The sequence below is a fragment of the Nelusetta ayraudi genome, unplaced genomic scaffold (assembly GCF_046127955.1).
Source record: "Nelusetta ayraudi isolate G7.1 ecotype Tasmania unplaced genomic scaffold, CSIRO-AGI_Nayr_v1 ptg000092l, whole genome shotgun sequence".
Taxonomy (NCBI): Eukaryota; Metazoa; Chordata; class Actinopteri; order Tetraodontiformes; family Monacanthidae; genus Nelusetta; species Nelusetta ayraudi.
In genome coordinates this window covers 3,682,736-3,747,500 of record NW_027466142.1, presented here as the reverse complement: position 1 = coordinate 3,747,500, position 64,765 = coordinate 3,682,736, and the positions used below count along the sequence as shown (strand labels likewise).

The following is a 64,765-nucleotide window of genomic DNA, read 5'->3' as shown; positions in this document are numbered from 1 at the left end:
GAAATGTTATTAGCAACAAAACACATAGTGAATCCTGTATTCAAAGTGAGTACTTTAGGTTATGTATTACGGTACCAAAAAAAGGCTCTATGTGTTGTGTCTAGGACCGTATATGAAGAATAATCCAAATAATGACAGAAAACTGTGACTGTTATTATTATAATTTATACCATCAATTCCAATAGTCATGCAGCAGCACTGAAATCCAATCCGTCCAGTCGGGCTTTTAATTACTGATCACTGTCAGTAGGGTGTTTTCACTGCTCGTTGGCACAATTTCATATGAATTATTTTTTTTCCCCCACTAATCACGGGGGCTAATGAAATCAAGTCTGCAGCCACTCTTCCAATGCTGGTCTTATGAATTATGTTTGAAATGCTTACTTTTCTTTTTGTTTTTTTTCACCCATCCACTTTATGAATGAAAGTGAATCAACCTTACATCAACAATACGTGGTCATTGGTTCACGCTTGATGTAAACGTCTCTGGAAGTGTTCGTCCTAAAAGGAGGGCAACGTGACCAACACAAAACGTTCGAAAACATTTTTAGAAATGACCCACATGGATCAATAGCCGCATCCAATATTCTACTCAGTAGCATTTACCGACAATTATGTGGAGGTGACAGAAACCATTAACTCGAACATCCATGCAAATCAAACGCACTCCCTGTGGGACTATCACGCTGATAAGGTTTTTTTTTTATACCTCGCAGGTTGTTAATGCAGCACCACCACCAAAACAAAATAGACAAAATAAACAGGGCGGGTTGTGAATGAGCACTGCAGCACGACCCTAATCACAATCACCTCCTCTCCTGACATTGGTTGATCACATGTCGTTGCTTTTATCTATTCGATAGCTTTCATTTTCTGCCTGATTCCTGCCGTATTGCTATTCTTGTTGCTTGCAGGGAGATCATTCACTTGAACAGCTTGACAGCTTTCAAACAAACACAAAAGGCTATGCGCCTTCTTAGCAGTGAGCGTGGACTTGTTAATGATAGCTGCTTAGCATGCTTGATTCCCCCCCTCAAGATCTTGACTGATATTTCATTATTTTATTTATTTATTTATTTTAACTGTAAGCTGCTAACTTTTGTTTGCCGTCGGTTTTGCAATTTTGAGTGACAATGAAATGTCAAATGTCACTTGATTCCTTCAGTTTGACCTTCATACATTTTCCTTTTTGCATTTTAAAGAGCACAACGGCGGCAGCAGAAAGAGCAAGGACGACCCCCCCCCCCCCTCGCTCTTTTAAGGACACTCAATTTATGGCTGTTTCCATAGTAACTATCAGTCTTTGCTAAAGTAGTTACTAAATAGTGACCCATTAGTAACTCTAATAGTAATCTCATGCCTGTCCAAGTGAAATGGTTGTCTATCAGTGTACACGAGCTGCTAGTCTAAACAGCACCACATTTTGATTTTTGACATCTTTAAGTCATGTCTGGTCCGGCAAAGGTTTAGTGGTCATGAACACTTATCCCTGAATATGCAACGGAAATCATGATTTAGTCAATGAATCAATCAATCAATCCATCATCTCAAAGTGTAAACTTTTAAACATCCATTGATGTTGATTTTCCACGGGAGGAAGGACATCCGTCAGTGTTCTATTATAAGAAAGAATGCAGCTATGAAAATGAAGAAATTGGGTATTATTATTTGAAACAATTCAATGTTGATTTTATTACTTTTTGTGTAGGTTGCATGTTCTCTCTGTGTCTGCGTGGGTTCTCGCCCTACAGTCAAAAAAAACATGCGCATGAGACAAACTTGGGACTCTAATTTGACCATGGCTGTGGGCTCATATGTTTGTTTGTTCTCTTATGAACATATGTACAGGGATATTAACTTACCAAAGGTATAGATGAAGTGCACTGGCAGGAGTAACAGGCTACAATAAACACAATATGATAAGATGGTGGAAGGTGCAATTGGTGAGCCAGAGAATGACAGAGTGGCAAATACTGATTCCAGAGATTGAAATATATTTTTTGAAATTTTATATGATTTTTAAAAACGTTTAGTAACTATAGATCTTTAGTAAACACACACACACACACACACACACACACACACACACACACACACACACACACACTTTAATTCCTTATTCCTTACTATGGGTTGTGATGAGACATATGCATACATTGCAATGACATCTTTGGATGTGTGCTATATTACCATATTATACATTAGAAGCACCTTCACATTAGTTCTAAAAACAAATGAGAAATCATTCCCTCTGGTTCTGTCTGAATGTGGGATGAATGAACCCACAGCTGTACACTGCACTTCTGCTAGCAGCCTGGAAGCCGTGGCGCAGCGTCACATAGACAGACACAGTCTGGCTCTGCGGACTTTGGCTTGGTCCTTCATCATGAATACAAGGGTGGCTGCACTTCTGCATTTAGAGCCCTTGGTGCACAGCCAAAGGATGTGAGACTTGCTGACGCAATTATGTATTGAGAAAAAAACAAACACTTGAAACAAGTATTTTATAGGCCTATATTCTTTTACAAAATTCGTCATAATATTTTTTGTCAACAATGTGTTATTTATTAATTGTACATATTCATTTATCTTTGTCTGTTTTTCTTATGTGTGTTATCCCTGTTTTTCTTAATGACCGTGACACCGTAATTGTGTTATTGCTTTTGATCACGTTTGTTGTTGTTGTTGTTGTTGTTGTTGTTGTTGTTGTTGTTTGCAAGCTGCTGTGCCCACCTCATAAATTCCTTGATACATTCCTTTTCATGGCGCCGCATGACCGCCGATAAAACACCGTGGCGAAGGTTATTCCGCACGTTTTAATTCCTTCCACCAAACTCCGTGTTTCTTCTTAATTCGAGACCACGAAAGTGTACGATCTTTGATCTATTTTCATGCTATCCATGTCAATTTGAAAGCCTTTTGCCTCATGCGATCAGATTATAAATATAAATAATCCCCCGCGGACTAGGAGGGGTTTCGGGATTATTAGAATGGGCCTATTTTTTAGTGCTGAATGTAACAGATGTCTAAACCTCGTCAATCCGAGCCGCGTGATGCTCTTATTGCCGCGGAAGCTCTCGCTCTCTCGCTCTCTCGCTCTCTCTCTCTCTCTCTCTCTCTCTCTCTCTCTCCCTCTCACTGCAATCTAAATCCTGGGCACTTTGAGGAGAAATTAAGGTCATGGTCCACATTTGACGCGAGCACTCCTCGTTTTAATAGACGCATTGTTGAAGTTACATGTTGTGAACGGAAATTCTCTTTTTTCAAATTAATATTAGCATCAGTTAAAATGTACTCAATTGTTCATTTTAGTCTTAAAACAGCTACAGTGCTTTTTTTCCCCCTGCAAAAATAAATCGTCTGCCTAAACCAACGTCAAAAATATTTTATGCGATCCCCAAATTATCTTCTTCTTCTTCTTCTTCTTCTTCTTCTTCTTCTTCTTCTTCGTGGCTGGCGTCGGACAAATGATTTTCTTTTCGCATGTGACTGCAACAAAACCATTCCACGGACAAACACTGGACAGCAGATTGAACCACTGCATGGAATAATTTGGCCTCAAAAACAAAATGTTTAGACATTGAAACACCGGATACGAATAAGAGCAAAACGTAGTTTAAAGCTCAAAATGTTTATCCAAAAATGTATACCTTGACGTGCCCTGTCAGTGCACACTGTAGAACAAGAAGTAACCTGATGAGGTCGCCTCCAAAAAAGCAGGTAGACGGATGAATAGGTCATAGTGTAGCGTCCTTCAGTCTAACAAGACTAAGTCAGGTCCATGAAACATATTTTAACTGAGTAAAATGAAGTCTTGCTTGTGTACAACCACGCTGCGGTCGTTAATGCCGCGTCGTGAAACTCCCACCGTAAGGCATCAGTGACCTCTACTGGTGGGGGAAAAAAACAACATGGCGCATCGCTGCAATTCTTAGTGATTTAAGCAATTGTTTCGAAGCGCTCTAATTTAGGGGGAGCGACTATTAGTTTAGCGTTTTGTGGAGAAACGTTTGAATTTTTTTTTTCTTTTCTTTTTTTTTTTTTTTCAAGATTTAAATACATTTGGCAGAAATTAAACAATGTCATTGTATTTACATGAGGAGAGGTTTCGGCATCATCTGGGTTGCACCTTGAGAATTTCATTCTTTTATTATTATTATTATTATTATTATTATTATTATTATTATTATTATTAATAATAATAATAATAATAATAACTACGATTTATGACACTTATTAACCATTTCATTAAAAAGAAATGTGTCTGCAATACTGTTTGCAAATGAGCCACATAAAATCCCCAGGATTCTGGGATTAAAGCCACATTTCAGTGTCTGGCTTTCATAGTAGATTAATTAGATATTTAATTTGGTGAAAGTTCTTTCACCAAAATCAATTAGAATTAAGTCAAAATAATATGATGGCTTCTAAACTCCCATATATTAATAAATATCACAGTCGCCTGTCTGGGGAAAATTGTGAGTCTTCAAGCATGTTTAGGGGGTTCAATTTGGGTTCAAAAAGGCATCAGGAGAATAATAATCAGAAAGAAACATTTCAAATATATTACGACCTCTTCCTGACCGACACTGGCAAACCATGTGTTGTTTGGGCTCAGTCCTTAATAATGCAGTATCCACAGTGCACAAGCTAGTGATTATAAATGATGACATGCCAGTACCAAGCCTGGATAAACACAGAAGGGAGTGAGAGCAAGGGCTCCTCCATCCAGTGCAAAACCTATTCCAAATTAAATATGCAAACCAGACCAAGCAGTCATGGGGGCTGTGGGGGAGGTGGCGGATACCGTTATTAATACGGTATATATTGGAGGGGGGTTCAACCAGTACCTCGTTGTCGACTGCTTGTCCAGGTCGTAGGGGAGGTGTCCTTAACATGGAAACCAAAAGCACCCTGTTCCCAGCCACCTCCACTACTCTTCCACTGGCAACCCAAGTTGTTCCTCAGCCAACCAGGACACATTGTCTCTCCAGCATATCCTGAGTCTGCCCCGGGGCCTCCTCCCGGTTGGGCATGCCTGAAACACCTCCCAAGGGAGGTGTCCAGGAGGCATCCTAACCAGATGCCTGAGTCGCCTCAACTGGTTCCTCTCAATGCGAGGGGGCTCTACTCCAAGCTCCTCGCGGATGACCGAACTAAACTTCTCACCCTGTCCCTAAGGGAGAACCTAGCCACCCTGCGAAGGAAACTCAGTTCAGCCCTGTGTATCCGCAACTCATTCTTTGACTGAAAGCTCAAGATCATAGGTAAGAGTCTGGAGGTAAAATTGACCAGAAAATCGAGAGATTTGCCCTCTGATTCAGCTCCTTCTTCGCCACGACAGATTGGTTTAGCGTCCGCATCACTGCCGATGGTGCTCCAGTCTGCCTGTCAATCTCCCTCTCTGTTCGACGGCCACTTGTATAAAATGAATAAGACCCTGAGATACTTGAACCCCTCCACCTGTCGCATGACTTCCCTCTCAACACGGAGTAAGAACTCCACCCTTTTCCAGCTGAGGACCATGGCCTCAGATTTGGAGGTGCTAATCCTCATCCCAGCCGCTTTGCATTCATTCAGGGACTGGCCTCATTCACTCCATACGTGTGCGGCCACTCACTCCATACTCCTGAAGTTGCCCCCACAGAGTGCTGCAGTGCTCAAGGTGGTAAGCCTCCTCCAAGTTCACAAAAATCCCATGTGCCCTCCAGCATCCTCAAGAGAGTAAAGAGCTGGTCCACTGCCCGAAAGACAGGATGAAAACCGCATTGTTACTCCTCTCTCCGGGGTTCAACAATCATCCAGACCGTCAACTCCAGCAGCGTGGAGTGGACTTTACCATGGAGGCTGAAGAGTGTGACCCTCAATAGTTTGAACACACCTTCTGATCCCCCTTTTTAAAGATGGGAACCACCACCCCTGCCCCTCTGATGGTACCGCCCCCGATCTTGAGGTAACCAGGATGGGTTTCATTCACCCCAGGGCTCCACCCCTTGTTGTTAAACTGCCTCTGTGACTTCTGCCCCAGTGACTATAGTATTGGTGGGGGAAAAGTGTAGCCAGACAGCACAGGTGATGGTTGACCGTGAATTTGTGAAAGATAGAAAAAGATTCAGAATGATTAGATTGTGCATTCAGATGACAGAACATCAACTCTCGTTTTTGTACTTTATTTCTCAAATTATTTTTTAGATAACTTAAACGTAACTCATGTTGATTGTTTGGCTGTTTAGTTATATTTCACGCAGGTTATTTGTGTGATGTTTTAGTTGTAAGGTAAGCTATCTAATTGTAATACTTGTTCTTGGGGTAAGATGTAGCATTTTTAACTCAAGCTAAATGTCATGAGTAAACATCACACTTTTTGTTCAGTTTTATTTATCTAAAGTTCAGTGCAAATAAAAGAATCAATGGTCTGTTTTAGCAGAGTTCTGTGTTGGATGCACTTCTGTCACTCATAGGGGTCCCTTGGAAACACAACATCTGGTAGCAGAAGCTGACCCTCTGGATTTAGGATTATATCCAGCATAACTTTAGGGAACATTAGCATGCCCAGCTCTTCACTCAACATTCACACACTTCATTTGGAGCGTGTGTCAGTTTTGCACATGTTTTCTGAAGCACGTGGAACAGTAATACGTACACCACACTCACACGCATGCGCAGCAAGTTTGGCTTTGTAAACAAGAGGATACCCCAATTGAACAGACCACAATGATGGAATTATCGATTTCCCCTTTGATGTAAATGTGTGGCAACACTTAATTAGTCCATACCAGCTGATGCCTACTTATTATTGCCACAGCGTTTGTCACATGGTTTTTTTGTTTGTTTGTTTTGTTTTGGATTTGTTTAGGCCCTGTCACAACCAAAATCAGACAACAAACAAGAGAGATGTACATGCAGATCAGGAGAAAACAATGGAATTTATTTGACACAAAAAAAACTCAAATAGATCCAAATGCAAGAAAACATTTATATAGTTAATTGTGCAGAACAGCATTAAAAGTGATGCAGGGTGTACATGAGTGGTTAATTTAATGTGTGCAAGTGTTGTTGAGCGTATAAAATCAAACAAAAGTATGAGTATGCCACGACAATGCAGGGGAGGCAGCCCTCTGAAGAGAGAGAAACTGACATCACTACCACATCACATACAGGCTCAGAACACTGGGCACAAAAACTACAACTGACGGTTGGTTGTAAGTATAGACAACCAACAGTAGGGGTCAGCACAGTCCCAAATTATCACAATCGTGTGCATGTGGCTCGCATGGTTGTATTGATGGCGTTAATGTTGACCGCTCCTGATGAACGAGGTTATCTCTGTAATCTCTGGTCGCACTGCTACCCTTGAATTACTCTAAATATGAGCTCCTGTGATCATTTAGGAAAAGTAAAATACAAAATCACGGTGAAAGGAAAATAATTAGGCTCAACCGAACATTAGTAAAAGGTACTAATGAGTTTTGCATTACACTCCCAACCTTCCCTCGTTCTGACATGAGAGGAATGGAGATTGTACAAAGCTACATGTTGCTAACACCGTTGTCGGGACACAGCCAACGACGTGCATATTTATACCAAACAATCTATGGCTCCATTCCTGCCAGGTTGCCAGACCACAATTTGTGCAAACTGTCATGGTCCGGTGACTTGCCACTTCCTGTTTTATCTTTGTTAGTCTTGTCTTAATTTGTGCAGTCTCTAATTTAGCTTCCTGTACTACTCAATCTGTTGTCTTGCCACTTCCTGTTTTATTTTGATAGTGTCCTCTTCCCCTTTTTTCTAGTCTTTGCTTCCTGTCCTTGTTTTTTCCTGCTTTTTTCCTGTGGATGATTTTCATGTTGTCTGGCCGCCTGTACTGTTTCCGATTTGATCAGATGAGATATATGTGTGTGTACGTATATATATATATATACATATATATATATATATATATATATATATATATATATATATATATATATATATATATATATATATATATATATATATATATATATATGTATATATATATATATATACATATGTGTGTACATATATTTATAAACAAATATCCTGACACATGCTCAAAAAAGGATGCTAGCGTTAGCTAAAATTATGGTGGCTACATCCCTAAATGCAGAGATGCCTTTTGTTCCTGGAACCAGGTTTCCCAGGAGACAACTAGGTATCGGTCACAGGCTTTATAAATTTTAATTATCACTCAACACTGGCCCCACTCATGCAGTGGGTGCTTAGGTGTTTCTTGCTTCACATGTGTAAAACCTCTTTGTTTTGGTTTACATTCGCTCTCTAGTAATGGAAAAAGAAAAAAAAATCATGTGTTGCCACTTTAATAAGAGGCTTAACTAAACTAACTGAGATTTCAGCTACTGTCAATATGTCCACATTCTCATGAGCACGAGCAAGTACCCGAAATTAAACTGACAGTGGCATCCAGCCCATCCAGCCTCCAAATAATGTGGAATATCTAATTTTCAGTAGGCTGCATGATTTTCCATACTTCATGCTGGTGAGAGCTGACAAACTGTCTGATGCACTCCCAGTCTGCAGGTGCTCATTTTCTTTGATCCGCTGTAGTCCAAGCATAATGACTACTATCCATCCACTTTCTGTCACCACTTATCCTGCAATAAGGCTTGCAGTGGGGCCAAGGGCCTCTCCCCGCTGTTAGGCTGAAGGTGGGATACACCCTGGTCAGGTTGCCACTTCATTGGCCCAACATAGAGAGAAAAGCAACCATAATGGCTACCAGTCCTACTGTAATTTCAGAGAGAATGGCCGTTGTTGTCTATTAAGGCCGCATTACTACTTCGACCTACTTGCAAAATCCATCGATCCATCAGCAACCAAAAGGTCTATTCTGCGCAAGGCTGCTCCGAACAGTGCTATAAAAATACAGTGGGTGCCTGTTTGTACGCATTTTGTCTGCAACTTCATTTGGCCAATTTTGCCAACAAAATTGAATAGAGTTCAAGGATTTCTTGTCTTTACATCAATTTAGACCTAATAGGAAATATATTAATATGAAAAGCTTTATTCCCCATGCCAAAAGAGAAATAAAAAGACACCAGAAAAACTCCTGAGTGAAGATATATTTCATCCATGAAAAGGGTAATTTCATTTTTAAATGTAGATCATCAGTTGACAAATCAAAATGCTGCAAAGAGAAAGCAGCAAATATTGATCTGCAAGGCAGCAACAGACATTTTGTAGATCTATACTTCTTTATTTTATATCACCTTTCCACCCAAAGCTGGAGTCCTAACTCATCTTTTTGCTGTGACACTGAGGATCAATGTTGCACTCTTGGTAAAAATGTTAAGCCTGGTTTCAACTTGTCCAGTTTCTGTTGGCTGCAAACATGACAGACATTCTAGAACGAATGTTTGTCACGTTTGCATGACATAGGTTTGTTTATTCTCATCCCCTCGTGACATGTTCAACAATCCTTGTTCTTGTTGCTTCCCCTCAAAACGCTAAATAGTTCCACAAAGATAGATGATAGTTTGATGCAGGGTACAGTATGTTGTACCTGTGTCAGCTCTCACAATGATAAATACATTTTGGATCTATTGTGACACATTTTGAGAAATTTACTAAAAGAAATGATTTTCAATCCACCATTATATACATATATATTCATCTACCTTGATACATGTGTGATCATGTAATCAACTGCTTTAATATTTGCATATGGTAGTAAACACAATCTAAGGTTGTCTACGAGAGAAACCACAAGAGGATGAATGTAGAAAAGTAGTTTGGCTTTTCTTATCAAGTCACATTGAAAGGTTTATCCAATCCACAACACTGTTGAATGTTACCCCTCTGTTGAAACTGTGATGTTAAAAAAAAGTCTTGTGCTTGAGTTTTTACTCAAGCCATTCTTATCTGGTGTCAGTGACTGCAGATAAAAGTGAACCAGCTACAGTATGTAGTAATTGCACATGATAGATTACACTCATGTTAACATGCATTTCCAACAAGTGTATTAAATATACATGCATAGTACATTTGAAGTTCAGGAATTTTCTTTAAGATTAAGGACAAAAAAAATAATCAAAAATTAAAAATCATTAAAATGAGTGTGTAGTATGAATTTGTATATTAAAGTGTGTGTGTAAAAAAAACAGGCTCTAAATTAAACCAATCACACACACAAAAAACCCACTTCTGATCAATTTCACGATCTCAGCAATTTTAAATGTTCCAGTCACAAGAATGTACAGTACGGAAATACATTGTTTAGTTATTCTAAAAGGTACTGCAATACATAAAACCAAAAACCATATCTCAGCATTTTCTATTTACTTTTTTCTTTTTTGAATCATAATATGTTTTAAACCACATAGTACCTTGGATAAAATAGACCAGATGATGTAAATCACATTGTGCTTTATAGGCAGGTGTAGGTAGGTAGACCAACATAAACTAAACAAAGAAAATTGAAAAAAAAAAAAAAAAAATCTGACAGCATCAGCAAACAACTGACTGTGTTGACAAGAAAAAGTTTTTAGCACCGGCATCCCTGAGAAAAGAGAACTCGGCTTTTACAATTACAAATCATTTAAGCAAATTCAGACCAAAAAAAGTTAGACATGGTTTGATAAAATAGCATTGATATGGACAGTTTCTTCTGATTTAATCAAAATGTATTTATTGTATTATTATTTTTATCATTATTATTATTTTGTTAATTGAATAAGTTATAGCTTAAGCTTACTTGCTCTGGCCCAACCCGAAACAAACAAATTATAAAGTTATACATGGTTATCCCTATTTTTTATTATTATTATTATTATTATTATTATTATTATTATTATTATTATTATTATTATTATGGCCACCTTATTTCAATTTATAGCAATTACCTGCAGCTACTAGAGACTTGGGTTGTTTTTTTGTTTGTTTGTTTTTTTAAAATGTACGGATTTTCATGTGGCGTTTAAACGTAACATTTTGGACACGTTAATTCGCTGTGTTTAGTTGGAAGCATCATGTTGGGGGCGTGGTTTGGAGGGGCGTGGTTTGTATTGCATTTCGCTTCTGCAGTTGGATCCGTCTCGCGCTGAGGGGGCGGTCGGAGAAAACAATATTCTGCCAACGTTGCGTTTAGGAAAAGTCCAGTGTAGACTGGTAAATGTAATTCTCACCCGGTGATTTGCGTTTCCACGCTTTGCTATCGGAGCTCTTCATTTTTCTCACTCAATCAGCTCTTAAACCATAAAATAAAACCCGAAGCTGCTTTTACTTGAAAAGTGTGCCTCGACGCAGCTTTTGCTTGGTTTTGTCGTGTGTGTGTCTGTGTGTCTGTGTGTGACGTCGTGCCCGGATTAAGAGGCGGACTGTAGCAGCGATTAAATCAAACATGGACTGTAAACTGGATGCAGGGATACCGCTTCATCATGTAAACCTCAGGTAACGACGAGTTTTTCCTCCAGTCTTCTGAATCCTCCCTGTCCAAACACCAAACAGTGCTGTACGGACTCCTCGGCTGCCATGCCGGCTGGTTTATCTTCGAAACATCCATTCCCGCTTCATTTGCTTTGCAGCGAACGGTTTAAAAGATGTTTAGTTGTCAAAGTAGTTCGTTATGTGAAGCGCACAGTAGTTGGGTTTATAATCGAGGCTGGATATATAACTTGCTGTGTGAGCTGGCAACCAAGTCAGACTGCCGCCAGAGCAAAACTGATGTGTGCTTTGTGCGTGTGCGGATTAGTTTTACAGGAACACTTAAAATAAATAAATAAATAAATAACTTAACTCGAAATTGTATATATGAAATAAAAAATAATGTATACTATCATTTCTAAAAGTGATATCTTAGTTCATGATACTGTCGTTGCAGAACAGACAAGCCTTCACCCACCTGCATGCGCGTAAAGCTTTTATTCAATAGAGTTCCATATGTATCTGTCATTGCTATTAAATAACAACAACATTGAATAAAATAGATTATCAAACAGCCTTGCATCATCTAACGATTTGGTTCGATCAGTGCCTCAGTAAAATGGATAAAGGTTATATGTGATGTCCACACTTATACAGTATACAGTGATGATGCCCCCAACAAAACCCTTGCACTCATCACCCTTCCAAAACAGGCGTTGAATAGAGTAGATACACTGCTTGCATATTTACTCACGCTGTCTCCTCACACTTCAGCCCCAGCTTTATGTCGCATGCATGATGAAGTCCCATTCATTCATTCATTCATTCATTCCCTTTAATAACTTGGATTGCAGTCTTTTAAAGCTATTGAACTCATTCCACTTCAAGCAAACTTTGCCATTAAGTCAAATTTAGCTTCAGTGGCATGGCGGTGATGACTTTGCCCCCCTACCCCCACGCCGCCACTGTTAGGTTCAAGACTTTTCTCTCTTTATCGGAAATTTTAGTTCACATCTTTTCATCTTTCCATTTTTATGGCGCTATATGCGAAATTATACTTTGTTGGCTTCAGAATGAGCAAATTTTGCTATGCACAAAACGAGAGTAGAAGTGTCACAGCTCCTGATATGTTATGTTTTCCCACTCCTTGTTTACTGACCATGTCGACAGAGAGATCATGTTAATGCATATAAATCTCCTCATCCTCTCTGGCCTCAGAGTCATCCGCCCCCGTCCCCGTCCCCGTCCCCCTTGGCGTGTCAGTAACCAACAGATCATGACTAACGGATGTTGCTTAGCAGTGCTTATGATAAAACCGTCTGCAAAAAAAAAGCTATCATTCATTCTACTTCAGTGGGAGGAAAACCAACCACTGCAGTTCATTTTATCTTTGAAGCACAAGGCTTCATTCCAGAAATTTGGGATTAACTGGAATGGAGCCCCCCCTTTTTTTGTAAATCTTCAGCCATATGGCACCTAGGAGGAGTAGTAAAGGGGGGAGGTGCAGGAAGAGACATGTAGGTCAGCTTGAAACATTGAACACAGCGGTCAACTAATCCCTTTTCTTTTGCTGCTAACAGTCAAGCAAATTCCAATTTTGTGGAAAAACGGTGAGCAATTGAAGTCCTGGAATTGTTGACGGTGTGACGGTAAACACAAAAACAAGCACTGTGGTGTTGCGCCAACTCTCGGCTGGGATATTGTTTACTGAGGAAACAGAGACCTACCTGTGCAAAATGTGTCCCTTTATTATGAATTGGAGATGAATGAATTTTCTGAATGAAGTTTTTGCCACTCATTGCAAAGCAGCACCGTTTTTTTTTTCACTACAGGAAAACTGCTGTTCGGGAACATTTAAAAGCACATATAGACAATATTTGTCATGACGCACTTCATGCTGAAAATGATGAGACGCCAGTGGATTTGTTACAGGGAGTTTGGACTGAATGTTGAATAGCACTGTTCACTAGGAGTCAGTCATGCACGTTTATCGGCTAATGCGCTCACACAGTCTGGTAACGCTAACAAAAACAACATACAGTCCATCCGGAAAGCATTCACAGTTCACACATTGTTATGTTACAGCCGTATTCCAAATTGGATTCAATTCATTTTCTCTTCAAAATTCTACACACTACCCCCCAGAATAACATAAATGTTATTTATTTTTTACTAAGTCATTAGGAATTTAAAAAAAAACAAAAACAGAGAAATCAAATGTTCATAAGTACTCACAGCTGTTCCTGCAACACTTGCACCTTTTGGCAGCAATTACAGCCTCAAGTCTTTTTGAATGGAAAGCCACGAGCTTGGCACTCCTATCTTTGGGAAGTTCTTTGCAGCAGCTCAATCAGGTTCGTTGGGAAGCGTCAATGATGCGCAGCCATTTTCAGGTCTCTCCAGAGATGTTCAGTCGGATTCCAGTCTGGGCCACTGGCTGGGCCACTCAATGACGTTCACAGAGTTATGTCTGAAGCAACTCTTCTGGTAGCTTTCTTTTGGTCACTCTACCATACAGGCCTGATCGCTGCAGAGATGGTTGTCCTTCTGGGAGGTTCTCCTCTCTCCACAGAGGAACTCTGGATCTCTGACTCAAGGGCCGCTGGGTCCTTGTTCATGTCCAATCAAGTGAATTTCCCACAGATGGACTCAAAGGAAGCTGCAGAGACATCTCAAGGTTGATCAGTGGAAACAAGATGCAACTGAGCTCAATTTTGAGCCTCATGGCAGAGGCTGTGAATACTTTTGTACATTTGATTTCTTAGTTTTTATTTTGAATAATTGTGCATGTTTCATTTTGCTATTGGGTGTTTTTGAGGGGAAAAAATAATAATAATAAAAAAATACATATAAAATAAAAATGCATAAACATTTATTTAATCCTTTTTGGAATAAGTCTGTAAAATAAGAAAATGTGCAAATGAACTGTATGATGCATAAATACATTTTACTCCAGCTTTATGAGAAAAAGAAAAAGAGACACTGGAGATAGCACGAGGTCAGACACTCGAGGGGACTCGAGGTCCACCACAGATGGACCACTTGTGGTCAAAGTGTTCTATTAAAGGTTATCCTGGAACAGCCTCCCAGTTGAATTAAAGAGAAACCAAGCAACATTTTTTACTGTAATTACACAGCTGTGGGCTTGCTGTGATGGTAAAATCATCTGTTAGGAGGAGATTGAGGCTCTTTATGCACCCCTCGTAGCTCCTGGCCGAAAACCAGCCCTGCAAAGATCTCATTTCACAAGAAACTATGAGGAACATTTGGACTGCTCCATTAGCATTCCGACACAAACGCACACACCCCGCCAGCCGGCGGCAGAGACCCGCTACTGCCAACCAGCGCTGCATTCGTCGGCCGCAAATGTTTGCGATGGCTGAGCTGAAAATAAAGACCAATGGCTGTAGTTTGAGGAGGTGAAGAGGAGGCGTGAGTGAGTGAGTGAGTGAGTGGTCAAACAAGAGTCAGCCTTGGTCGAGCTTTGGGTGAATGGCATCAGCTCATAGAGGACAAGGCATGCAAAACAGATACAGACCTTTGTCTCCTCGTTTTCCTGTGTCATTGGAAACTCTTTATATTTGCTATCATTTGTAAAGGAAATTTACTTCAATAAGATCTAATGCATGAAATTTGTTAACTTGTTTTTGGCAGATAAGACTGCACCAATACACGCCTTGTAAAGGCATTAAAACATGAAACTTTATGTATATTGTTTAGATAACAATACCCACATGGTTTGACATCCCTCCAGGGACTTCCTCCTCACCAGTTTTTCACAGATTGCTCATGGCCAGGAGGGATGGGTGGAGTGTAAGCTCTAGGTTTTGATGACATTGACGTACACTGAGAAACTATAAGGGGAACTCTTTGGATAAAAGCAGCTCCCAAAACAGCGAAGAAGTGACCGACTTGCATAGTTGTTGCATAGCTGCATCCTCACTGTTTTATATCCTCGCTATTATTATACCCTAATCATTCCGGTATTTTATTTTTGCACTAAATGCATTTTTGCTGCTATGACTGTCTTTGTTCTTTGTCTAAATGTTTAATGCAAAATCCGGCATGTTTACATTCGATTCATCTAAATAAACCTTTTAGTGTTCATCAATGTTCCTTGTCCGTGCCAAATAAACTGATAAAGTGGAATAAATTGTCGCTTGTGGTCATCTGAAGTTTAAGCTATCCATTGGACAAGCAAAAAGTCAAGTGGGTTGCTCTTGTACCCAGAGCAACCATAAAAAAAAAAAAAGACAGATCAGACTAAAATGGAAAGAATAAATATCCTTTCAAAATGATTCACTCTTCATTTTTTGTGATTGTGTCTTTTAAAACATTAAATACTCCTTAAATGATCATACAGTCAAGTGTAAAATGTGTGTAGTGTAATTTCCTGGTATACACGTTGTGGCCTACCTGCATTGCCTCATGCAGTGAATCATTAGGCAAATGTAAAGCTTTACCAAATGACTATAACTACTTTGAATCAAGTTTTTCTGTATATTTCTGACTTCTTTGTTCTTTCTCCCTACATCTGTTTCAGAACCGGGTAAAGGGTATTCCAGCCCATGATGACTGTATCAAGTGGCAGCTGGTAAGAGACGCCAATAGGCATAACTAACAGGATGCCAATCACCAAGGACAATGCTCTCAGCATCCTTGCACTATTTAAGGACTTGCAGTTGGCTCATAATATTCAGTCGGATCAGGTAAGTTTAGACAGTGTCACTTAATCAATTTCACATTATGGAATATCTGCCACTTTTCTTTTGCAGTGAAATGGATTTCATATGTATAGTTTAGACAAGAAATTGGACCGTAAATGTATATTTTTTTTAGATCAAACAGAAAAAAATCTTCAGGGTACACTCCATTTCATTGACTTATTGTACACTTTCTATATTTGTTGAAATAGAACCAGGACGGCAAGAATGAAGGAGGAAGTCAGAAGACAGACGCGACCCTTTGTCTTGCCGCCATTGAAAAGTTAATGGCGTACATTAAGTTTAACCTTATTGAGGGGGACACAACTCAGTCGGTCAGAGCATCCTGCATCAATGGAATAGACGTCGAGGTCCATGCAGTCTCTCTCACAAAAGATAAAGAGGATAGTGAGCTCGGCCTCAGCTTTGGAAACATACCTATTTTTGGAGATCCAGACAGGAGAAAGAACGGGGTCCCAAGAAGACGGAGGGAGCAGGGCCCTGTCATAGATGTGGGATGCATCTGGGTGACCGAGGTGAAGAAGAGGAGCCCAGCAGCCTGCTCGGGAAAGATCAAGTTGAGAGATGAAATACTGTCACTGAATGGGCAGCTGATGGTGGGAGTCGATGTTACTGGAGCCAGGTCAGCGCGTCATTCTTTCGGCACTTTAATGTTAAAGGTACAGTGTGTAAAATTCTGCCATCTCGTGGTTACATTTTAGATGGCAGCGCTCATTCGATCGCACTCCCTCTCCCAAGATTGCCAGTGAGCTACGGTGGCCTGTACACACAAACCTGGATACCTCGTCCGCCTTCTTCATCGTTACTTTATTTGGAGATGCAAGCAGTTACCATATACATGAGAACTGTACACTTTCATTAAGTATGAGAGTGTATACTCAGAGTACACTTAATAAAAGTGTACTGCAATGTTTTCAGTTATTTATGTATTGATGGGCAGTATATTAAGATTTTACCAATATAAGAGTCATAAATTAAGCCGATTTTTTTCACACTGGACCTTTAAATTAATGTGTTATGATGTCCTCAATTATTTGTATTTTTTAGGGGGAGGGGTCAAATTTATAAAATTCTTTTATATATTTATTTTTTAGTTACCTGGCTAACCTGTGCTGGGATGGAGGCTGTATCAACTTCATCATCCTGCGACGGGTCAAACAAAAAGCCCCTTCCCCTCCCTGCGATGTCAGTGCCAGCATCGGTATCCTTGAGGACCAGCAGCACAACGGAGACGTCTCGAAGTGCTGTGACAATTCTGAAAATCACAGACGAAGCCGCAAGTTTGGATTTATTTCCGAACCCTCCTTTGCACAAGACAACACGACAGATTTGAACTATTATGGTGGCAGCAAGTCTTTTGTTCTCACTGATTCTGGTGATCACGGAGGGACTGCCACCATGCCCACACGGTCTCACAGTCAGATGATAAAAAGTCATGTTGACTCATTCAGCAGGGAATCTCCAAGACAGGTAAGATGCAGTCAGTCATAGTCAGACCACTATTTTTAAGACAAATAATTCACAGTAAAAAAAATTCTGCTTTTGACTGCTACCATTTTGTGCAACGTAATGTATTTAAAATAAAAGATAATTTGTTTCATGGGGGACTTTCAAACAGAAAAATAACAGCATGAAGTTGTTGTCATTGTTGTTACAAGTTAAAATCATGAAAAAACTATATAAAAAAAAGGTATAGTCCTACATACTATTTATTAAAAATGACTGTAACATTACTTCTAAGTTTAAAAAATACAATTAATGCATGTATACTAACATTACATACATTCGGAATATTACAAAATACCTTTGAAGAGGGAGCTAAACTTCTAGAATAGTAAAATACAGAGAAAGTGCTGATCAATGCAATGGAATGCAATTAGTTTGTGCAAAATACATGCACCATGTAAGCTGACCAGAAAAGCTGCACATGCAATAGATCATAAGATTTCCTGTTTAAGAAACCCACTCGGACAATACAAGGAAAAGAGCGTTGTCAACGCCAGCAGATGTTGAAGCACAATGAAGAAGAAGAAGACCATTTATTCAACTCATTCACCTACATTTGACCAAAATTTTCTTTCACTTTTTTCTCCCTCTCTCTTTTGTAGCCCAGAAATATAAACTACATCTGGAAGATGCATATAGTTAAAGGTCAAAAACCCCTTGGTATACAGATAACAGGAGGACGTGGCTCCAAGCGTGCTCATCATGGCATCATCATCGCTCATGTGGAAGAAGGGGGCGTAATTGACAGGTACATTTAGTTCAGATACGAACTAAAACGAATGCTTATTTGTATATTTGTATATATGTTTTGCTTATATCCCTTATACGTTATTTAACAGCAAAGGTTAAAATAATGCCAATAACACAAGATATGTTTTTCTTTGTAGTTCATGTGTGAGATAATGTTGTATTTTTGGACTTTTCGTAAAAACAAACTTCAGTCTCAGCCAACATGTGAACTGTGTTCCACAATCTTTGCACACTTGTGTTTTAGGGATGGCCGCCTTCATGCTGGGGATGAGTTGCTCATGATTAACAGTCAATCTTTGGTGGGTCTAACTCATCAAGAGGCTGTTGACGTCCTGCGTTCCACTGCTGGACTTGTCCAGCTGGTGGTGGCTAGTAAGGTACAGCCAAAGAAACACACTGTAAATGCATAAAATGTATTATAATGTATAAGCAGTGGCATAAAGTAACCTTCCAGTAGACATTCTTCTTGGGTCATTTGGACTTTGGATCAGTCACAGTATCCAAAAGGTTAAACTTAGTTTATTATTCAAGCAAAGCTATGACATTTGTCACTGCTGGCTGCTGCTTTGCTTTGCTCTGATCAAGGTTTTCTTTTGGTGGGAGGGGCAACATTTAGCTGCATGTGAAAACTGCCACAACGATCTTAACTCAGAGTAGTTCATCAGATTGTTTCTGGAGAGTCATAACGTTCTTCCAACACTTGTATGGTGGCAACACAGGTGGCAAGTTAAATAAAGAAAAAAGTCAGCTTACGGTAATTTTGTGGAGCCACTAAAGTTGTAAACGGTGATTTCCTTTATCTTTTGTAAACAAGATAACTGATATTCTCATGTGCATGATAATATTATGCCTTGCAATAAATTAGCGACTTGTCCGAGATACCGCCAGCGACTTGGCTGAGATACCGCTACCACAATGAGTGCAGGAGAAGCAGTGATAGAAAATGGATGGAAGCTTTGATTGTCTTGTGTGTGCTTACTTTGTTTAAATATATTTATGTTTTGTAATAATGAATGAAGGTCAGAAGTAGGGCTGCACGATATTAGGAAAACATGCGATAATGCTGTTGTGTGTTGCGATAACGATATGACTCGCGACAACAAATACTTAAGTGTGCGGTGTTCACGTCTTTCTGCGTTGGATTTGCTGGCAACATAGACCGCAGACAATGAGTAGCCTATGCAGACACTGGAAAAAAACAAAAAACAAACAAAAAACATGTTGCTGGTGATTTTAATGAAAGGCAGCCCATATCAAAATGTTACCTGAATGCCGCCTTCATTTACTAATACCCGAAGAGAGCCGTGCTTTGCTGTGAGTCTCGGTAGCTCACAGAGGTGGACAGCTGACGGCTGAGTTTTTTTTTTTTTTATTCGGATGAAATAAAATCTAGATCGACGGAAATTTCCGCAAACCATATTTTGCAGGCCACTAGCACGCAGTGCTCACCGCTAACGTACGAGAGAATATTCGCTGTGGTAGATGTGGACTACGACGGTAGAACCGCCAGTCTTATGTTGTGTATGCTTGTGAATTTGGCAAAGCACGTTTGAGGACCCGTACGGACATTGCGCCGGTGTTGTATCGCGGTTCCGGTTCCTCTTCCTCCACGTTTTCCTCGCATGTCTCTGTCGCTTCCGCCATGACTGCGCCCCCCCCCCCCCTCATTCCTTCCACGTGTTTTGCGACCTCAACCAAAAGCAGTTACTTATAGGCGGGCATCTAACGCAGTAAGGCTCGATCTCATTGGTCACATTTCTTTACATCTCGCGCATGGATGAACGCACGATTTATCGCAGTCTTTATATGTCTAATATGTGTAATTATATGTCAGGAGGGGACTTGAAATTGGGAATTGTGGATTAGTAATGTCTGCGAGCCAGGGTGAGGAACCACTGCAGAGTGGAAGAGAATTAATTGATTCTAAAGAAATATCTCAAGGCTGGTGGCTAACCCTACTAACTCACTTTCTTGCAGGGGGATCCAGACCTGTGTTTCAAACCCTCCCCATCCACCAGTCTGCCCGACTTAGTGAGCACCTGCAGTTCCTCATCCATTTTATCTACGCCTCCCTCCTTACACCTGTACTCCAACTCCAGCACCAGTTTGCACAACGCCTACCTGCCCAACACTGAAAAGGTGCAATTATTTGTTTATGTTCATATTTGTTTCATTTATTTTGAACTGGCTAGTAGAACTGGCGGATAATGAACGTCCACATCAGATGTGATCAATACGGGGGGGGGGGTTGCTAAATTTCTCAAGAAATGGAAGAATCACATCATTCTGCCTGTGTGGCGTTATTATAGTATTGAGAGCATGCCCCAAGTTATTCTTAACTTCAGTAGATCTTTGAATCATCATCATCATCATCATCATCATCATCATCATCATCATCATCATCATCATCATCATCCCACAGCCTATCTCTGCTCCACACAGAAACTTTAACAAAGAAGATTTCCACCAAGATTCCCTCTTGCAGTCTCAATCATCTTGGTCATTAAATAACCACCCTAGTTGTATTTATTTGAGATCTGTAATCTAAGAATCTGTACTGTATTTGTGCATTGAGCATGAGCCAAACTATCATTTAATAAATGTAATTGAACTTGACTGTGTTTTGTTTTTTTTCCCAGTCAATGAATCTTGACCAAGTGGAGGAATGCAACAAAGAGGTACAAAAGGACTCTTTGGGAAGATCAACGCCGCTGACGCTCGACAGCCAGTCCCAGGGTTGGTAATTCAGTGGGGGAATGTTTTCAGTAAAATGCAAAGGCATCTATTGGGACAAATGACAGAACTCACTATCATAGTCTGTGTGTGTCCAGGCACTCGGGGTCTGTGCAAATGAGGGATGGCAATCTCAATTTCAGTAGAAAATTTGAAAATGTTGATTGACGTTAGTATGCATATGCAAGCATCAGAAAGGGACGTTTGCTTTAATAGGGATTGAATGGATCAACAGTGGCACTATAGTACCCCATAATTAATACACTGTAAGTAACGACATAAATGAACTGATGCCAAGCTTGATAAACGTGTTGTTTTGGGGTTGTTCAGGCAGTCTTATGAATGTTTAAATCCATCCATTCATTGGGAACCAATCCCAAGAATCATTATCACCAAGGATGCAATACAGGAAATTACACTTGACTGAGTTTTAATACAGCCATTAAACCTGGACCAAGTGCAAATGAGTGGCTTCGGGTCATTAATCGAAGGGCAGAGTTTATGATGGTTTCCGCACATGACCCTAGAAATGTATGGAGATACTGCAAATGAAATACCTGCTTTTCCACTAAATATGAACGGATGACGTTGAAAAAGGATTTTCAACTATGGCTGTTTTTTGGGGGTTTTTTTTTCATCCTTGTCTCCGTCAGTCATCATGGCTGTCAACAGAATAATGTTTCTACCAGGTAGTTTCAGCCTCCTTGACCAGGGTGTCTCTGCTTTGCCCTAGTACACTGCAGTCAGCAGCCCAGCACTGCTTATTGCTGACTTAAAGATAAGATGAAGCAGCCTGTTAGATTATTTGCAGCATTTCAGAGAGCAACAAGAACCAGAGAGAGAGATAAAGGGAAAGGATAGGAAACTATGCAGAACTGGAATATCTAATTCAGTTGTTATGCGTTCAGTTGTCTGTCTTCTTTGGCATTTCAGCACTAAAAATATCAATTCAAGGGGGTACAGAACGCTTGCTGCTTATTGTTTTTGCACTATTTATCAAGTATAACTGTTCATGCACATTATGTTGTTTTTGATACTGTGGTGCGTACATTGTTGTTGCATGAAAAAAAAAATACACATTTTTAAAATGTATTAATGGTGACTGGCCTTCAGAGGACTTAATTAGTTTGTTCTACCGTCTCAGGGGAGAGCAGTCACCCGGAACTAGTGAGTGAGGATGATGAGCCGTTTATGGATAAACAAGGAAGAAGCCATGCAGCAGCAAATAAACCTTCACCTGGTGCGCGGAAGCACTCATTACCTCAACAAATAGATTTGAATGGGCTAAGACAGGTCAGTAAATTCCTTTCATTGTTTTTTTTATTATTTTCTATTGATTGTGACACTCCTGAACAATATTTTCAGACTGGCAGAGAAATGACTGCAACATTTCAACTGGACCAAACTGGACCAAAAGACAAAAATGCTTTTAAACTTACCTGGGGGGGGGGGGGGGGGGGGGGTCAGCTCAAAAACTGGCTTCCGTGTCATTTTCTTACAGTTCTTCTCACTGTCATGACAGGAAAAAAGGAAAAGCCAAAACTTTTTTTTAAGGTTTCAAAATGCTGTGTTAGTCTCCTGCTCCAGTTTCATCATTTAATCTTTTGCATTTGAAGCCCTACTTGCAACCAGTTTACATTCAGCGTCTTTTCCCAGTCTTATGTTACTTTCTCTGGATCAAATTTATCTGTAGCTGTGTTGTTATTCACGAATATACATGTGTAATATATATGTGTTGATATAAAGCTGCACACTTGAAAGTAAGTTTGCAGAAAAGTTAATGTTACCCTTAAATCTCCTGCGAAAATACAAATTAAAGTGGAATAAATGATTGTTCATTCTATTCCTCACTGTAAAAACACAAGACATGTACACTACGCATCCTCGACAGAGAATAAACATTCAAGTGATTCCACAGCAGCACTGCTTGAGGATGCTATTTAGCAAGGATACAGCGCTGCTGATTCAGGGTTTTAGTGCCTTGGATGAAAGATGTTTAAAAACCACTGGAGTCAAATGATACTTTTAAACTCTTAAAAGAAGTAATCACAGTTCAAAACACTTGTTGCCCTCATATATTCAGTTCATATTTCCCAAATGTTTATTTTTTTTTTTTTATTTCAATCTTTGTACACACCTCTCTTTTAGGATTATAATATGATTAAGAAATCGACCCGCTCACTGAGCACCATTCAAGTTGAGTCTCCATGGCGACTGGCAAAGCCATCCTTCATCTCCACTCTAGTGCTAATCAAAGGTCATGGAAAGGTAAGCGCCTCACTCTTTGTGTGGGTGGTAACAGCTCACAATAAGATATGACAGTGTTTGATATGGTAAAAAAAAACATTTGCATTTTGATGATATGTTTTTATTAGCGGCTCTCCTGACCAAAGCTGACAATCGTGCTATTCCGTTAGCGGCATCATCATCATCAGACATTTTACACTCAACATTTTAAAGTATGACAGCTTTATAATGTGCTCCTTTGTTTTGTTTTTAATTGTAGTATGTTGATGCCCTCGTTCGCCTCAAAACAAAAGCCTCTAAATAATTGATAGATGTCGACAGCGGACAACTTTACGACAGAACAGACATCTGGGAGAGGATGAAAGTCAAAAGTTTTATTCAGTCAGCTGATTACGATAATTGGATTTGCTAATCTAGAAATCTACAAACAATTGCATTGCATTGAAATAGGAATTATTATGTTTATATATTTAAAAAATTAACACATTAGCGAGCTGTTTGTATACATTAGTATGAACCAAATAAAATAAAATGCGCAAATTGAGGAGTGGCTTTTTTTAAATGAGCAGCAGTCTTCACATATTCTGCTGAAGCTTCTGCTGATTGGATTTTTGAGCCCAGCATGTACCAATTACTTCTTTCTGTTTATGGAGTTTTTCCATGTTCTGATGATTTGGGTTCATTGGTCTTCCCATTAAGGTAGCGAGGATAGTGCTCCGGCACCCCTGTAACGCTAAGAGCAGATTAATCAGCGACAGGATATGGATGGATGTTGATGCAAAAATATTTGAGCCTCACCAGGTCTTGTCGTACAAAATGTCCTGTGTATTTTTTTTTTCAGGGCCTGGGATTTAGTGTTGTCGGTGGCCAAGACTCGGCGCGCGGTCACATGGGGATTTTTGTCAAAACTATTTTCCCTAATGGAGCTGCAGCAGCTGATGGGCGACTGAAAGAGGGTAACCACCGTCATTACTCTGTCTCAATATCTTGAGACGCGACTCAGGAAGAATGATTAAAGGTCAAGTGGGTAATATTTGGAGATTTTGAAGAAGAGACAGCGACATCAAGTGGTTACATCTTAGATTGCAGTGTCTTTCACTCTTTCCTTCTCCTGAGTTTGCCAGTGAGCTACGGTGGCCTGCACACCCAGACCTGGATACCTCGGCCACCTTTTCTCTTGTTGGTTTATTTGAGGACGCAAGCGTTCAGGCAGTTGGATTGTCCACAACAGGCTTCCTTAGAAATATGGCACCTAACTAGGAGCAAGACCTTTGCTATACGTATATTGTTATGTATATATGAGAACCGTTCTAAGGGCAGGAAAACCAAATTACTTTTGGTACTGCGATTAAACACATTTCTGAATGTATTTATGGGTAGTATAATAAACTTTCACCGATATAAAAATCATAGATCGAGCCAAATATTACACACACTGGACCTTTCAATAAAAACATGTAAGCCTTGACGCCCATTGAGTTTACCTGTCTTGACATTTGTTTTTAGGTGATGAGATTCTTGAAGTGAATGGAGAGTCTCTGCGGGGACTGACACACCAACAGGCCATTCACAAATTCAAGGTGAAGAGCCTGAAAACACACACACACACACACACACACACCTTTACCTGCACACGGTCAAGTCAAGTTTTTGTTTTTCGTTGTTCGTTGTTTTTTTTTTAAGGAAATTTCTTTTTTTTGACACAATTTCAATTTAAACCACACTCAATATTTTTAACAGCAACTAAAAAAGGGATTGGTGGCACTGACGACGCAGACTCGCCTGCGCAGCCCCAGCCTAAGTCGCTGCCGCACGCCCACCGTCCACGGCTGCGGCGGAGGAACACAGACGCCGTCGGGCTGTGAGGAAGCTGACGACGCCAGAGGCCTCTGTCAGAGTCCAAGAGACTGCGTCGTCATGGAGGTTGCACTCAAAAAAGGTCAAAGAGGAAAAGATGAACGTGATCTTGATTGAATTTTGCAACGTTTGACGACGTGAACGATTTGAAACGGTCACAGGTGAGTGACGCAGAAATGTTTTTTTTCCAGAACCTGGTGTCGGTTTGGGGATCGGGATTTGCAGCCTGACCCTGAAGACCTCCGCTCCTGGCATCTACATCCATAGTTTGGCACTGGGATCTGTGGCAAAGATGGATGGCAGACTCAGGTAAAACTTACACGTACATTATTATTCGATTTTTGTGGTGTAATGAGCCCTTAATGCAGATAAAGGTAGCATTTCTCTCCACCAGAAAACCTATTAAAAAATCTTTGACCTCACTTGAGGGCATCATTTTGCAGTAATGTGACCAAATGAACTCTCACATCATGCACTGCATTCTCTTGCATGGGCTGTGCTGTTGTCATTGGACATCATAATGACATTAAAAGTAAGTGAGTTAGCTGGAAGACGGTGACTTCACACCAACATCTCAATAAATATGGCATAAATACTGTAATGTGTGTCCTAATGACTCATGGTTACAATCCTTGTGTACATTAGGGAAAAAACGGGGGCAATATGGTTATATGAGTATACAATCATCAATCGATCCATCGATCCAAACTGCTTTGTCCTGCACTCATGGTCACAGTCACTGGGAAGCCAGGGTGACAACCTGGACAAGTAGCCAGTTCAACACAGGGCCACATTGAATCAGAAATGACCATTCACACTCACACGCACGCACACACACACACACACACACACACACACACACACACACACACACACACACACACACACACACACACACACACACACCTATAGTCAATTGAGGTTTCCCAAGTAGGAGATAATCCGTTTTTGGACTGTGGGAGGGAAGTCAGTGTACCTGGAGAGAACCCACACAAACACATGGACACGCCACACAGTGACCTTGCTGTGAGGCGACAATGCCACAAAAGTCATTGACGAAAACCATTGTATTAAATGTTAAGTGTGTAACAATGGGAGATTTTGAAGACAAAACAGCGACATCAGGTGGTTACATTCTAGATTGCAGCGTCTTTCACTCTCCCTCTCCCCTTCCTGAGCTCGCCGGTGAGCTACAGTGGCCTTCGCGCCCAAACCTGGATACCTCGTCCTCCTTGTTCTTCTTTGGTTTCTTTGAAGACGCGAGCGTTCGCACAAAGTACAAAATGTGCAGCTGGATTGTCCACGCCAGGCTTCCTTAGAAATATGGCAGTGCAAGATGGCAACTAACTGGGAACAAGACTCTTGTTCTATGTATATTCTTATATATAAAGAATGAACAACTGTTCTAAGGGTAGGAATACCAAATTACTTTTATTGTACTGTGATTATACACTTTTATGAATGTTTTTTTATAGGCAGTTTATTAAGCTTTCATTAATATATAAATCGAAAATCAAGCCAGATATGGCACACTGGACCTTTAAAGCAAGAGTGCGTGCCACTCAGGTTGTAGGTCTGTGTGACTTTAACTTGGGAAATGAGTTGTACCTGTGCAACCAGTGGTTAAAAACAAAAGGCCTGCACGTGTTTATGGATAGCCAAATGTCACAATGTACATTTTTCCATTTTCATATCAGTCTGTTGTTCTTACAAAGCGCTGTCAAAATCACTTCACTCATGCTTCTCCTCAGGAAGGGCGATCAGATCCTGGAGGTGGACTCAGTTAGTCTTCATCACGCTGCTCTCAGTGAGGCCCATGCTGTCCTCCGTGATTGTGGCCCAGGACTGGTCAGGCTTGTAATAAGTAGGCACCGCGACCACAAGGTAGGACTGCGAACTGTCTGTCCAATTCTCTTTCACAAATATTTGACTCTGTTCTATTGTGTCATGCCAAACATCTCACCACTAAACTCTTTTATTGAACAATGACACCAAAAACAAACTAGTAATGATTGCACAGGCTTAATATAAAGGGTTGCCTGCTCGTGGCTTTACTTTTTAACCCACATTTAAAATTTGATGTGACGTCGTAATCTGGCTGGTGACATGACAACATTGCCATCTAGTGGAGGACAAAAAGAAAACAGACGCAGAACAAACGTTGAGCTCTGCCTGTCTCACATTTAGTCCACATTTAATACATTTATTATTACATTTTTATTTTTCTTGTCTGTTTCAGGTGGTAGAAGTTGAAATGGATAACATCATCCCTCAATCTTCCCCGGGGGAAACATTAAGCAAAGGTGATGGTCAAAGGTCCAAGTATAAGGCTTTACAATGCTGTATTCTTCCCTTCTCCTGCAGAGTGCAGACACTCGTATGTTCCTCATTCCTCTGACTGTCGGTGCTTCTCGCCTCGTCTCCTGTAGGCACATCTAGCAAGAGCGCTCCCCTGTTAACCAATGGCAGAGAGGAGGACAACTGTGCTCTCAACTGGACCATGATGAAATTCCTCGAACCTTCCAGCCAAGTAAGAAACCGTGCGCTAACTCGGATCAACTTTGTGCCGCTCAGGTGGCGAAAACTGAACCTCAGTTCAATTTGATGCTGTTACTTGTGTTGCAGGATTCCCTGGATTTGGAGGCAGAGCTGTTTCAGTACTTCTCTCAAAGTGAACCTGGCCATTCGCCTCTTTCTGAACTCTTGCTGATGAGCTCCAAAGCAGATGAGGCGCTTCATCCAAGCAAGAACCTAGCGCAGCAAAACGGTATCGCTTCATGTATTTTGCAGTGCCTCGCTTGAAAACATTTAAAGCATATTTCCATACTAGTGAGCCGCATTCCCTGCTTTTATCTGCTTTTCACAGATATCAACAGTGGCGCCAGGACGTCCCAAGCCGAGAGCCCTGTTCCCTTTCATCCGTGTGGTCTGTTAGCAGCAGGGGGGCTCAGCGATGACGACGACTCCAACGACGCTAGCAACTGCGATTCTTTCCACAGGTCGACAGAAACCTCTGTCGGATGTAAAACCACATCTGTGTTTGCGTCACCGTCGGATGTGGACGGCGATGGCGAAGACGACGAGGATTCACAGAACACCCGGAGTCTTCACGGGCCTGAAACAAACTGCGGCACTTTGCCGCAGCGTCGGGAAGAAATCGAAGCTCAGTCCGATTTACCGCAGTCTCAGTCCAAGCCGGCCGACCCGAAAACAGACGCAGCTTCTCTATCCAGTAGCTTTCTCGGCCTGGGTTTAAACCCCAGGCCGGCCGAGTGGAGTTGGTCCCCGGAGCTCGATCACCGAGCAGTGGTCGAGTTCAAAAGCCTGATGAGGAAGAAGGGCTTGAGCATGGCCCAGCAGCAGTGCTGCCACATTGACGAAGCATCCTGCTCCGGGCACTGCCGAACGCCCCTCCTCCGGGACCCCAAGGTGAACCCTGCCAGCGAGCTCGGCGGTGGGGCCCACTCTGTCAACACTGTGACTCTACGCAGAAGAGCGGACGAATCGTTCGGGATCAATGTGGAAATGACGCCGCGTCCTCTGAAAGTCGTCGTCACCAGGTTAAACCCTGGAGGTGCTGCTGGAAGGGTACGTCTCACTGGCCACGTATTGATATATTCACCTACTGACAACCATGCCATTGAAAAGCAGCTCATTTATCGAGGTTTAAAAACAAAAAAAATTTACGGAAGCGTATTGCATTCACTTGGCCAATAAAAAAAATCTCTGTTTTTCAGTGTAATTATTTCTGTTCTTCGTTTTTCGTGCTAATATTTTTTTGTTTTCCTGAGTATTTTTCCCCCTCTTTTCTGTGTTTTTCGTGCAAATTTTTTTCAGCCCTGTTTTTCGTGAAAAAAAATTTCCGCCCTGTTTTTCGTGAAAAAAAGTTAGAAAACAGTAGACAGGTGACTCTACGGCATGGGTGTGCTCTACGGTGGTGACACACGCGACCGTGTCCCTCACATGCCTCATCTTCTTCTCTCTATGGTACCGGGTCAGCGCAGGGTACGGTGGATCATGTTGTTCTTTTAGACAATAGATTTTATTCTTAAACTGTAAGTGTAGGGCAGTTGCCTAACTAGACCAGTAGATGACGCTAGGGCGGGAAAAAATAGCACAAAAAGCAGAAACAATTACACTGAGAAACTGAGATTTTTTTATTTGCCAAGTGAATGCAATACGCTTCCCTAGATTTTTTTAAATTTTTAACTTGAATTAATTGTTGCGTCTTTGATGTGTAAACTAAATGTGATTCTGTTTGTTTTCCTTCAACCCAGTTATCGCCTGGTTCGCTCTGTCCTGGAGACGAGATTGTAAGAATGGGAGACAAGTTGCTGTCCTCCTGCAGCTACCAGGAGGTATGGGAGCAAATAATGAACCCTCCCATGGAACTGTCTCTGGATGTGAGGAGAGCAGCCTCAGGTAACAATTGGATTTGTTTCATTTTAATTCTTGTTTTTTTTCCCCAATGTCAGTGTTAATACTATTTTACCATGAAAGTAGAACTGAAAAAATGTGACAATTTTTTTTATTTTATTTTTTCCAACCATGTTTTTCCAGGTTTTGATTCTACTGGACCTCTCAGGACTGACAATAGTCCAAGAAAAACAACCTTCTAACTTACACTTCAAGAAAATGAAGTGGAAAAAATCTTATCTCTTAATTCTGATGTACAAAAATATTACATTCTGATGTACAAAAATATGTTTCCTATACAATCAGGTTTTATATATATATATATATATATAACTGAAGCTGTGCTTCTAAAAGCTACTTGTAGCTGTTTGAGGGCCACGTCTTTTTTTTTTTACTATTGCATTGTAGTCATAGTACTTGATATTTTATCCATAGGCCACATTGCATCCCATTAAAAAACATCAGTTCAACTGAGACGTCAAGTCTTGCCAGTATTATTTAGGAGTGGTTAAAGAAACACAAGTTTGTTTGATTCCCTTAAAGCAAAACTGTCATTGTGGCATTTGTTTTTGTTTGTCTTTTTGTTTTTGTTTATCTTGCGCACCTTAATGGTCCAGGTTGACATACTGTACAAAAACTGCTGTAAACATACAAGCGAGGAGAGGATCGGATCACTATTTTTTATATATATTGTTTTTGATTCTGGTGCAGATTTACTAAGATTTGTTGTATGGATTTTGGTGAATGGCACAATTGTTTTTTTTACTGTATCATCACCAGCTATGGAAATGAAGTCGATGCAGACTTCTGATTCACCAGTCCTAAATAAATATGCAGTGGTTAATGATGCTCCTGAGTCAGAATTCTTCCATCTTTAATGCATAAATGTGAAATCTGGCCTTGCCTGTGTTCTTGGGGAACCACCAAAGATTCAACGTTGCACGGTTTCACATTTGTGAATCTCTGTATCTATATGTGAGAATTCAAGAATTGGACAAGAATCTTGCATCATTTCATGCAGTCAATGTGGACACATGGACCTTGTTTCAGAAAGGACTAAATTCATTCATTCATTTCGCAAAGCTTTTTTTTTTATTAATTTAATAAACTTTGAATCTATCAGGAAATGTTGAAAAAGTGCTTTTCAAAAGCTGCTGGACTCTCACAGCTGAATCTGTGATTCAGGAAATTTAATGAAACAGTGTTGCGCATTTATGAAACTTTTAATTTGTTTGGAAGTCACACTGGGCTGTCTTCCCCTCAGCACCCAGAGTGATAGTGACAGCATAAGAAAATAGATGTTTAAAACAATATTAACGTGACAGTTTTTCCTCCACAACTAATCAAATCTTACATTTTACTGCAGTGATAAAATGTTTCCCTTTTAGTTTGCGAGTATTTCGACGATACGACTTTTTCACCGCTAGAGAGCGCAGCTGAGCACAGGGCGTCCGCGAAACAAAGAGCCATCCCACTTGACAGCTGATTTCTTGAACAGCATCTTGTGAGATAAACTTCTGTAATGCTGATGTTTGCAGATTATCGCATAAAAGATTGGAAATCTAATAGTAAAAAAAAAAAAAAAAAAAAAAGCCAGCTTATGTTTTGTGCAGATTTAATAATGTGTTAAAGATGTACTTAAATACATGTTTAAACAGTCACTAGGTTAGCTGAAAAGTATTTTATCTCCAATTGACTGCAAAAAAAAAATGTGCCATGTACAACTAAAAGAAATTCAGTCGTGCATAAAATCACACTTCCTTTGTTCCACATCGCAGATAATGAATTCAATCACCCAGCTTGCAAAGGTAAGGTGAAGCACTGTAAGGTTTGGTCTGTTCCTGGCTCCTGGGATGTTAACGGTGGTGCGTTTCAGCAGTCTCGGTACATTCACAAGCGAGAGGTTCAAATAACGCCACCCAAAAATAACCAAACATCCAAATTGATTCACTGAGAGATGTTGAAATAAATTAAAAAGAAGAGAGAAAGAACATAAGATGATTTTGTTTGCTACATGCCAATAGTTTGATTTTTTTTTTTCCTAGCCCCAATTGTAATAAAGCCACACTGTAATTCATTGGATGTGCCATTTGATCATAATAAAACATACTTGGACTTGCATTTGGTGAATCCGTGTTTAATCTTCGGTATCATATGATATTCATACAAGTATTTTTTACTGCAGTGCCACTAAAAGAGGATGATTCTTATCAATGGTTTTTCCATTGTTCTCTCATTTGCGGTCAGTTTCTTCAGATTATCCGACAGTGTTGTCAGCTACATGATGAAATATTTAAAGGTCGTGCTCTGAGTAACACTTGAAGTGATGCGATGGACGACAATGTCTGCTCGACTGGGAGGGGTACGCTTCAGGAGAGAGGTCGTGGGGCCTTGCAGGCTTCGTCCTCCATCCAGATTTTGCACCGGCAGCTCCCGGATCAACCTGCCAGGGCAGCGGCCTCATCAAGGGCCTCCTGCCCCGCCGGTTCCCCCTCCAGATGTGGATGACTCCGTCTCTTCTTCATCTGTCTGATACCAACAGTTTTAGTGTTTTACTCTTTTGTTCTTAGCTGTGTTTTCTACCTTGTCAGATTGTTTTTGTCCCCTTCCAAATAAGGTAACAACTCTATATGGATGCTTTTTTAAAAACATTTATTTCTGATTATTTTCTTCCTGGAGGCTCTAAAACATCCTTAGGGTTCTATTGACTATTTAAAGATGCATATCAGCTGCAATGGAATTTGGATTTTTTTTTTTTTTTTTTTTTTTTTTAAATCTGAAAACGTCCATATTATGCGACCTTTAAGTTGAAAGAGACCGAACCTTTATTCGAGTCTTCATTACATCTAAACATGTTCTTTTCTTTTCTTTTTTTCATCGAAACTCTAAATTGTGATTTAATTACATTTCTCACGCAGGTCGAGGTGCTACTTACTTGATGCAGACACGAGAACTCACGCAAGTCGCGTCTAGTTTCAGGTAGCTGTGTGTATCTCACGCTGCGAGCGTGCGTGCGTGCGTGCGTGCATACAGCCTGCGTCCCTCTCGTGCAGCTCGCTCGGGGTTGAGTGTCGCTTTAAGAAGGAGGTGGGCAGCGCGGCGATGACGCAGAAGTCATCGTGAAGAGATGCAACAAAAAGTCCAGCCCGGAGCCAGCGTGTGTGTGTCGGCTTGCTGTGCTCGCGCCGTGAGGATCGTTGTGCAGGCAACCCAAGAGCGAGTCCCCGTGGAGCGCGCGAGGAAAGGCTGCGTGCAAGAGCAACACGAATAATCTTGAAACATACGTTTCTGAGGGTGCGGGGGGGGGGAAAGACAAGACACACTTATTATTATTATTATTATTATTATTATTATTATTATTATTATTATTATTATGAGACATTAAAGTGTCCAGTGAAAGAGGGGGAAGGAAGTGCATTCATTCACTTTGGACGGACCGAGTGGAGCCCAGTTTGGGGGGCGGAGGGGGGGTGTGGGGGGGGCGCGAGAGCAGCAGCACCTCCAGTCACACTTTTGATGCGTCCCGGTCGCATCATGCCACAGCTGCGCGCGCTGTGCACGCTCCTCTTCTTTTTCTCCTTCTCCTTCTCCTTCTTCTCGGCGCCCGTCGCGACGTACAACTTCAACGAGAGCATAGAAGTGGTGGCGTTCCTGCCGCAGAACACCACCTACCTGTTCTCCCGCGCCAGGGTCGCGCCGGCCATCCTGTACGCCCAGCAGCGGCTGGCGGCGGTGGCGGCGGCGGGCGGCCGCTTCTCCGGCTTCCACTTCAACGTCCACTACGAGGACTCGGACTGCGTCAACGTCGCGACGTTCGCCCTGGTGGACCGCTGGTGCGGCCAGAAGCCCGACCTCATCCTGGGTCCCGTGTGCGAGTACGAGGCGGCGCCGGTGGTGCGGCTGGCGTCCCACTGGGACATCCCGGTCATCTCGCCCGGCGCGCTCGCCGCCTCCTTCAGCGACAAGTCCGGCGAGTACTCGCGTCTGACGCGCGTCGCGCCGTCCTACGTGAAGATGGCAGAGACGTTCGCGGCGATGTTCGAGCACTTCAGCTGGACGAGCGCGCTGCTGATCTTCGAGGACGACAAGGAGGAGAGGAACTGCTACTTCACCCTCGAGGGGGTCTACCACCTGATGGCCGACTACCACGTGAAGACGTACTCTTTCCACCACGGGAGCCGCCTCGAGATGGAGAACGTCATCAAGGACGTCCACGACACTGAAGGTATTGTTGTTGTTGTTGTTGTTGTTGTTGTTGTTGTTGTTGTTGTTGTTGTTGTTGTTGTTGTATTGGCTATTTAAACATGCAAGTCTAATCTAATAGAACTTGGAAAATAAAATAAAATAAAAAATAAGTTAATAATAAGTTGAAAGGGACCAAGCCTGTATTCGATTATTATTATTAGTAGTAGTAGTAGTAGTAGTATTATTAGTATTATTATTATTATCATTATTATGTCAGACCACTTTCCATGCAGGTACATCATGATCATGTCGGCATGAACGATCGTGTCCTTGCCTAGAAGGGAAAGGCTTCGAACACCAAGGGTGTTAGAAGTTGTATATATGCTGCGTTTGTTAGTTAGATGGTCTACAATCAGGGGTGGGCAAACTTTTTGACTGGCGGGGCCACAGTGGGTTTTTAAACTTTGACAGAGGGGCCGCAGCAGGCGCAGATGGATGGGGTATTTTGGTGACCCGCCTCATAGGGGAGAAGAATATCTCATGGGATATGTAGAGATATGTAGTTTAATGTCTAATAAAAAAAAAAAAAAGAACAAAAGTGTGACAACAAAACATGTGTCTTTAAAACCCCACGTGTTTAGCTCTTTATTGAAATGACTCTTGAAACATTGGGGGGAAAAACGGGTCGAAATGCAGCATTTTATGACTTACTCACGTGAAGTAAGTTTTGTCAAGTTCGCTGGGCCGGACTAAAAAGCTTAGCGGGGTGCAAGCCGCCCCCGGGTTGGACCTTGCCATGCCTGGTCTACATAGAAAGATATAGATCATGAGATACAAATCTGATCGATTCTCAAGAGCAATTGCTGGCACAGCACACTGGATTGCAATAAGCAGGATAAAAGTCGTGTTTGGTTTTTTTTTGTTTTTTTTATCAAATATATGTTTTGATCACTTGGACGTGTTCTTGTTTTCCATGGAAAAACACTGTATTAGGAAATGTAGTAAATTAACAAGATATGCTGACAATTTCAGAGTTAGAAACGATGGCTTTTATGAAAATGGTCAAATGTGCTCTTCAGACTTTGCCTTCATGAAGAGCCACGTTTTACATCGGTTGCAGCCTGGCCGACCTGAGGCATTCTATAGCTGCCAGCTTTTCAAGGTAATCTGATGATTGATTCCACTCCCCCCCCCCCCCCCCCCCCCACCCCCACAAGATGGTCCGGTTTGATGCAGTTGCTCTGAGCTTCTCGCACAGCAACTCAGCAGGGTGTCAACGGGGGGAGACTCTGCTGCCTCCAACCCATTAGTCAGAATTCTGCTTGACGCTGCTGCCACCACGTTTGAAATCCACTCCTGGGCACTTCTTCCGTCATCTTCACATTTCCCCAGCGTCTCACAAATGTTTTTCTGTTTAATCCAAAGACCTCCTGCCAGTCGTTCAACGTCCATCATCTGTGCTCACGTCAGTTCTTTCCTTTTGTTGGCCAATCTGAGATATGGCTTTTTCTTGGTAATTCTGCAATGAAGTCCAGCGTCCTGAACTCACTGTTGGCTGTAGAAGGGACACCATTGTTTCACAGTTGCTATTTTGTGCAGCTGCCAGTTGGTCATAAACTACAAGCTCTCAGATCTTTTTCTTCTTGCACTGCTGTGCATCTGGGGCTAGTACACCTTTTACTGTTGGTGTTTGGGCCAGCATGTTCTCTAAAGGGAGTAGTTTAGGAGTTGTTGTTTTTTTTTTAGGAGTTCTAACGTTGAATAGCCTTCCTCTCTAAGTACAACAATTAGACTCAGTGGTCTCCATAGAAAGTTTTTTTTCTTTTCTTTCTTTGAGCCTGTAAACAAATGACAAACTGCTGATGCTTCAGACACAGAACCAAGCTAAAGAAGCCATGCGCACTAAATTGCAGAAATTTTCAGCTAACACAATTCCAACATCACTTATTTACTGTTACTAACAATGGCAATCTTTGCTCTTACGGCACCGTCAGATATGTAAGTATGGCATATTTCACTTTACCCGAGACTGTTCTGGTAATGTTCAGAAAATATGAATGAGGACTGAACAGCAAGGGTCTCCAGTACGCTTTATTAAGATATACTCACAATGTTATTTGTCAGCAGAGTGATTCAAATACAGAGATCACAATCCAGGCAAAAGTTCAGTTTTCAAAGTAGATTTTTTTTTACACCAATTTACTAAAAGTGCTGAAAAAAGTGCCCAATAAAATAATCAGGAATACAATGTGTGTTTTGTGGATCCAAGCTGTTCCCTTCTGTGAGCAGGCAAAGGCAGAGCAGCCGCAGGATGTCCACAAAGTGCTCCGGCAAACAATGTTAATATTGCGTTCATCTAAAATTGTGTTAAAGTTAAAATTTACAACATGTAGTCGGCAAGCGTCAAGCAGTGTCTACGTAACGCTAGCTAATGTAGCGTTAGCGTCTTGCCTCAGAGCCAACGTGCTAGTTACATGTGTCACATGTCTGACTTGCACGTGCTGTTGACACACCACTTTAGCATATTGACTGTAAGAAGAAGCTTGTAATGGCACGCTTGCCTAGTTAAGGGTAGCTAAGCTATGATTGGTCGGTAGCTGATCCAAGGCGGGGTTTATCGAAGGGTCAACTGTCAAAAGAGTTTTGTAATAATCAAATAGCCAAATGAAAATTATTAAATTGGATTAGCAGCCACACCAGGAGATTAATGCAGACGACTGACAGTTGTTGGTAATGGGACTTTATGCAAAGTTCTTTAAAAATCACCTGATTGATTTTAATTGTTGGTGAAATGGACACAATTGTTTGTGAATTGCATGAAAATATGTTCATTAGGAAAACAAAGGCTTTTCTTTGGAAAATTAAGACATTTGCAAGTGACAGAACAAGAAGGAAGTTGTAATTATTGCCTAATTTAGTTTTTACTTTAACATTTATCAAATACAAATCAAATACAATGAAATCCATAGAAATAAAACCACAATCATGGTTTAGAAAATGAGGGGATATTCCTTCCTTTCCATGCAACAACTTACCATACACTTTCAATTAGAGGGGAGAATAGTGTCTCATGTGATAAACTGTAGTCTGTAGGCTGAGTCTGTAGAGTTGCTGTATCAAACAGCCACACACAAACACACACACACACACACACACACACGCGCGCGCAATGCATATGTGTATACTTGTTTACTTTAAACAGATCAATTTAACAACATACAACTTTGTTTAACGAGTAATCCTAATGGAAAAATCTGCACAATAGTCCAGTATTTGCAAATACTCTAACAAGCAAGGACTCAAACACACTGTGGGCACTCAGTATATGTGAGCCACAGGCTGCCTCATTCCTCACTTAATTTGTAACTACCATCAGTGCCTTAGCAAAAAAGAAAAAAAAAAAAAAACAGAAGTTTTGAAATATTGCTGGCTGCAAGTGCTGGCCCATGGACTGACTCGCAGAGCATACACAGGGCCAGTAGTGTGTGTGTAGAGCCCAGTGTAATTAAAGAGTGCTATAGTGCTCGCAGGACTGAGGTGAAGTTTGTCCCACTGACTCAAGGGATATTTCAGGAGGGGGGTGTTTAAGTGACAGAGTTCTGAGGAATGTTCCAGCAAGACTCGAAATCTTTCTTATTAACATAGATGCTGGATTCCATGTGTTTCAATAGCAACACGTGGCTTTGCCTATATATTTTTTCTTTTTTTTTTTTTTCTTTACCTTTTTCCAAGAGTGCTCTTTGTTAAAGAGCTTTATATACGATAACTCCTATGGCCTGACAGCTGTTATGGCCTTCGTCCTTCTACCTCACTCCTCTCTGTTGTTGGGTTTTCTACTGTTTTCTGAGGCCTATGTGTGTCTCTCCAACCCCCGAAACCACACCTTCATTGACTTCAGTCAATACTGAGAGCTGGCCTCTCTCTTGCTTTAGCCCTTTATTAGCCTTTATTATTGTGTGGTGGCCAATTGGTGTGGCAGGAGAAGCAGTGACCAATGGGTCGGCAGCAATTAAAGGCATCCGATCAGGAGCTCTGAGAGCCCCGCAGAGACGTTGCCACACCTCCTTTACCCCCCAACCAGCTCATGCATTCCAATCGACCAACCTTTGTGTGTTCATTTAAAATTGAGTGCTGTGTACAGCAGCGTTTCTCAACTGGTGGGTCGCGACCCAATAGGTGGTCGCAGAGCTGTTTTGATTGGATCGTGGCTCTGTGGGCAGTTTCCCACACACACACATGTATGTATGTGTGTATATATATATATATTTATATGTATATATACAGTATATATATGTATGTATATATATGTATACATATATATGTAAGTATGTGTATATATATATGTATGTATGTATATATGTATACATATACAGTATATGTATGTATGTGTATATACATATATATATATATATATATATATATATAAATATATATATATATACATATGTACGTGTATATATGTATGTATATATATATATATATATATATATATATATATATATATATATATATATATACATATATATATATATACATATATATATATACATATATATATATATATATATATATATATATATATATATATATATATACATATATATAGTTCTATACATATATAAATATATGTATATATAGTTGGAGAGAGAGAGAAGTTGGGCATTTATTTTGCAGGACACACAATTCAACTCAATGATATCAATAATTTATTCACTAGACATGATAGATAGTGGGACAGCGTTTTTATTTTAGTGAAAAATATTTTTGTGTAAATTTGGTCGTGACTTCATGATAATGAAAAAAAATGTGGGTCCTTAGACTCCACCAGTTGAGAACCGCGGGTGTACAGTATGTTAGTCAGCTTTTCTTTACTTTTTTTTTTTTATACATGTCTTGTCCAGTTATTATAGCACGAGTCGATATATGTTTTAATCTGTATATAAGTTTGTAGGTAACGCAGCCATTGCTTCGTGGTTGCAGTAGTTCAGGCTGCAGCCTCACATCTACAACGTCCTGGGTTCAGACTCTTGTCGGCCACCCGGAAGGATCTTTTCTCTGGACTCTTTGCATGTTTTCTGGTGTTTCTTTGCTTTGATTTCCTCCCAACATCCAAACCTGCATATCAGTCACATATCAGGTCGTCCCAAATGTGGCTGCACGGTCAGTCACAGGGGCTTGGTACTAAGTCTCCACCATTCAGTCACTCACCCAATTAGATTGTACAAGTACTGAACTGAAGTGGACTTCCCCTCTTCAGTTTTATTTTCAAAAGCGTTTGATTGAACACATTTTATTTGATATTTCTAAATGGTGACTGTTTTTGTCTCTGTGTCATGTGTTTTTCAGTGGTGATCATGTGCATGGGAGCTGACGAGATCAGAGAAATCATGCTGGCTGCTCACAGGCGACATTTAACCAATGGCAATCATATCTTCTTCAACATTGATCTCTTCAACGCCTCCTCTTATGGTAAATTCAATATGTTACTGAAGATTCAAACGTATTTTTTCACGTTGTATTGTTGTCAGTTATATTCTTTACATAATATTACGCATTGTATTTATAGTAAGAACTGGTAGGAATAAAGAGTCCTTCCATTTTCTTGAGGAAATATCTCACATCTTCTGTCTCTCAAAACGTACATTTTTAGGTGATGGCTCGTGGAAAAGAGGCGATGAATATGACAATGATGCTAAGCAAGCCTATGCATCCCTCAACACCGTGACCCTGCTTAGGACAGTCAAACCTGAGTATGAAAACTTTTCCATGGAAATGAAAAAATCCATCAGAAAAGCTGGGTTAAGTGACTGCAAAGACTGTGAAAGTGTATGTATGTCTGAGCTTTTAAATATATATCAAACTAATCCAAAAAACTGTGTGTACCATCATCTGTGATTATTACAATATTTATAAGTCTTGTATACATACATATCAGTGCTCGGAAGACATCTCCATCAACTTCACGTTTATTTCATTTACTCACAAATGTGTTTCAGCTTTGACAGTTGGAAACTAACCAAACTAAACTAAGCCTGGGGGGTCTACTTTTAAGCCCTGAAAAGAGCCTCGACCAAAGAGATTGTAGCTGTTGATAATATGAGGTCAGCTGTTGCAGTGAATTATCACTGACATTTAACAACACGCTTACCGTCTGCATTTTGACATTTTCAACAAATCAAATGCCACAAGGTCATAGAGTTAAAACATCTTTGTACAGTTTTAATTAAACCATAAAATATCCTGGCAGGTCACAAGTAGAGTAGTTTTGGAAAACACTTTTTTCAACATTTTTTTTTTTGGTATGAATTACATTTAGTCCAGTTATACATGAATTATTACGATAACATTACACTAAGCTCCTTATGTGGAAACTGGTAGGTACAGTGTCACTGCGGAGGCCAGTGTGTGTGTGTGTGTGTGTGTTTTGTTGTAGATTTCATATGTCAAGCTTGGGAAATAATGCACATTTCTGCACTATACTTTTGACTATATTTATTGATTTTTTTTTTTTTCCATGAAATGTTTCCACACTTCAAATGCATTTGATTTGGTATTTTGAGAACCCATGTGGGGTGTCACAAGTGAGCAATGACAAGGGTTTGAGGGTTTCTTTCCAACATGGGGTCTTTCTATGCTGTGTAGATCCTCAGAAACTCTGTCTTGCTCCCATGATCCAAACAAATCTACATCAGGGTAATTGGTGTGAGTTAATGTGAAATTGCACTGTCTCTCTTTGGTGGCCTTGGGATGAATTGGCAACTTGTCCAGGGGTGTACCTCACCTTCACCCCAAAACAGCTAGAATAAGCTGTAGCTCCCCTGTGATGGGGAGCACAGGATAGGCAGTGATAGAAAAAGGATGGATGGATGGATCGATAAAGCTTAACTCAGTAAATCAAAAGCTTCTTGTTTAAAAATAAAAATAAAAATGCTATTTTCACTTTTTTTTTAAAAAAACAAATTCAAGATGGACTTGGACTTGGTTTAATGCACTAATATTTGCCAGGAGAGAACCATGAGGTCCTTGCTTGCTGCCACCAGACTCAACGTTCAAACAATCCATTTGCATGTTTGTTTGTTTTTTTTTAATTATGACTTAGGAATTAAAGGCCCAAAGAAAGTTTGAGCCCCAAGCGACAATGTGGTAATCAACAATTCCAGTTTGTTAAAGTTGCTTCCTCTTATATCGTACTTTAGGTCAACATATTTGTTGAGGGATTCCATGACGCCATGTTTCTTTATGCCATTGCCTTACATGAAGCCATGAAAAATGGACACAGTAAGAAGAATGGAACGGAGATCACCTCATACATGCGGAACAGAACTTTTGAAGGTACAACACTTGGTTCAATCTGAATATAACTGCCTAAGATCAGTTGCTATGTTCAAAGCATTTGATATAAATGTTTCACTTTAAACTGTTGAGTTGGATTTAGCAACTTGAAGATGCCATTGAAATGCCCAAGGATACCAGAGTCCTATATATTTTATACACAGATTTACAACACCACTTACAACTGAATCCTGGTCATGGCGAAGGCCTGATCAGTGACGTTGTATATTGTCAGACATGGAGACAAATACGACAATAAAACAATAATTTTCCTGGTTCAGCTGAGACAATGCAGGTGATTGGCTGCTTGTAAAATGAGGCAGGATGTCCCTCAGTGTTCTCACCACATAAATGATCTGACTGCTATGCCTCCTATAGAAGGTCTCTGGTCAAATGCAGAAAAATAATTTCCCCGAGGGGACCATTAGAGTAACTTCATTAGCAGCTGACATTTCAAGATAATTGGTAATTGGTGAAGCCTGCTTTTCTGAGCGTGATCAAAAGACGAAACACAGTTAGTTCACTGGACATCTATTATATATCTAAGCCAGTGGTTCTCAACTGGTGGAGTCTCATTTTTCCTCATCACAAAGTTGTGACCCAAATTTATTCCACAAGAATAAAAACGCTAGCCCGCTTTCTATCATGTCTAGCGAATGAATTATTAAATTGAAGCGTGTGTACTGCTACATAAATGCCCAACATTTTATTTATAAATATGTAGATTTTAAAATCACTTTTTTCAAAATAAAAAATAAAAAAAGGGAAACTGCCCACAAAGTTGCGACCCAATCAAAACAGCTCCGTGACCCACTTTTGCGTTGCAACCCATCAGTTGAAAAACGCTGATCTAAGCCATATTTAGACTGCTAGCCATTTTGAATTTGGATTCATAATCTGTTAAAAAAAAATATATATATATATATATTGGTCCAATTCAAAAAGTTGACTTTATTATTTCTGCTGTCGGGCAGGAATTGCTGGACAGGTGTCCATTGATGGCAACGGTGACAGAATTGGAGATTTTTCTTTGATGGCAATGACAAATGCAAAGGAGGGAACCTACGAGGTAAGGAGAAGCCAACGATTTAAATTCCACTCACCTTGATCAAGTTTCCGATTGCAACCAATGTCAATGTTTACTTGCATCCTTTCCTTGTACACCAAACCACAGGTGGTGGCCAACTACTTTGGTGCAAATGGAACTTTCCAGGCACTGCCTGCCTTCAGCACCAAACATTTCACATTAAAGGGAGGATATAAACCACCTCCAGAGACACCAGACAAATCATGTAAATGAACATTATTTTTCCATACAGGTATTTCCGACACATTATGTATGTCATTAATTGTGTTTTTTTTTTTTTTTAAACAGGTGATCTCGGCATCTCTGCTGTGACAGGAATTATAGTAGGGGCCTTCCTGGGAGTTTCGATGCTTATTATATTCTACTTTTTTAGGCAAGTATATGTATTTCTCTCAAAGATTGACTTAATGACTTAAATTGTATCAACAGGGAATTCATCTGTGAACTGCCATGAGCATAAATAGGTATAAACAGCTGTCTGGTGCACGTAAGGCTCATTTCTAATGGGCATCAACAGTGCACCACTGTCATAAATTTATAGTGAAATTCATTGCGAAAAATATCTTTTTCGTCATTCCGCAGAAAAAACTATAAAATTACCATTGAGCGTCGCACACAAAGCGAAGACTGTGACGTCGGGAAGCACCGGCAGCTGCGGGAGGACTCCATCAGATCCATCACCTCAACTTAATCACCAGCGCACCCTTCCAAGAAAAGCCCACTCCTCAGTCTGACCAAAGACCTGTCAGTGGACCAGCGCTCTTGTAAAAGAAAAAAAGGAATGAGACGGCGTCACTTTCTACTCTTTTAGTGTGAAATTTTCTGTAACTCAGGATGGTTTGAACGGTCACACTGCACCACTAATTGGGATTTCCCCTCTGTTCTCACAATGTACATATCATAGGCCATAGTGTTGTTTGTTTTTATAAGCGCGTTTAACTCGTAAAATATATATTTTTTTATGTCGACATGCTGGTTTCAATGAATGTGAATGCACAAACACTATAGGCACTAGAGGTGCATCAACTAGTCAGGCAGGTTAGAGCTTAGATTTGCATTGACGTTAGAAAAGATTGGAGGAGTTGGAAAAGGAATTGGTTACCCCTGGTAACAAGCTACTAATTATTGTAAGGTCACTGGATGAGTGCAGACTAGGAAGCAACGTCTCAGACACGCATTCCTTCAAAGAGGAATCACCACATCACCACATCGCAAAAGGACACATCGCAATCAAGTATTAGGAGTCATATATTCACGTACAATACTATGACATCTTATATTGGCAAATATTATTGCAGAAAAAAATCATTTCTAACTTAAAGCTTTTTATCCATTTTCTCTTGAACTTCTGGCATTATTTGAGACATCTACTTTCAAGTGCAACTATACTACAAAGAGCTTATGAATTTATAAGCTGCAGCACATGTACTGTCACTATATCTTTTGGTCAAAGTCTCAACTTTTGTCATGGTTGGTCTGTAATTTGTTGCCTTTCGAAAAAAAAAAATCGCTAAAATACATTTCCATCATTGACCACTGATAGATGACAGTCATATTTCTGTTCCAGAGCAATTCAGCTATCTTGGCATCGCATGACAAAGGTCTTTTTTTTTGTCCACTTAGTTTTGTTCACACAAATGCAAAACACTGCCAAATATTTACTCAATTTTAGAAAAGATTATGTATTTTACAAACGGTTGTGTTTGTAGTCGTGGAATATTCATATAACTATAGTTAATATTTTTGTGTTACAGTGCCAGTGAGAAATGTTTTATTAACAGTTGAACTATTTTAGAAAACAGTTCAGTTTCCTTTGATTAAAATTAACTATTGGAGTCTGTCATCGAATTTCCCATGCAGTAAGCACAATGAATTTCTCTTTGGGCCCATAAAAAGATGTAATCATTAAATTTTTGATGTGAAGTATTTGGTAGACCAGTGACTTCGAGATGACTTCTATGCTGACATTCTGTATTTATTTTATTTTTTTGTTATTTATATTAATAAACGTTCATTAACATTTGATTACATTGTGTTTCAGCATTTAACTTTATGATACTGTTTTTCTGTGACTGCTTGAATGAAAGTGTTCAGATTCACATGGTTTCCTGTACGGCCCACAATTCTGACTACACCCTTAAATAACATCCAAAATTGTGAAGCAGTTGATTTTTTTTGCGAGTCCCAATGTAACAGGACATTAACAAGGGCTCTTCTGCACAGGTCGATGCTGTTGCCTTTTCACTCGTCTTGGCAAAACATCTTGTACTTCACAAATGGAAATCTTGTTAGTGTAGTGCGGATAACACAATTAAGACCATTGTGGATGCTATACACAAGCTGGAGAGCACCACAACACGAGATGCACTCAATTTAACAAGTGACTCCAGTTGCTGTAAGCCTGGAGAGTTGCTTATCAACTCTTATCAATACTATCTTTACTTTACACCATTTGATGTTCAAGTTATACTCAAAGTGAAAATATTATAAGTATCGTTACTGAATGAACAAACAGCTCCAGTGCTCTAGTACTCAATTTACAATAATCTGCCTCTAATAAAGCAGTTGAGGAAATGTGCATCACACTACATTGAAAATGTTATAGTGTAAGACAATGAACGCTTAACCTACGTAGGCCTTTCGCTTAAAGGGCATCACAGGCCAACACAAATAATAATTTGCACTGCAGTGTAAATGTCGAGTAGTTAGTCATTGTAATTCTAGTGATAGCAGCTAAACTTGCAAAGTGGAGAGCAGTCCAGGTTTGCTTTGCCCCATTTGCAGGTGGAAAAGGTTCCCCTTACGGATTTGATAAGCATTTCATAAGTTCTCTGCAGGCTGTGGGGACCTCTGAAAGTGTCAGCCAAATTGGATCCCATCATCCAGATTTTTTGTCCATGTGTAGTCTATGGGATATTGAATAACTTGCTGTTATTGCATGCTGGTCTCCCAGATTCCAGTTTGCTGGAGAAGGGCATTCTGAGTTGGCAGCAGTTTTTCCATTCTCCAACACAAAAGCTCTCTTCTTTTCTGGTTACTGGAAGCTGAAGGACTGGATTTGTCATGCAGGATACCAGTCAGTCTCTGAAGGGTCCGGAACTGCTGCGATTCCACATCCAATTGCTGGGCGTTTGGCAAGAGAAACAAATATTTCAGTAGCATCATCATAGACATGCCAGGTCCTCCAAACTGACATCTCACCCTTACTACTGAATGCAGATGTTGTGTCAGAAACTGAGGAAGCACGAAACACGAGTAAGGATTAAGTTCTTTCCTGTCCTAGGCTATGCATATGCTATTGATAAGGTAAAATCTGTACTTTTTCCCTCTGCCATAAGCAACCCAAACATCAGCCAGAGGCTGCATTCAATGTCATCAGTGTCCAGAGTCAAACAGTCTTTGCTCCCTGCGCCATGACATGCTCAAGATGAACCACAATCATAGCATCTGCTTCCTCGTGATTACAACAGCCCATGGTGATGCCAGATCCAAAGAGAGATACAGCTTGCCCTGATGGGATATACAAGGCCTTGTCTGCGGGCCAGATGAACTCTTCAGTCTTGCATGTCAAGAAGGCAAATAGCGCTGTCTTGTTCATAGGATCTCGAAAAAATCCACCCATTTGCCTGGCAGTTTTGTTTGGCCTTTCCAGCAAACTCCCTGACCTTTCTTTCCTCCTGCGCACTCCTTCAAACTGTCTGGGATGTATGTGTCCCATACGATGTCTAACCTCTCCGTATCTTGTAGCCACCTCTGCAGGTATGAAAACATGAGCTGCATACATAATCAATTGTGCTAACAGTACAAGTGGACAGGCAGTGGACAATGGCCGCTCCATCCATGTGAAATTTTCCAAAGTCAGTGAGGGAAGGAGGACAGGACTGCACTTCATATGCAAAGAATTAATTCAAATCACTGTTGCGACTTTTCACAGGTATATTAAACTGATCGAAGTACAGTAAGTCACAATATTCTGCAGCATTTTTGTCTTTGTTCCCTGTTTAATCACCAACTTGTGCCAATGTTGTCTGAAAAGGGGTAAATAATTTTTCTTGATTGGATCGGGGATGGATTGGCTTTGCTTAATAAGAACACTTAACAAACACTTGGTGTTGTTTCTCGTCTTAGTCTTCAAAGGCAAGCACTGTCTTTATAACTGAGTCATCTAACAAGATCTTGGAAATCATCCAAGAAGGGATTTCCCATTCCACTAATAGTTTGCAGACAGGCTTGCAACATGTCTTTGAAATGTCTTCTGCATGGAAAGTGACTGCTCATGGTGCTGAAATGTCTTAGGGTCCTCTTTGCAATTCTCAAATTCCTTTTGCAATCATCCCTTCTCTGGCCAAGCGATCACCCACCGTCTGAAAGCATTTGGATTTTCTGTGAGACCGTGAGTATTCCACCAGAACCTCTTACAATCTTGCCCTCCAGTTCATGAGCTTGGTCGAATGGTGGAGAACTTGTTGTGTGTACTTAGAAGGAACACAGTCTGAATGTTTTTCAAACTCCTCTTTGATGGTCTGAGGCAAAGAATTCATGTCCCAGATGTGGAAAGACACTTATGAATACTTGCGTAAGACACATGATCGAAGGCAAAGAACAGAGGGGCAAGTTCCTCTAACACTTCAACATATAGAGGGAAAAACCCTCTCCCTGTGAGTCCTCATCAAGATGAGAGCAAGGGTATCATATTTGATTATGAGAACCCGAGAAGATGAAAGTTGGACTTTACTTCATAATTTAATTCAACCACTCAGTGAACAAATCTTCATCTTTAGGGCGAGCAGTAACCCGAAAGGAAGACTGAAACCCAGATATTAAATATTTTCTCATGTAGAAGCCTGATTCCAAACCCACACCCCACTCACTTGTCATCACGCAACCATGGGAAAGCATTATGGGTGATTTCACACATACAATATCTTTGCGTACTTTTTCACATGGTAGCAGTGACATCTCTTAAATACCAGGAAGGGTTGCTATAGCACATTTCTACCTCAGCAATTGCAATAACAATCTGCCTTAATCCCACTATGTGCTTTAATACGTATTTGTTGTAACGTGTGTCTCAGTTTAGATTATTCAATTCGACAGCAAAGAATGTGGGTTGAGTACCAGCCTGGGTCTGGGGTCTGTCTTTCTGGGTGGAGTTTGCACGTTCTCCCTGCGTGGGCCGTCTGCGTGGGTTCTGTCTAGCAAATCAGCGACTCAAAATTGGCTGCCAGTGTGAGTGCGAGTACAAGTGGTTGCTTGACAGCTGGGATAGAATCCAGCAACCCTGCGACCCTGAGTGCAGGAGATGTAGTGATAGAAAATGGATTTGACAGATAGTCCGGTCTAGCTGTGTTCTGTTTCGATAAACTTTTTAACAGCTTGATAGAATTGTGTGATGATGTACTCGATAGCAACATGTAAGGTCTGCCATGCACTGGACAAAAGAGGGTATGTGTTTACTTGTCTTACTTCTGGTGCATTCACTATCCTTCCAGCCAGAGTGAGTGGCAAGACCACGTTATCGACATGTTGCCAGGAAACAGGATTCCGGGAATATGTGGACCTGAGTTCAAAGCTTGATGCTAATGCAAAACAAAACAAAAAAAGGCATTAAAACACATTCATTCATCTGAGTGGTAACAAATGTTATTGTAATGAAAGTGGTAATTGGAGGCACATTTTCCATCTTTGTTTGACTTTATTCACTATAGCCACGTTTGTATGTTACTTGGTGGGTAATGTGGGTAATGGGCAGGTTCTTTTGGGTGCCTTTCAGTGGTGACAGAATTATAATGAACAAATCATAAGCAAGTATCAGTATAATCCTTGCTCTCTTACAGGCTGGGATCCTAATGGCAAATGATTCATCTCAAGAGTTTCAAACATTCTCACTAAAAATGTACAGTTTTCACATACTGGCTCCACACCATAAATAAAGTGCAATTTTAGCTCTGCCCTTTAAACAACTTTAGTCCACTTGTAGGTCCAAAACTGGAGAAACTACTCATAACAAAGAAATCAAAACATCAGGAGCCAGTTGTTCCACTTGGGTCTTGATTTTTACTGATACATTTTATGGACCACATCCCACATTTAAATAGGATGTGGTCCATAAAATGTATCAGTTGATAATGCTATATTCATGTTGCAACAAACACCCACTTTATATATTTCTGTTTTTGGACCTTATCCTGTCTCAGTCATAATCCAAAAAGAACAGACAGAATCATGCATGCAGCAAAATATGGAGTTATCTGTCTTCATTTTTGATTAAATCCAATTTTGCTTAAAAAAAAAAATGAATCCACCTGACATCGTCTGATCACATGCAGGGCTGGAAAGCTTGGACTTGATTTGCTTGAAGTGTCGTGATAAACAACACAGAGGCAACCCCTTCACATGAGCCCCAACAAAGAATGCTCATTTCACAATTATCCTTATCGGACAGTCTATGATTTCCAATAGCACATCATCAGTCTGGCCATTGCTTGTTGACTTTGATGACGTCAAAAAGCTTTTATCAGATGGAATTCTCACACTCTAAATCACCCAGTTGACAATTTGCAGTGGAATGCATCCCCTCGCAGCTCTGGAAGTAATTGCTTCCTTCCTTACCTCTTTGCTTTTAACTTCCTTTGCCATTAGTTCTGTACATGTCTTCTATTTATCTCACTTTTGCTTACTTTCAGCTGCATGCAATGCTTCTCTCTCAGAAAATGCTGCATGCAATGCTTTCCTCTCTGTTCTAACCAAGCATTTGAATTGACTGCGAGGCATTTCATGCATGCTGATGTAGAAAAGAACATTCTATGAACGACCTGTAGATTAAAAAAAAAAAAAAAGTAGAAGAAGTTGTGCAAAGTTGAGTTTTGGAATTACTTATTTTAGTGTTTGTGTCCGATCATTGCTAGGCACCTTTGGAAAATGCAGATAGAGATGGGTTACTAAAAAAATGTAACCATATTGTAAGGGGTAATTGAAACTGAATGATGAACACTGCCAGAGTGCAAGATTTAATGCTGACTTTCCAGTATTTGGACTGGACTGACATACTGATTTGAAGAATTGATGTAGATGTGATGTAGAATTACTGGTCACTAATTAAATCCTATATCAATGGCTTTACTTTTTCACAATATCAGTTTGACACAACTACAGTTCGGTATCTTGCTCTAGTTAAATTGAAACTGGCAAAGGAGCAGGACTGAACCGTTAGTTTTCTGGTTAGTACATGCCGTTGTATAATACATGTGCTGGGTGCCATGGCCATGTATTGGTTGGCAGTAACTGACAATGTTGAAATGATCAGGATCAATTCTTCAACAACAAAACAGAAAATATACTTTTTTTTATCAGCCACAAGTTATCCATCTGATCTCTCCCCTGTTGAATAGGTTTTCTAGATACTAAAGATTGCAAACAAGCAGTACCTCAAGTAGATGCCAATTGTAATCTGGCATTGTGCACCTGAATTCAGACTCAGATTTGTTTTTATTCAAATAATAAATACCTGTTTGTGAAAAAGAATCTTTAATTTAATTAATAATTTATTTTGAACAAATAAATCTGTGTGACAACTAGGTGTAAGATAACATTACTTACATTTTGTCCTGAATAGAATTAAATAGAATTGAATTGAATTGAATTGAATTGAGCCGACAATGTGGTACAAAAGTTGTAACCTCACAGCAAGAAGGTCACAATGTTCTTGAGGAACTGGGAACTCTAAATTGGCCGTCGGTGTGAGTGCGAGTCCGAATGGTTGTTTGTGTTTCTATGTGGCCCTGCAATGAAATGTCGATTTGTCGAGGGTGTAACCATGCCTTCACCCGAAGACAGCTGGGAGAGGCTCCAGCACCCCCTGCAATCCTAAATGCAGTCCTGACCTGAGCTACATTGCACAGTGTGGAGACTCCTATGCTCTCCAATGTGTTTATCAAAGACCAAGGACAGACAATTGCCCCTAACATCTTTACTTTTGAATTGAACGGTTTTGTCTACTGCGTTTATGTGCTCGGTCAAGACTTGCACTTCCTCTTATTACTTAACAACATTCCTCTGATCGAACTTGGGGTATAACACTCTACTTGTTTCATATACTGGCCATAGCGATGATGGTAAACCAAAGCCACAGACATGATACTGTCCATAGCGGCGGAAATAAATGGTGTTAAGACAGAGATCCGGGGTTAAGGTCGGCTCTCTTGTCTCATAGGAATCCATGCTTTTGTTTGGTTCCAGCTGATTCCTCTGACTTGACCTAAAACAGAAAATAAATGACCTTTTTGATGTGGTAGGGTTTTTTGCCCCACTAGGGAGACCGACATAGTCACTCACTGCTTCCCGATACCATTGGTAACTTCATGCCGCTGGCAATGGAAATGAGTCGTGTAGGACTTTCTAAAAGAGAAACATGCGCACGCAATCAATGGAATGACCTTAGAATGGTAAGGAACTGTTTTGTTACTATGCATCTTGTTTTCTCTGCTGGAAAACAGTGTTCATCTTTGCTAAACTTTCCAACACCTGTGGCAGAAAGAACTCCTGATTTAGTCATTGAGAGATTTGCAGATTTTAACCTTTGCTCATTACTTAGGTGGTTATGCCTAATGCAGTATTTTCTTCATTTTATGGTCTTTCACAGTAATACATGCATTGGCTGGCTGGTGTGAGCCTGTTTTGTGTGTATCTCAATCCTTGAGTGAATTCCCGATCCACCACTTCTAGTCAGGAAAAAATGAAGTCTCTTGGATAAGAGGTTAAACATCTTCAGACATTACAAAGGAAGTAGGAAGTACAGTTGGTTTGAATTCAGGTTAATTGTTTATTTATTTGTTCGTTTGTGTGTGTGTTTACACTTCCTAAAAACACTGCTTGATGACATAATGTATGTAAAACAAAGGAAAAGTAGACACAACAAGCAACCCTTAACGAGCTGGGAATGTTTATTTCAAATCATCAAATAAAATATTTATCTTTTTTTTAAAAAATAAATTAAAAAAAAAGATCCACAAGTTAGTTAAATCTACACTAATCTACACTATTTTTTCAAACACAGTTGTAATGAGTCTTCTGGTACATTCAACAATTGTCTAAGATATGATGTAAAGTCCACAGTAAGATCCTCTCTTTCTCTCTCTCTCTCTCCATTTCTCTCTCCCTCTCTCTCCCCCCCCCTCTCTCTCTGACACACACGCTCACAAAACGTGAAGGTCACAGAGGTTGAAAATCCTCATTCTTACCGGCAGAACAGAAACGCCGTGGATTGCACGTCGCAACCAGCTTTTCAGTTGAAGTGTTAAACAGTCAATCTCAACCTGTTCAAAGAAGGTCTTTACTTTACCTTTGTGAAGATTAACTACAGCTGTGTACACAGCGGTGGTTGCCATGGAGACGGGTCTATTATGCCGACAAACCTCACAGTTTCCTCTTGACTTGTTTCTTTGACAACAGGAATGTCACTGCCATTCTCACAAAAAGGAAGTTTGACCCGCCTTTTTGTTTTTGCCCCGTTGCTTGTGAGGATGATTGCAGCTACTAAAAACCAAAATACAAGGGTTTCGATAAATCAACATGGTGTCTCATTAACACTGTTGGGTTAGTTCCTTGTGATGCATTCCAACCTGACATCGTAATATAAGTTTTAGGGACAAGTTTTACATGAGACTCAGCGTTTGCATTGTAATTGATCTGCATTTGTTTTATTAAAACCCAACATTTTAGGTCACAAAAATGACCAAAATCTATCTAGTTTGATGAAAAATCTGTGTTATTGTGTGTAGGTTGTTCTTCAGTAGATACTGCTGCTGTGTAGCTGCCATTGTCTATTGTACTGCAATTTACAAAGGGACCTGTGAACAAGTGCACACTAGGATCATGCTATAAATCTGACACCAACAAAAAAAAAAATACTCCAACATGCTAGGCTTCATGTTCAGGTTTTTTTTTTCCCCAAGTATTTATATAAATCTAAAAATACGCACGCAACATTAGTTATTTACATTTAATTTTTAGCATAGTATAGAATGTAGAAAATGATGATTTTGGATATATAGACTTCAGCCTGTCCTAGAGAGACTAAATCCTCCTCTGTTTTTCTCCCTGTTTAGGAATTCTAAGGGTTCCTTAACCGAGCTTAAGGGTCTAAGGGTAGATGGTGTTTTATCTGTACAGAATGTGAAGCCTTTAAGGCAAATTGTGTTTTTTTTAAGATAAAATTTAAAAAAAAAATGTTTTTCTAATTGATTAATATACTGGTTTATCATTTTAGATGGAGGAGATGAGAGCAAATCAGTTCAACAATAAATACGTAAAATGTAAATAATAAAAAAAAAAAAAAGAACAGAAAAAAATGTGTCTGCGTACACAGTGGGCTGTTTAGATGTTCTGCAGATCTGGTAGGCAGCAGTTATTTCTCTGTGCTGTTGTTACCACCCTGTTGAGGTTGTGTCTGTCCTCTGCTGTGCTACTGCTGAACCATGAAGAAATACAAGATGTGAAAACGCTCTAAAACCCAGTTACAAAAGCAGATCTAACTAACTCAGTCATCCATTACGATGATGACATGATGGTATTACATTACGAAATAACCCCGAATTCACGTCCCTAACAAATGCATAATTTAAGAAGGATTCAAACAGGCTTACCATTGGTACGAGGTTTCTCATCAAGAAGTATTGGAATCTCAATTATGACAAGTACATATTTGTCACAATTGAGATTCTAATTATCTTCTTTGTAAGAACGTGCAAAAGAGGCAACAGGCAAAGACAAACACAATAAGGTATAAGAGAAAACTTTGGTTTTAATGAAGCTTAAAAATGTTTCAGTAAATGTACAAATTCATTTTAATACTTGTATTTATTATGACCCATATAAGTCCACAAAAGAGGGCCCAGGAAAATTTTAACTAAACAAGACAACTACAAATCCAGAAAGCACAGCTCTCTCTTCAATGAACACAGGAGGGGTTGATGCACATTTGAACTCGTCAAACATTAAAGAAAGGTCTAAAAAAAGACAGCATGAGAACGTATGACCTGAAACTGAACAAAATACTAACACTGTTGCTGAGCAACTGAAGCTGCTACATAGATGATGAAGAAAGGTTTCTCTGACACCTTTGGTATTTACCACACAACAAATACTTATCACTAGTTTTAAATCATGCAGTCCAATAACTGTCAAGCCTGTATGTTTTAGGTATCCAGTTTCTAGTAGGGGTGACAGTTTATTCAATAATAGATAAAGAGACTGGTGCATAGTTGATAAGAGAAAGTCGTAATATTGGTTTAAGAAATATAAGCCATGTTTAAGATGCATAACACAAAATAATCTTAACACAAAAAGATTGGTGTACAAGCTATGTTGTCTGGGGCTTTATGCCCCTGGTAGTGTCTCCTAAGGCAAACAGGTCCTGGGTGATGGGACAGACTAAGAGCAGTTTGAAAACCCCTATGCGCAGCCACACACAAGGCTCCACCCTGGAGCCAGGCCTGGGGTTGGGGCTCATAGGCAAGCACCCCAGCCCAAAGGAGCAACGTGGGTCCAACCTCCTGTTGGCTCACCACCCGCAGAGGGAGCCTTAGAAGTCGAGTGCTTTGTGTCACGGGCGGCAGTCAAGGTTGAGAGCCTCTACAACCCATGCCTCAGAAACTGCCTCTGGCTGTAGGGACATGGAATGTCACCTAGTTTGGGGGGGGGCTCGAGCTTGTGCAGGAAGTTGAGAGATACCAGCTAGATATAGTCGGGCTCACCTCCACGCATAGCCTGGGCTCTGGAACCCAGCTCCTTGAGAGGGACTGGACTCTCCATTTTTCTGGCGTTGCCCGCAGTAAATGGCGACAGGGTGGTGTGGGCTTGCTTATTGCCCCACAGTTTAGCCGCCATGTGTTGGAGTTCACCCCGGTGAACGAGAGGACCGTGTCTCTGCATCTTCAGGTTGGGAACAAGTCTCTCATTTCGGCCTATGGCCCGAATAGCAGTGCAGAGTACCCTGCCTTCTTGGGGCGTTTCCCCACAGGCGACCTAGGTAACATCTGGGTACGGTACGGGTCGGTATTCAGGCATTTCCACGAGCCCCAGCACGGTCCCAGGGGTTACGATTTTGGTACCTGTCTCCTTGGGGTTCGAAGCGAGCGGAGCTGAGACCGTATGGGTGACGTAGCAACGTGCAGGGCACTGATTGGGTAAAAGTTTTGACGAACGCCAAAGGCAGTCTCTCACGAAAGACCAAAACCGCCATTTTTTAAATGCCCCGCGTGTGGATTTTTACAGTTTCACATATTAAAAACTGAAAAGATTATGAAACTGTACCATGGGTGAACGTAAAACTACAGACGTTTCTGTTCTCTGTGGCCGAAGAAACACTGAAACAGTGTCCGGAGAAATAAAAAAATAAAAATGCCGAGCGACTACCGAAGCACCAAGACTACAACGGTCGGAGTGGAACGAATAGAGACAATGTTGGAGGTTTGTTCAGCCTAATTCGGATGCGATGAAACACCGACGCGGTGGCCAACGGGAGTGAGACGGGCTCGACTCGACCGGTGGACGACGAGAGAATAGTCGGCCACGACACTATTTGAAAACGTGCTTGAGGACTGTAAATGTGTTTTGTAACATCAAGTAACTTTAGTTTGAAGGCTATTTGCAAAGTAGAGCCGTTGAATCGTGTCGATAAACCGCTAGCCACCACCGCTAACTCCGTGCTCTGCTTGTGCTGTGTTCGCTAGCAGCGAAACTTAAGAGGCAGCGATTTTGGCTCGCAAGTTTTGTAAGTTTCACTCCTTATGGCGATTTTTAAACGCTGCTCGCTTGTTAACACCGGTCGAATAGAGTTGTTGCTGTTTTGTGCTTAGTGTGGACTTAAGTTGTGCGGATATTCTTGTCTAATAATAAACGACTGTGAGACTCAGGTGATCTTTTCAGCGTCTACATTTGACAGTGTTTTGATACAAGTCAACAATATTAAACAAAATCATTCTAAGCCCTTCGAAAATGTCTCACACAAAACAAAACCACGGTTAATACAAAAAGTGAATCCTATGGTTTCCGGGACACGGGAGGCACAAAAAAAAAACCTTTGGTTCGCCTTGCAACCGTGACTCCGCCCACGCTCAGGTACTGGTCAGGCTTATGGAAATACCTTTCAACCGAGCTGTCCCGTACCATGAAGGGCTGGCACCAGCCGCACAGGGCTAGTGGGTAAACGCCCTTGGAGTCCCTGGGAAGGGTGCTGGATGGTGCTCTGACTGGGAACTCCGTTGTCCTGCTGGAGGACTTTAACACACATGTGGGCAATGACAGTGAGACCTGGAAAGACGTGAATGGGAGGAACGGCCTCCCTGATCTGAACCAGAGCAGAGTCCTGTTGATGGACTTCTGTGCTAGTCACAGTTTGTCCATAATGAACACCATGTTCGAGCACAAGGGTGTCCACCGGTGCACCTGGCATCAGGATGCCGTGGGCCAGAGGTCGATGATCGACTTTGTTGTTGTGTCATCCAACCATGTGTCTTGGACACTCAGGTGAAGAGAAGGGCTGAGCCGTCAACTGATCACTACCTGGTGGTGAGTTGGATCTGCTGGCAGGGTAGGAGCCCGGAGAGACTCGGTTGGCCAAAACATATTGGGAGGGTCTGGTTGTGCCCTCTGTCAGTGCACTCCCACCTATAAATGTCCAAAATAAATCAATCAATTCAATTCATTCATTCATTTAGTCATTGTGTATGTGAACAAAATGAAAGCAATCGTATAGATAGGGTCTGAACCAACCAGACAGAAGTTCTCTGTCTGCTGCCATGAAGAGGTCGTTGCTGACCTTTTGAGGTGCCGTATCTGTTCTATGGTTGTTCCTGACGCCTGACTGAAACACCTCAGATAGCTTGTTGTCATGCATCATTGGCACCGCGGTGAATTACAATTCCTTTAAATTTCCTTTTATCCTTAGTCATTAACTTCAAGTAAAGTTAGTCTGGCCTGCTCTGCCACTATATTGGCTGTTGTTCCGTCTACACAATACACGTCTCAATAAAGTCTACCCAAAATGTTTGATATTTTCAGGTGTAATTATACAATAATGTTTATCTATCTGAAGATCTGTAGATCTATCTATCTATCTATCTATCTATCTATCTATCTATCCATCTATCTATCTATCTATCATTAGCTTTACCTGGCGTTAAGAGCAAAATCCCAACAGCTCATTTCACCAGTAACACGCCAGCCCTTCTAGGAAGGCATGTTTTAATGTTACAACCATGTTTAATGTTATGTAGATAACTGCAAATAATCCAACTGTTCATAATATGTAAATATCTTGTTTTACCTTTCTTACACTATAAATGTTTTTGATTCATTTTTTATTTCTTTATTTGTTTTTAATTAATATAATTTTTTCTTCTCTTTTCACTATATTGTTGCTGTAATTATGTAAATTCCCCCAATGTGGGATTGATAAAGTTATTTTATTCTATTCTATTAAGTTTGCATATTTTGTGCTGTAGTTGCCATGCCAGTAACTGGTTGAATAACTCACTTTTTCACAATAGGCCCCTTTAATATTAAAGTTTTCACTGTGTGCTACATTATGCATGACATTCCTATTTGCCTTAAAAGCCTTTCTCAGAAAATACTTCAAAATGACAGTCAATCTAAAGCAGATCAAAACCATCATTTTGTAGATTTTTAATTCTTGATTCTTTTTTAAAAAAGAAATTAGAAATTGCAGCGATTGCTTAAATGAAACAATTGCACAGGCACGCGTAAGTAGCACTACCAAGGATACTTTGTGTAATGTCACCTTTCTTGTCTGCCCTTTTTAGGCACTGCTCCTCTTCACAGCTCTAAGTGCCTGGGAAATGTCAATAAACACCCCAGTCTTGTCCCTTCAGGGTTGCGATAGGTTAACAGTAAAGGGCCTTTGTTTAGTTACTGTTGGACGTCTCTTTTTAACAGGCCGAAAGACAATGTGAACCAAAGACCAGGAAATGTTGTTGAGAGACTAAGTTCATTAGCAACATGTTAGAAAATAGTCTGGATTTTACTGGTTTTAAAAAGATTATGCTACATGGTTTGAAACGTTTGTATCTCGATTGTATCATTATTTTGAGGGGTCTTGCCACATTGTATCCTATATTAAAATTTACTGTGCTATTTTTTTAAATTAATTCCATGAACATACATAAACAGAACAGCAAAGAAAATTTAACATTGTTGAAAGAGGAAAAAAACAAAAAAATAATCTAATTTCTCTCGATCATGAACAGTCTTATTTCTTTCTTTTTTCTTGTAAAATAATGTAAATATTAAAAGGATGGGTCATACTGAAAATCTGAAAAAGTTGAATATTGACCTACGGAACAAAATGAAGTAAACTTGAAGTGGGAATATGCAAATTATTTTTAGCTGGGCAGTAGAGCAGCATTCAAGCAAACCGTTTACCTTCCCTGCCATGAATGGGACCCCTCCCGGATTTTACTTAACTACCTTTTTGTTGTTGTTGTTGTTGTTGTTGTTGTTTAGGTCATTCTTGTGTCTGTTTAACAGCAGTAATTTTTCAAAAGAGCAGGGGGCAAAACTGGCATAGATGAGCGTCACATCTGTCTGTGGACTGTGGATCGATTGCTATAAACATGATATCAGTTCTAATCTGTCCTTCCAATAGCATTGCAAGCGCCCTCAAAAAATGTCAGCCCTGTTGTCTGACAGGGGTACGTTGAGTTGTACTGGCTGAGTGTGTGAACGATTGTTACTTCTAAGCCAAAATCTTTGAGAGATAGGGGAAAGCTGCTGTGGCTCCCTTGTGCTGTACATGTGAGCACAAGCACGGTTATGGTTCCAAGATGGAATTAAACTTTTAAGATTCTTGCTGACCAAGCTTTGCTGTCACTTTGTTTTGTAAGTGAATTTTCATTTCTCCTTTCCCCCTTTCAAATTTTGAGTTTCTGACTGTCTAATCAATATTCAAATTTCACATACATTACAAACTGTAGTTTAAAAAAAAGTCTATTACGCTTGGAGGGCTCGTATCATTCATTCACAGGACTTGCATGTGAAATAGCGGCTACAATTGACACATAATAGTGCTTTAGAAAGGGTTATAATGGTGTGTATTTTTGTATAATTAATAATAAATACCCTGATATTCACTTCTCAGTGATTTACGTAATTTGCTTGTACTGTGGAAGCTCAGTGATGTCCACAGGGTTTGTGTACTAAACCCAGCCATTATTTGGGCAGGTGGAACTCCATTCTACCTATGCTTATGTGCTCTATCATGTGCTTTCACGTTACTAGAGACTCTGAAACCCCCTGAAAAGGTAAGACTGCCCCCGGTGGCAGGATGCAGATAGAGTATAGTATGCAGAGGGGGTTGTCAAGGTTGAGAGAGAAAAGAAAGAGGTGGGGATATCTTGTCCAATGTCAGTGCTGTTGATGAGGGGCACCCCAAAAAAACGGAATTTCACTGTGTCAAAAGCAGTCACAGGCATACACAGCAAACAGAAGTTGAAGTGTGTATAAAAGTATACGTCTGTATTATTATATTATGTGTAAAATCTCAAACATATAAAAACAGTTTTAAGTGTACGTGTACAACCAAGTGTCTGTGCACAGACTTTTTTATTGCTCAGAAAAAGTGAAAAGTGTGCAGTCATCTGCCAATTAGAGATATCTCATCCAAAACTTGAAGGGATTTGCAAGTTATCATCATAAGTTTATGCAACCTTTCAACTTGCCCAAAACATTTGGTCAGATCATTATTTGTGCAGCCTATCTGCTCACTGGTGGGAATGCAGCCATTGTAGCTCACTGAATATGTGTGTGCACAACAAACTCCTATGCGCCCCAGGGGCCCAGGTTTTTGCTCGAGGGGATAATAATAACACTGTCACTTTGAGTTGCCTCTGCCTCACTTTTATCAGGCCCCCACCTAAGACCACTGCTCAGTCCAGTGAGAACCGGGCCCCTGTGGTTTCTCTTGCTTGTGGCGTGGCCAGCAAGAGGACGGACCCTTGATCCAGTTTCCTGTTCCTGTTTCACTCAAAACGTTCACACGCACAGCTTAATAATCGACAATGCTATTAATAATTAATTAATAGCATTGTCGAGTTAAACTCCGACTAAGGCACAAAAGGCATGAAGAAAACTTTGATGATTTATGACATTATCTGGATGCCTTATTTAGAGTTGGAGAACATGTGTACATGTACTTTAGTTGTCCAGTTGTAGTCAAACTAAAGAAATAAATTGTTTTTGAGTGTCGTGTAAATGAACTGCCTGTCAAGGGGCCTGGCAGCAGGTGTCACTCAGTGGGCCCCTTTGCCCGGCTTGGCATAAGGTGGTTCAGTTAACTAGGAGGCATTGGTCCCCATTAACAAGTTCAAGTTTGTTGTTATCCATAGAAATCGGACTCTCTTGGACATAAGGACACGTTCGTATTGCTTCCTCACCAATTGGATTGTGAACAAATTCATGACTCATTGTTTTGCAGTTGTATAAACCCCAAAAGGGGACACCCTTCCCGACCTCTTGGAGTAATGCAAACATACCCAAAGGAAATAGCAAGATCCAGAGTGGCCCACGGAAATCATGAATCATTGCCAGGGCTGCAATTGTATGCCGCCCCAACTGCTGCACAGTTGGCTGCCCTGACGCGCCCTTGCTACATCCCGTACATCACTCTTAAAATGGTCATTGTCTCGTGTTCGTCATTAAAATAAACACTGCATCCTCCCGCATGGTACATGGAGACCTTAGCAGGCATGCAGATCTTGACATGACATTAGCCCAGAAATGGGGGTTATTTTTTTTCACATACTAGTTTCAGAATTATAGTATAAGTATAGTATAGTATATATAATATAACATTAACACAAACACTTGACAACACAAACAACGGATGTGGTCACTGTACACATGGGTAGCAATGTTAACATATGCAGATGCAGCATGACGCAGTCAGCTGAGGGGGATCTATTGCGATATACAGTCAGTCAATAACCAGTTTAAGATCACACTCAAACTGATTGGTTCTCCTGATCTGGTATTTATGTCGTCTGATCGTAGATTGGGCTACATTTGTAAATCTTGATCTCCAAATTTACTGACAGAAATGATAGACTGAAATAATTATGTGAGTTGCTTATTAAAGTTAATGTCTTTGTGAAATTGGGAACAATTTGTATTCTGAAGCAGTTAGGTTAGCAGTTAGTTGGGTTACCTTTTGACTGGTGGGCCACATTGGGTTATAAAATGTGACAGAGGGGGCGAAGCAGGAGCAGATTGATGGATTGTTTTGGTGAGCCACCCCATTGGTGGAAAAAAAAATAATCATGGCATATGTCGAAAACATGTGTTTAATGTACAACAAAAGTATTCGTCCAACGGTATATAGCTCTTTATTGAAATTAAATTTTTAAATTTTTAACTGAATTAAATGCTGTAACTTACATTAAAGCAATGAAAAAAAAAAATAAATACAGCTATTTTATGACTGACTTACTGCTAATATAATTATTTGAAGTTCCGCGGGCCGGATTAAAAAGCTCAACGGGCCGCATTTGCCCCCGAGCCGTAGTTTTCCCACCCCTGAGTTAGACCGTCAGTTATTTGCAGTAAAGTTAGGGTTTGTTGCCACCTGCTGGCAAGTAAAAAGACGCAATGTAAACTACTGTTAATATACCATTAAAATAATGTATGGCAAACAATTAATGCCAAGTTTAAAAATGTATTATTTTCCATGTTAAATATGGAAATTCCAACCAGTCCTTGGCAAAATAGAAGGTTTTGTATGAATATGAACATCATGTGAGAAACTGTTAATGGGGCTGCTAACATTTAGATACTATCGCACAAAGAAAACTCAACTACTCACACAAAGATAAAGGAGTGAGTCAAATAACAAAAGAACATAGATATATACAAGAATTTTGCCAAACCCCACAGAGGCCATGTAATCACTTTATCATGTACAAGTGTTACTTGTGTGTATTATGCTTTCGTCTACCATTAACAATAATAAAGACACGCATATGACAAAACAACTTGTGCTGTCCAAATGAGTCATTGAAGATTTAATGGGCTTTAAAGACAAATTATATACATTAATGCTAATTGCTACAGGATATTGTGTAGCATTTTATTTGAAATGTGCTTTTTTACAAGCATTTTTCTCAAAAACAAACAAAAGAAAAAGTCAGGGTGAATACCGTACAATAACAAAGGTCATACACATAATAACTAACCTGTTGCTCATATCTTTTACTGGCCCTTTAGCAAGTATTAAACTCTTGTCTTCTGTATGTTTAATTGAGTCAACTGTAATAAAACAATGCACTACAGTTTCTCCCAGAAGGAACTCTTAAAAAAAAAAAGTTGTTGCTTTTATTTAAAAGAAACAAGAAGCATCAACCTCACCAAGCTTCATTTCACTTTTCTCATTTTTGCATGGAATCAATACAAGCGCGCGTGTGTGTGTGTGTGTCAAATCACTGTATATCGCTACAGATGCCCTCTGAGCAGCAAAAAGTCTAGTTGCAGACTTGCACCGAACGCAGTGAAAAACAGAAAACATGCTTCAGTGCAACTGACTTGACAAATCTGTTCAGAACTCTCTTTTTTGACTGCTTACTATCAATGTAGGAATACACAGGAAAGAGAGAAAAAGGCAGTGATGGTACAATTAAAATATTGCCCAAGGACTGTGTCTAACTTCATGATAAATGTATGCCATATATGATACATAATAGTTGATTGTCTCTAGAAAGAAGTTCTGCAACGGTGTAGCCACAGTTGTTGGGAATGTTTCCTTTCACATACTTTAATTGAATGAGTTAATGGTTTGGTACCTGGCTACAGCTCAAATTTGGGTTTATGTAAAGTTGAGAAACCTGAATTCACAACTCCGTAATTTTATCACTCAACTGACTGTAGTTTCGACGGAGGGAGTCCTTCTGTATTGAAGATTTGCCGAGTGTGACACTGAACAAAATACTTGCAAACTTAAGTTTTGACATTTGAAAGAGCGGTTTGAAAATCAACAGTAGGAATATAGCCATAAACATTCAAAACTGAGAAACAGAGCCTCATTTTTATAATGCAATACAACCATCTATCAATTACAAACTGGAATGACCTACAAACTACTCATCTGCTTTTTTTTTTTGTTTACTACAGATCAAAGCAAAATTCCAAATGCAAAACAAGCGAAAGACGACCCTTGACATATACAACCAAAAAAACCCTAATGAACTAACCCATCAATTTTACAAAAGCCCATAAGACGACAAACTGTGAAACAAATCCAGTAAATCAAACATTTACAGACTGCTTATATTCTCTTAATGGCATCATCAATTTCTGAAATCTGGTCCTTGAGCTGGTTCCATTGTTCTGGATTCAGAGAGATTCCTAAAAGATAACAACAATAATGAAAATCATCTTCAAACACGGAATAATTATATGTACTGTATAGAGACAGATATCTGTAATATATTAATATGGGCTAACTTTATAAGTTACCTTTCTTCCCAGGCTTCATGTCCCCATCTTGGTTCATCCAGTACTCTCTGATGTCAATCAGGACTTTACCCTTAAAGTCCCGGACACTGACGTACCTCATCTTTCCGATCTTTAATGACGACATAAGTCATTTCAGTTGTTGTTTTCTTAAACGACTGAGCAAAATACTTCACACAGTACCTCACACAACAACTTCCCATTATGTGTGTATGCGTTTGTGTATTTAGCCATGTACATTATGAAATTACACTCTACAATATTCACATCTATCTTGTCAGTTGTGGCTCTAGTAGAATGGAAATCATCCATCAATTACCAATAAGTAATGAACTTTAAAAGAAGAAAAGAAAAGTATAGCAGGTTGCTTATGATGTGAAAAATGCCCACCTGGAACATGTTGTCACCCTCATTGCTGGTGCTCTTTGATGAACCACTTGGCTTAGAAGTCTCTCCACCTTTTGGTTTGGTCTTTTTCTCTGGTGGTGGATTTGGCTTTTTTTTCTTAGCCTGAAAAGTAGGACGATCGTGTTTTGTTTCACAATTATATCTCTTGACTATGTTACACTTAAAAAAAAAAACAAAAAAAAAAACAATATAAGCTTAAAAAATAAAGTGTGGAACTGTGTCTTTGATTCATCACTTCTCCATTGTGGCGATTTGCATTTAATCATGAGAAGTCTATTATATTTGTTTTCCAAAGTAAAATTATATACAACTACATTATATATAAATGACCAGTAGTTCACTTTAAAATACAATGTTGTCACCTTGAGAAAACCCTCAACTTAATTCACTGATGAAAGAAAATAAAGGAGTCAATAATTCAGCAGATTCAGAAAAGAGGCAACAGTATATCCGCAATAAGAATAAGAAATCATGAGAAGAACACTAAAGTAATACCTAAAAGGAGAATAATCATTTCAGAATGATTAGTAGGAAACATGGGAACAAAAGGTAATAAGATGATATGTGCTTGTAACCTTAACATAGTATATCAATAAAAAAAATAAATAAAAATATTGAAGCATGAATCTACAGACCTTGGTCTCCACCTCACTGTCAGAGTCACTTCCAGAGGTGGAGGACAACACTTCCTTTGATTTGGGCATTCTGCTGTAACATTGGGGAACAATTGAACACATGATGAAAGATGATCTCACATGGGCATGCATTCAACATCACTACTCAGCACCTTGCACATGGGCAACGGCGTTCACCTAACTAACTGCTGTCCTCAAACTCAGAACATTTCATTACAGATAGGCGTGTACGAGTGTTTTAGGTCAATAATGGGGTGATTAATATAAACATGATTTTCAGGCAGAAAACCCACATGGTGCTTCTGGAAATTAAGTCTGTTAGTTTTTCCAACTATTGGGGTTTTAATGAGTGGGAAAATCACTCCCAAGATTCCAATTACAGACCATTTGACCGTTGTTTTAGTTAAAAAAAAATAAACGTAAACATTTTTTTTTTTATTTGCCAGGATTTTTAGCTGTGATTTTTTTTTTTTTTTTTTTTTTTTTTTTTTTTTTGCTGAACAGTGAAATATTGAAAATGGAGCGAATGCGGACAAGAAGCACGACTGACAAATACAGCACCATGCTGCGTGTGCCCATTATCTCATAGCTTACTTAGCTAGCTACGTCCCCCAATGGAAGGCCTCGTGAGAGAAATAAAGCACTGCTTTGGGCGTAGAGCGCCTTAGCTTGATATATACTAAGGCAATTACCGAGCACTGTCGAGCGATATAAACTACCACTTTCCTGGCTGTATCGTAACGACAAAGACTGTGATCTAATACGACGAAAGACGTCATTGACGCCATCTAAGCTAGACAACTAGAATGATTAGTATCTATGGAGCCTTATGTCGAATGTCCGTGCCGTGTTCATTTCGTGCCAGCAGGCAAACGCGGTTAACGACACTGAATTAGTAATTGGACATTGGAATTAGTAAATTAACAGATCAACGGAACGCAATGAAATATAGTCATGCGGGAGTTTTC

The 64,765-nt window shown here is 40.1% G+C and overlaps 3 protein-coding genes across 4 annotated transcripts in view; 2 read left to right on the top strand and 1 right to left on the bottom strand.

The window, feature by feature from the left end:
• Window positions 1-15,960: 15,960 nt before the first annotated feature.
• On the top strand, window positions 15,961-29,899 carry pdzd2 (PDZ domain containing 2). The gene is made up of 20 exons (XM_076047188.1): window positions 15,961-16,109; window positions 16,316-16,746; window positions 17,219-17,594; window positions 18,233-18,378; window positions 18,625-18,757; window positions 20,358-20,519; window positions 21,020-21,116; window positions 22,258-22,406; window positions 23,262-23,381; window positions 24,202-24,316; window positions 24,867-24,940; window positions 25,101-25,299; window positions 25,409-25,526; window positions 26,969-27,101; window positions 27,457-27,520; window positions 27,647-27,747; window positions 27,843-27,984; window positions 28,084-28,805; window positions 29,495-29,639; window positions 29,778-29,899. Exons 1-20 carry the CDS (start codon window positions 16,026-16,028, stop codon window positions 29,834-29,836), a joined length of 3,570 nt encoding a protein of 1,189 aa, XP_075903303.1. The 5' UTR covers window positions 15,961-16,025; the 3' UTR covers window positions 29,837-29,899.
• A 3,229-nt stretch (window positions 29,900-33,128) lies between these two features.
• npr3 (natriuretic peptide receptor 3) lies at window positions 33,129-44,267 on the top strand. The gene is made up of 8 exons (XM_076047136.1): window positions 33,129-33,858; window positions 39,165-39,287; window positions 39,469-39,644; window positions 41,015-41,150; window positions 42,125-42,219; window positions 42,325-42,442; window positions 42,526-42,610; window positions 42,820-44,267. The coding sequence occupies exons 1-8, from the start codon at window positions 33,150-33,152 to the stop codon at window positions 42,926-42,928; spliced, it is 1,551 nt and encodes a 516-aa protein (XP_075903251.1). The 5' UTR covers window positions 33,129-33,149; the 3' UTR covers window positions 42,929-44,267.
• A 17,014-nt stretch (window positions 44,268-61,281) lies between these two features.
• Window positions 61,282-64,765, bottom strand: part of sub1b (SUB1 regulator of transcription b) — a 3,710-nt gene continuing 226 nt past the window's right edge. The window contains exons 2-5 of one of the 2 annotated variants that reach the window (XM_076047016.1): window positions 63,798-63,870; window positions 63,145-63,264; window positions 62,758-62,866; window positions 61,282-62,646 (exon numbers count right to left, since the gene is read on the bottom strand). In XM_076047016.1, the coding sequence (XP_075903131.1) occupies window positions 62,567-62,646; window positions 62,758-62,866; window positions 63,145-63,264; window positions 63,798-63,866 (378 nt within the window). In that variant the 5' untranslated portion in view covers window positions 63,867-63,870 and the 3' untranslated portion in view covers window positions 61,282-62,566. The remainder of the gene's footprint in view (window positions 62,647-62,757; window positions 62,867-63,144; window positions 63,265-63,797; window positions 63,871-64,765) is intronic. The other variant, XM_076047017.1, reaches the window with a different exon arrangement.

Coding starts and splice junctions, on each gene's coding strand:
- pdzd2 (XM_076047188.1), top strand. CDS start 16,026: ATGCCAATCACCAAGGACAATGCTCTCAGCATCCTTGCACTATTTAAG. Junction 17,595..18,232: donor GCAGGGAATCTCCAAGACAG/GTAAGATGCAGT, acceptor TCTCTTTTGTAG/CCCAGAAATATAAACTACAT. Junction 25,300..25,408: donor GGAGGTTGCACTCAAAAAAG/GTCAAAGAGGAA, acceptor TTTTTTTTCCAG/AACCTGGTGTCGGTTTGGGG.
- npr3 (XM_076047136.1), top strand. CDS start 33,150: ATGCGTCCCGGTCGCATCATGCCACAGCTGCGCGCGCTGTGCACGCTC. Junction 39,288..39,468: donor CTTCAACGCCTCCTCTTATG/GTAAATTCAATA, acceptor GTACATTTTTAG/GTGATGGCTCGTGGAAAAGA. Junction 42,443..42,525: donor AGAGACACCAGACAAATCAT/GTAAATGAACAT, acceptor TTTTTTAAACAG/GTGATCTCGGCATCTCTGCT.